The 72,089-nt window shown below is 36.0% G+C and overlaps 3 protein-coding genes, 2 long non-coding RNA genes and 1 other non-coding gene across 12 annotated transcripts in view; 2 read left to right on the top strand and 4 right to left on the bottom strand.

Moving 5' to 3' along the window:
* Positions 1–19,152: 19,152 nt before the first annotated feature.
* On the bottom strand, positions 19,153–22,344 carry LOC113273430. Of its 6 annotated transcripts, XR_003322396.1 has the most exons (8): positions 22,251–22,344; positions 21,861–21,967; positions 21,109–21,604; positions 20,803–20,839; positions 20,645–20,730; positions 20,136–20,178; positions 19,784–19,925; positions 19,153–19,508 (listed from the first exon to the last, which is right to left on the bottom strand). It is a non-coding gene; the product is annotated as an uncharacterized LOC113273430 (long non-coding RNA). The 6 variants fall into 6 exon arrangements; XR_003322393.1 differs by having other exon boundaries at positions 20,645–20,839; XR_003322392.1 differs by having other exon boundaries at positions 20,645–21,338; positions 21,451–21,604.
* An 8,733-nt stretch (positions 22,345–31,077) lies between these two features.
* On the top strand, positions 31,078–36,395 carry LOC113274599 (serine/threonine-protein kinase BSK7-like). Of its 2 annotated transcripts, none has more exons than XM_026523987.1 (11): positions 31,078–31,542; positions 31,715–31,887; positions 31,971–32,185; positions 32,508–32,643; positions 32,970–33,103; positions 33,199–33,304; positions 34,597–34,682; positions 34,810–34,998; positions 35,165–35,317; positions 35,466–35,546; positions 35,670–36,395. In XM_026523987.1, exons 2-11 carry the CDS (start codon positions 31,803–31,805, stop codon positions 35,919–35,921), a joined length of 1,437 nt encoding a protein of 478 aa, XP_026379772.1. In that variant the 5' UTR covers positions 31,078–31,542; positions 31,715–31,802; the 3' UTR covers positions 35,922–36,395. The 2 variants fall into 2 exon arrangements, with proteins under 2 accessions (XP_026379772.1, XP_026379771.1); XM_026523986.1 differs by having other exon boundaries at positions 31,079–31,542; positions 35,433–35,546.
* A 195-nt stretch (positions 36,396–36,590) lies between these two features.
* Positions 36,591–36,662, bottom strand: TRNAC-GCA. Its single transcript has one exon. It is a non-coding gene; the product is annotated as a tRNA-Cys (tRNA).
* Positions 36,663–36,771: 109 nt separating this feature from the next.
* On the bottom strand, positions 36,772–38,723 carry LOC113274601 (tubulin beta-9 chain-like). Its single transcript, XM_026523988.1, has 3 exons — positions 38,187–38,723; positions 37,826–38,095; positions 36,772–37,625 (listed from the first exon to the last, which is right to left on the bottom strand). The coding sequence occupies exons 1-3, from the start codon at positions 38,578–38,580 to the stop codon at positions 36,955–36,957; spliced, it is 1,335 nt and encodes a 444-aa protein (XP_026379773.1). The 5' UTR covers positions 38,581–38,723; the 3' UTR covers positions 36,772–36,954.
* Positions 38,724–39,775: 1,052 nt separating this feature from the next.
* On the top strand, positions 39,776–41,703 carry LOC113271824 (uncharacterized isomerase BH0283-like). Its single transcript, XM_026521748.1, has 6 exons — positions 39,776–39,874; positions 39,984–40,205; positions 40,318–40,677; positions 40,812–40,979; positions 41,095–41,178; positions 41,289–41,703. Exons 1-6 carry the CDS (start codon positions 39,776–39,778, stop codon positions 41,331–41,333), a joined length of 978 nt encoding a protein of 325 aa, XP_026377533.1. The 3' UTR covers positions 41,334–41,703.
* A 30,116-nt stretch (positions 41,704–71,819) lies between these two features.
* Positions 71,820–72,089, bottom strand: part of LOC113273429 — a 1,057-nt gene continuing 787 nt past the window's right edge. The window contains exon 3 of the long non-coding RNA XR_003322390.1: positions 71,820–72,089. This exon is cut by the window's right edge and continues 180 nt beyond it. This is a non-coding gene — a long non-coding RNA (uncharacterized LOC113273429).

Genomic DNA, 72,089 nt, shown 5'->3' with positions numbered 1-72,089 from the left:
ATGGATGATTTAAAGGATGGATACGGTGAAATAAAAGAAAACATAACTGATGATTTAAAAAAAAAATTGGTCTAAAGAGGAAAGGAGAAGAAAGAAAACCTAATAGAGGAAGAGGAGTGAATTGGGTAAGAGGTTTTATGTTTAATATAACCAAATACCTCCTTACTAATACATCTTCACGGAAAACATATGGCTAAGGGTCTGTTTGGCTTATGTTTGGTGGATGACCCTCCATGAAGATTATTCGTATACACCAGATATACTCTGGTCCATCGAACGTTCAATCATCCAATAAGAATAAGCATAATGATTTGTACCATAACTTTCTCAAGAAAATTTATGTTAGCCTCAACCAATCTAAAAGCTATTTTTAAAAAGCAAATAAAATAAAAAACATGGTAAAGATTTATGTGCGAGATTTAAGTGTCACAACCCCGACCAACAAAACATTAGGGAATGTTTAAGGGCCACGGTCGGGGTTGTAAGCCCCGGATAATTTGACCTGACCAACAAAATACTATAGTATTCTCAAGGGACCACGGCCCCGGCTAATTTGACCCGATCAACAAAATACTATGGTATTCTCAAGGGACCACGGCCAGGGCGGCTAATTTGACACAACCACAAATACTAGGGACGCAAGTCCGAACTAACTTATAAGCTCGATGTTTGAGCGTTATAATCTAATTAGTTTTGCGAATGACTAAAAAAGATTTTGGTAGAATACAGACCAGCCGATCAAACAACAAAACGAAAACGAAAAAGGTTGAGCCCCGACCGTAGGCCGGGGTGATACCTAGTAATTTCATATAATTATAGGTGTCACGGTATACAAAATTAATTGTGGGCCTGAGAACGAGAATATTAAATTTTTTGGGTCTCCCCCTGAGTTCCCCTTTACACTAAAAAAATGGAAAAAGTAACTACATTGGGCTTGGGAGCCAGCTGGGCTAGGTGTGCAACTGCACACCCATGCTCTACCGGCTCCGTCCCTGCAGTTATCAGACCATGATTCGCGGTATCCGATATCAGAGCTGACGTGATGCAGATACCAGCATGACCTTATACGAAGACGAGCTAAAAAAATGTGATGCAGTCAGATCATTTTACAGTTCTTTTCCTTTTCATGTACAATACCCAAGAGACACCATCACTGTATCAGCATTGTTCAAGGAGGATGTGGTGACATGATTCTGGTTCAAGTGGGAAGGCTTAGTGAACACTAATGCAGTGGAAGATCTAAGTTCCATGATTGACAGTATAAAAACGAAACGACTTCTGGATAATGCAGGATAAAACATGTTCCATAGAAAAAGAGATGTTGGGAACAACTTGCTCCTCGAAATGAAAAACAAAAAAAAAAGAAAATGGTGAAAAGAGCAAGAAAAACGATAAAATTGCTGCTGATAGAACTCCAATCCACACAACTTGTATCTACGCCACTTCCTTCCAACCGAATTCCTCTGAATTCAGAATCCTAACTTTGTCCGACTCCCTGCTCTCAACAAGGAGTTCATTCTACGAACATAACTAAATCATAGACCAATTTCTTCAAAATTCCTGACCTGGTTCAACCTAATCAGTATTCCATATCTCCTCTTTAATTACCCAGTCAATCCAAAGATGCAGTAAAAGAAAATACAATGACTTGAAAAAGCTCATAAGATCGAACCACTGGAAGAAGAGGTTATAAACAGAGCAGGATGCATTGGAACCACATAATACCTATGACAATTCATTTGAACATGTTTTGAAGTACATTATTTCTTTTACATTATAATCTAACATGTCTAGAAGTACATTATTTCTGTCAGGAGTAATAAAATAAATAAAACAACTACAGTCAATGTAGGAGTGAAACTATGACAAAGTTTTTATATAATCTGCACACCTATCTACAAGTTGAGCCGTTATTAGCACTTCAAGTATCCCGTGAACTTCAACATTGTATTCGTATGCATCTTGAGTCTGCGCCATCGTCTTAACTAACATGAGAAATAATAAAGGTATTACGGCTAGATTTCTTCTGGTGGTCCAGGAGGATTCTCCCATATTCTTTGCCGATTTGCTTGAGGCGAAGGAGGCTTACTCATCGTTCGTAACAACTTTCTTGTAGCAACATTATTCAGCTCAGTGTATTTTAGCTGATTAACTTCATGGGTATCCATGGAACTGCAAACTATTTATTCATAAGAATGCAAAAGTGATCAACTAGTACATATGAATAGCAGAATAAGAAACCATAGAGAAGTGAAAAAAGTACCTGAACTGATATTTATTAGGAAGTTAAAACCAATGAGCAAAAACAGGCCCAAAACAACTGCTGGTTGCATTCTCCGTTTGGAAATGAGCACATCCATTGCTTTGCTTGAGAAGCAGAAGAATGGAAATAACATCCAGTTCTGATTCTTTAGGCTTAATTAAATAGAGAACAAACTTGTCAAACAAAACGAATCGAGGTACGCGTTAAGCTTCAAATTTGAAAAGTTCAGTTATTTAATTCCGCAGAATTTGTTGATTTTTGGTTGGTTGGATGTCACTAAGTGTGCTAAATTTGACTTTTCTTCTGTCTTAGTGGATACATACTTTTGAGTAAAGGACCGGGACCAAGTGAGATATGAACAATAATTGGTTATCCAGCTCCAGCATACTTCAACATGAGGGTACTGCTTCTCTTGCAATCCCATTTTTCAGACATCGGCAAGAGTAGCTATATGAAAAGTATGTTGGTTTTGATATTTGCACCATTCACCGTATTTCCTAAAGTTGTTGAGGACGTGTGCCATTGATGGTGGACTGGTTTCTTCCATCAAGTTTGATACATGATCTAGCTCCAATAAGCCAGATATTTCAAACTTTTTAGATGGAAAAACGATCGAGAAGACAACTCTGGATTGGCTAGTTTTATCGATTGATCAAGGAGCTCACTGTTATTGTTCTATTTAATAGCCGTATAAAGTGTATGTGGTGTAAGCTCAATGAGTGAAAAGTTATTGAACAAACAAATAATGGCGAGACTTGTGGTGGGCCGTGAAGATATTTCCATAATACCTTTGGGCCTTTGGCAATCTCTTGGATGAAATTTCTGGCAGGGCTGGAAATGTAATGTAAAGTCCTCTCTGTATTCAATTTTGCTGGCAGAACAACCAATTTTGAAGTCTCCCACTCCTATTGATCCCATTGTCAACCATATACTGTCACTTCGCTACCAGCAGGGATCTCAAAGAAAAGTGATAAATATAGAAGGGACATTCTTTGGGAGGATAAGAATCAGTCTTGTTTGGTTTGGACTGGAGGGTTAGGACTTAGGGATCTGAACAAGCATACTATGGCTCTGCTTAGCAGAATGGCCTGGAGAATTGGGTGCAATGAGAAGTCTGCTGTGCATCAAAGTAATTCAAAAAGAGCCCTAACAGCTCTTTAGGTTTGAGGAGTACAGCGGAAGGGGGAGAAGTACATTCGATGGTGTTTCGGGAGTTGGAGATAATAAGATCAGTTTCTGGAAAGACCATGAGTTAGAAATGCCGTATAGCTAGTCTGGTTCCTGGTACACAAATTGAGATCTCTGAGCTCAAAGTTAAAGATGTTATTAATCAAGAAACTACAAACTGGAATCTGCAGGAGATCATGAATGTTGTTCCTAGTGATATTACTAAGGAAATGCTTTCTTTCCTGTTCCTTGGCTAGTTTCTGTGTGTGATACTTTGGCCCTTAAATAAAATCTGGTGAAGTTACTACCAATAGATGGTAAACAAGAAATCGAAACCAAAATCTGCAATTAACATTTCTAGGATCCTGAAATATCAAATTCATTAACACAACCAAGTAAATTGGTACAGGGAAGCTAATGCAACAAGGATAGTCCACAAAATCTTTGCTTGACTAAACTAAGAATATCAAAAACTAAATTGATCAAGCCTCCAATAACCTAACTATCTATCGATGTATCAATGCAACTTACAAGAAGAACTATTTGTCAAGGTCCATAGCTTGAGCAGCTTTAGCTTTATTCAGTGCGGTCATCTTAGTCTTTACTTTCTTCTTCCCAACTTGAAATCCACTTGAACCCTTCTTCTTCTTAGCACTACCATCCACCTTCAGATTCAAAAAATACACACAGAAATTAAAAGAAACCCTAAATCCCTTAATGGGAAATCCAAAATTTAAATTGATACAGAGCATAAATCAGACATGGAAATCCAAAAATTTAACATCAACCCATGAAAGTAATAGATAAATACTATCAGAAATTGAATAAAAGGATGAAAGTTACCTTCATCTTCCCCTTCTTAGCCTGTAATTTCTTTGCCTTCTTTTCTCTTTCTTCTTTCTCTCCTAATTTACAAAACACAAATCAAAAATCAGAAACATACTAGAAACAGAGAGGAAATTAAGAATCAATGGGGGTTTTCTTACTTCTAAGGTCGAATTCATACTGATTTTTCCTTCGGGATAAATTATTCTTCTTCGACATCTTCAAAATTTCTTCTCTGCTCCGTCGTTCAGAGGAACAAAAATTTTATGTTCTAAAACCCTAGATTTTGTTTTAAGAGTAGTCTTGGAATACAAAATTACTAGTGTATCCTTTGGTGGAAAGAATCGGACGATTTTATGATTCAACCCAACTGAGCTCAGTTAATAACCGGTATTTGTGTGGTGACTGGTGAATAACTTTGCCGAGTCAAATAGATTTCTGAACCGGACTTGATCAAGGACGTCTAGTTAGCCAGCTACTACAGCTGACTGAAATCTGAATCAAGCTCCAAAGAAGTATGATGACACCAACATTTTCTTCTGGAAGAAAAAAATGCAAATTTGGTGTCGTCATACTCCCTGAAGTCTAATTCAGATCCCACTACTACAACTCAAACTGCAATTCTTTTAGAGAGTTCAAGGCTTAGGGTTTAGAGTTCTTTTAGAGAGTCTCCGATTTTATTATCCTCGTAGAGATTGTATTTTCCAAAAACAAAAACAAAAAACACTTCTTTTGAAGGGTTAGATGGAAACAGATCGTGACCTTAACACTTTGAGACATAAGAAAATGCTAAACACACTTTCTTAAAAGGTAAGGTCACAGGTCTGATCCCAGCTTACCCAAAAAAGAAAGACAATAAGCCTAGAAGCTAAAAACTGCAGAAAATACTAATGGCATTCAACATTCTACCAACGGTTATTTATATCAATTTTCGACGATATCTTCGAGGGTAAAATTCCGAAAACAACAATAAACCGATAACACCGATATAACCCCCAACAGTGGTTTCTGAGAAATTTCAACCACCTTCTGTAATGTAACCTCTTTTCCTGGATAATTTTGACATGTTCCCGTCAAATTACTGACTCTTATCGACAAATTACAACATTTAGAAATTTATGCTTCAAAAATAATATAAAAAAAAAATCAAAATCAAAATCAAAGGTTTTGATGGACAATTTTCTTGTAGTGAAATTTATTTGGCTGCCCCTCGTACAAATCCTAGTGTTCGATACCATTTTGTCATAAAGAGGTTTTGGTCCCGGTACTGACCGATAAAATGTACCGCATTGAGAACTTTGTTGTCTGTCGGACGAAAAGCTCCCTGACTTTTATTTTCGCACAGTTTTTTTTTCTTTTTGCCTCATACATGCATGTATATATATTGCAGAAAAAGACAGTATTTACGTAATCACGTATATACGTATCCTATATGGATATGTATTTTAATTTATAAAGACTCACAATTATCTTTCCAAAACAAAAACTTCCATGAAAAAGCACTGGAAAACCATGAATCTAGGCGACGGTATTGAGAAGATATACTTACCTTGCTGAAATTAAGTACACACAAAATTGATCTCAACTTCGGAGAAACAGATGAAAAATTCCAAAGAGATGGCACTATTCAATTATTATGAATAAATTATGAATAAAAATCCTATAATACTGAAACAATGCGATCCCTTTGGAGTTCTTCAACTGCACCAAGAACTAAACATATATATATATATATATATATATATATGCAGGAGATCAAACCGTCCGCCATTAGCCGGTTTCACGAAGCTGGTTTTTCGTACTATGGATATATATGAATTGGTTCTATCTTTTATAGGTGAAGTGATGAAGACGACATGTTTAATTTGCAGCTTTGGTTTGGGGGTTTGTTTTTCAGTTACACTTTTGGATGTATGTATCTTCACGCATTCTTGATGAATGAACGAAGACGTTAACAATTAGCTAAGCTCTACCTAGTCTAGTATATATCTGGTCACTGATGAACACGACTGCACGTCCATATTACTGCGAATTGACTTATATACCCAAAATTTATGCCTGATTGATGATACTGTTTCGTACAAGCATGGAATAGATGAACACATGAAAAAGGAGAATTGGATAAAGTGATTTAGAAAAGATTTCCGCTCACCTAACCAAATATATAACTTTCCAAAGACTACTTGCATTTGGAACTTTAGTCTAAAAAAAATCTAAACACTAGGAATGATAGATCTCACACGAAAACTATATATAACGAATGGTTGATTGATCACACGTAACTATAGACCAATAGTTGGACTATAAATCTAGTAGTGTTTTCGGTAACTTTCATGTCATTTTATTTGAGATATCTATACACGGAGCATTTCTCTCTTTCGATTGAAAAGAAAAAAAAAATACACAGAGCATCCCAACTCTAATGCTCGATTGATTTTGCTATTATGATAATTTTCTAAATTTCCAGGACTTATATAAAAGGCATGCACATGTTATCTGATCTGAATGTTGCACCGTCGTATTACTTTGACACTCTAATCACTGTTAGAGCGGAAAAAAAAAAACTATTTGCTGAGATACAATCGCTAGAAAATGACCAATAATTGGACTATAAATCTGGTAGTGTTTTTCGGTAACTTTCATGTCATTTTATCCGAGATATCTATACACAGACCATCCCAACTTTAATGCCCATTTGAACTATTATCAACAATTTTGTTATTATGGTAATTTTCTAAATTTCCTGGATTTATATAAAAGACATACGCATGTTATCTGATCTGAATGTTGCACCATCGTGTTATTTCGATACCCTAATCACTGTTAGAGCGAAAAAGATACTATTTATTGAAATACAATCGTTAGAAAATGAAGAGTCGAAAACACTCCACGTCAGCCTGGACAAGTAAGCAACAAGGGAGTGACGTGTTTCGTGGCAGTTTACTTATTATTTAGATAAAACTGAAGGGGATAATGAAGTTAGAATTGGCAATAAGGTTGAGAAACGTGAGATGAAGAAGAATACACCAAAGCAGTTTGGTAAGCAGTGTTTATCCTAAGCAAAACGTACAAAAAGCTCATGTGATGTGTTGAGTGCCTGGGCAACCATTCAAAGATCACTGGGGGCACGACCAGAAGTTACACAAAATTTAAAGCACCACATCATCGGCCACACGTGATATCTCGATGTGTGCTTACATCAATGTTTCCTTCATTTGTCGTTTTCTATTGGGACCCGCCCGTTGGGCCCGTTCTATTTGGGCTGGTCATAGCGCGTGCTAACTGCTAAGGAGCCTCTCACATGGGTTAGATATTTTCTGTGCCAAAATCTAAAATCTAATTTCGTGTCAATCAGTGTTATACCTTCACATGTTTATAACTTCTCGTATCGGTAGGATCTGACCACCGTCCTCTATTGGTTAATATGGAGGGACTTGAAAAAACAAAATCAGCTTTTTCTTTTAAATTTTTTTGATACTTGGTTGAAAGATCAATCTTGTATAGATTTAATACATGAGTGTTGGATCCGAGAAAGTTCTAACCCAACTGACTCTTTGATTTTTAATCTTAACAATCTTGGAAATCAACTTTCTTTTTAGAGGAAAAATATTTCCGGTCTACTAACGAAGAAAATTAGGAAAATTCTAAGTGAATTAGAAAACTTAAAGTGAAGATTATTGCAGCTTCACAAAAGCTAATTAGTTCTAAAATGCTGAGCTTAGAAAAATTGCATGATACTTAAGAAGAAATAGCTAAACAACTCTTGAGGGATAAAATAGTTAACCTAGGGGAAAGAAATACAAGGTATTTGCACTTAAAAACAATGAAAAGAAGGAAAAAAAAAATAAATCGCCTTATTGACACTGATGCTAAAGAGCTAAGAGATAAACAGGAAATAGCAGTAGAACTGAAAAATTATTTTGAAAATCTTTTCAAGGGAATGCCAACTGACCAAAATGAAGATATTTTTTCTTATCTTTCACAAGGCGTAACAGAGGAGGATAATAAAACTTTAATGGCTATTCCCTCTCATGAGGAAATTTGGGAGGTAGTTAGTAATATGAAACCTAATAAATCACCGGGACCAAATGATTTCCCGGTTTCCTTTTTCAAACATAATTGGTCATTAGTGGGCTTAGCTCAAGATTTCTGGAAAACAAAGGAGTTAAATCCTGAACTAAATAAAACCTTCCTCTTCTTGATTCCAAAATGTAAGGAACCAAAATACGCTTCTGAATTCAGACCAATAGGTCTTTGTAATACCCCTTATAAGGTAATTTCTAAACTTTTAGCAACCAGAATGAAATGCTTACTGGATAAGATCATTTCACCTTATCAGTCGTCATTTCTATCTAACAGACAAGTATCAGATAATGTAATTAGCTCATGAGCTAATTTACGCAATGAACCATAGGAAAACGAGGAGTCAAAATTGACATGTCGAAAGCTTTCGACAGAGTTAGTTGGACTTCCTAATAAAAGCAGTGGGAAAATTGGGATTTTGTACAGAGTGGTGTACTTTAATTAATCAATGTATTTCCACTGCTTCAATTGCAGTACTTTTAAATGGCTCGACAGGTGAGTTTTCAAAACCTTCGCGAGGTCTAAGACAGTGGGATCATTTATCTCCCTATCTTTTCCTCATTTGTATGGAGGTTTTCTCAAGATTCTTGATCAAAAAAGTAATCAAAAAAAGAAATTTATGGTTTAAAAATTAGTCTAAATAACATACCAATTTCTCATCTGTTCTTCGCAGATGATTGCCTGATTTTTACAAAGGCAAACTTGCAAAGCTGCAAGAATTTACTAAATGTTATTCATGAGTTTAGTATAGTTTCAGGGAAGATGGTTAACTTTGATAAATCGGGAATTTTCTTTAGTAAAAAGTGAAAAAGCGGGGGTCTAACAACACCACCCAATATTTCGCTTAGCAATCTGTATGGACAAACTCCAATATACTTTTTCTGAGAATCAACTAGACAGTTAGACTCAATCAATAAAAATATATATCAAAGAGTTTATATCTCAATCTCTCGATTTGATCTTTACTCAAGCAAATGGAAATCTGCGAGTCTTTATCAAAGAGAGATAACTTGGATGGTACCAAAGACCAATGTCCAATGATCAATCAATATCAATCAACAACCAAAGGTTGGATTTCCAATTGATGATCTTTAACGCACAACCTGTATTATTTCAATTATATAAAAAATATAATGCGGAAAAGAAATAACACAGACACCAGAAGTTTTGTTAACGAGGAAACCGCAAATGCAGAAAAACCCCGGGACCTAGTTCAGATTGAATACACACTGTATTAAGCCGCTACAGACACTAGCCTACTCCAATCTAACTTCGGACTGGACTATAGTTGAACCCAAATCAGTCTCTCACTAATTCAAGGTATAGTTGTACTCCTATGCCTCTGATCCCAGCAGGATACTGCGCACTTGATCCCTTAGCTGATCTCACCCACAACAAAGAGTTGTTGCAATCCAAAATCGCAGACTTGATAATAAACAAATCTGTCTCACACAGAAAAGTCTATCAAAGGATAAATCTGTCTCCCACTGAAAAACCCTAGGTTTTTGTTCCGTCTTAAGATATAAAATCAAGGTGACCAGGAACCAATTGATAATCCGGTCTTATATTCCCGAAGAACAGCCTAGATTAATCAATCACCTCTCAACAATCCTTCTTGACTACACAAGCGGTTTGTCGAAGAATCACAAACACTGAGACGAAGATGTTTGTGACTTCTTTATCTTGCCTATCGGAGAACTCTCACGATCTCAAGCCAATCAAAGATTGTACTCGTACGATAGAAGATGCAAGATCAGATCACACAACTACGACAAAAGTAGTATCGGTATGGCTTCACAATCCCAATGAAGTCTTTAAGCCGTTAACCTGGCTTTAGAGAAGAAAACCAAAGGTTAAAGGAGAATTGACTCTAGCGAGTGCACTAGTATCACACAGACGTGTGGGGATTAGTTTTTCCTTAGTTACAAAGCAATCCATATTCGCCGTTAGATGAAAACCTGATTTAGATTCAACATAGTATTTCTCAACCGTTAGATCGAAAACTTAGCTTGTCACACACACTAGGGTAGACGTTTACTGGGTTTGTGAAGACCATGTCCAAACGTGTACGTGTATGTTGGTTCAACATAGTAACCCAAAAGGTTAACCATATGAGCATTTCATATTAACCTAGTTCTTATTCACTATAACTAGTTCAATTGACTCAAATGAACTAGTTAGAGAGTTTTTCAATTGCTATGAGATCTTATGTAACTACACAAGACACGATTGAAACAAAGATGATTTGAATCAATGAATCGGCTCATGAACTTTATAGCCACGGTTTGCATAAAGCATTCCTTAGTAATTTAAGTTTCATGTTTAGGAGCACATCTTTAGATCATAATCACTTAAGCTCACAAACAAGTTCGCGGACTTAAGGCAACCGGCAGAGTTTTCCAAACTCAGCAGAAAATCTCGGCGAAGAGACTTCCGCCAGTTCGCGGACTAGGTTCGAGGACTGAGTTCACGTACTAAACACGCAAACGAGTTTTTGGAAATTCCCAGCAGAAATTCTCGGTAAGAGAATTTCCGTCAGTTCGTGGGCTGAGTTCGCGGACTTGGCAAAGCCAATTCCTCCGGTTTCTCTCAATCAACAAAGTTCGAAAACTTCGGATTAGAAATACATGGTTATGTAATCTAAACTCTCATTCCAATCATTGAGAGATTCACAGAGGACGGTAATAGCCGTTATTCACAGACCGTTTCATGTCAGAGCAATTCTCAAAGTAATTGAAACTTTTCATGACTTTCGTCATTAGGTGAAGATAAACTTGATCAAGGAGAAACGCTTTACCAACACACGATTTCGAGAAAAAGATAAGTAGTGAATACTCAACTCGAAATGTCAAATGTGTATGATCCAGTCTATATAGCATACAACTTTTTGTCATAAGAAGTAGGAGATAGAATAGATAGACTTTTGAGTGATAGATAAGTTCAAGTCTCCACATACCTTTTTGTTGATGAAGTTCCACGGTTCCTTGTGTAGATCTTCGTCGTTGTATGATAAATCGCCATGAAGTCCTTGAGCTCAACTACACTTTTCTATCCTAGTCCGAGACTTAACTATGTAGACTAGAAATCAAGACTTATAGTTTTGATCACTAACATTGACAAACATGCTAGATATAGCAACGCATTCGAGGTCGACCGAGCTATGCTCTAACAATCTCCCCCTTTGTCAATTTTAGTGACAAAACTATTAATACATATGGAATACAAAAAAGATAAACTTTAGTTGCTCCTATTCCGTAGTCTAATACTCAACGTTCCTTGAAATCTTCGTCCTTCCAAGTACTCCAATGATCCCAAAGGTTGTAACTTTAGCACCACCGTTGTTGAAGATCCGTAGATATAAAAATGAGAGAAATCGAGATTCTCGATCATTATTATACAGTGTCATAGTATCATTATGTAACGTCAAAGTCCAATTGCATCACGACTTTAACAACAATACTATGGTGATATGTATCACTCCCCCTTAGTCAATACTCCATCTCGATCATGGAAACCACTCCCCCTTACACAATGATCCGAAAACCATATGTATTTGTAGTGTGAACTACATTATTTCTCCTCCTTTTTGTCAATAAAATTGGCAAAGGTAAAAGAACGGGATCATAATGAAATTTTCTTAAGAGACATTTCATAGACTAAAAGAAAAATAAATACCAACTTAATTATGATGCAATCATAAAGTCGAAGCTAAATGCATTCATCAAGGAGTTTTAAGATACAAAATAACCCCTGTAAAATTTCATAGCCGTACACCCCGCAAGATATTACCATTAAGCACAAGTTCAAAAGAACTCTCCCCCGTTTGATGTCATTCCCGAAAGAACAACAAGAGCGACCTTAATTTCGAAAGGAAAGAAGGATTTTTAATTGGACACCAAAAACCATGGAAATGATTTTCTATAACCAAAACTCAACCAAATTAATCACAAGTAAACCCATGATTAATTTAATTGGAATACGCAACTAAATCAAACCACAAAAGTGATCAATTTAATTGATTGTGCTCAACATAAGAAAACTCACGGAGCTTCGACTAAGATAATCACACGGAGATGACTACCTTAATCGTTCAAATACTCAACATAAGGAAAACCTTACGAAATATACAACTAATTCAACCAATAGAACATGATTAGTATAGCCGTTCATATACTCAACACAAGAACTTGTGAAATATATGAAAAACTCAACTATATTAATTACGAGAGAACCTATAATTAATCTAATTGGAAGACACAACCAAACTAATTACCGAAGCAATCAATTTAATTGTCAAATGATTTTGCTCGACAAAAGAAGACTTTCGGAGCAAATAACTAAATAACCAATCAAGATGATTAATTTAGTTCAAGAATGCTCAACATATAGCATCTCATGGAACAACCAACAAGGCCAATATTAGTCGACATAGTTGTAAGGTGCTCAACATAAGATACACGATGGAGCCTTCATGGTAAAACATAACAAAATGGATCAATGAAGATCAATACCGTGGATAACATACAAGGATCTATTCTATTTTCCATCACTATTTGCATAACGACATAATAAACTTTATCCTTGTCAAACAAAAGATTTCATCCTGTTTTCCATCAAATAAATGACTGCATAGGCATAACTTTAGTAATTGTCAAAAGTCCATTCGTCATTTCATCAATACGAATATCAATTTATGAACAACTTTACTTTTGACACAATATGGGACCTTCAAGTTCACAGACGAAAACAATACATATCCCATAAAAATATTGCAATACTTCTAAACAGATTAATACTGCAATAATATCATCCTCCAAATATTTTTAGAATTTAAAAACCAATAAACCTAAAAAATAATATAAGAAGATGAAAACAAAAATAGCTATGTGTAGTCACAATCTTCGCTATTCAAAGCACTAGTTATTCTTCCAACTAATCCAAAAAGAAGACATACTAGGCAACAATTCCTTTGAGAAATTCTTTATCATTCCCGAACTTTTTGTTATCGAAAACCATCGGGACATAAGGTTCACGGAGATAAATGTCAATACCCACGAACTGTCTTGGATGAAGAGGTCGAATTAGGGTCCTCTGAATTTCCAAAGATTTAGACACGAACGTCTTTATTTCATAAATCTCCCTTCTTATTTCCTTTAACTCATCAAGAACATCGGAAAACTTCTGAGAGTTAGAAGGAACAACCCTGGGTTTTCTTGTATTCCTTCTTTTTCTTTTCAGGTACTTAGAAACAGGAGATTTCTCTTTTTCCTTGATTGAAGACTTAACAATCATGTTGACATCCTTTCCATCTGACGACATAGTGCTTTGAGAACAGTTATGAACAACTGGATTTGTGTGATGGAATCACTTAACTCAACAAGCAGTCTTATAAAGAATGTCAAGAGGAAAAAGGAATGTAGGGTTCGAAACCTATTGATAGGTTCGTATACGCCCAACTCTAAAACCCTATAAAGAGTAGAATTGTCGATAATAACCCTTTCTTTTATTTGATAGACAAAAAATAACAAATCTAAGAAAAAAAGGAAAAACTTTTCTGAAGCCTGGATCAGCACTCAATCTTGTCTCTTTTCGAACAGGCACATGAGACAAGATTTTCCCAACAACACAATCAAGTTGTGTTGTGATGAAAAACGATTTGTCCATCTTTTTCCTCATGGGAGAAATCCTCTGATCTCTGTCTATCAAAATGATTTGACCATATTTTCTTTTCAAACGGTCTTATTCTATCCTTGGAAACCAACTTCTTAGACGAAGATAAGATCCTACATACCTCGGCGGTCTTCTGAGCAAGTTTCAGCTTCCTTGCTAATCGATCTGCTCTTCGTTGAAGTTTGCTGGCGTGCCTTATTTGGTGCTTGTATTTGTAACACCTTGATAGTTCGTGTCCCTTCATCGAACAAAACGAGCACGTCAATCTTGGATAGTATTCAGGCATCTGAGATGTGCAAGCAGCTAGACATATTGTTGATCCTGAAACATCACTGATAGGGTTTCCAGTTATCGGATTCAGTGAATCTTCCAGCTTGATTACGTTTCCCTCTTCTCCGAACCCGTTGAGGTTGATATATGTATTGCTACAAGTATCAAAATCGATGTTTTCACAAAGAAGCCCTACACTTGATTTCCTATCTTCATCGGAATCATAGGTTTCAGACATTTCATCAAGTGTTACAGCTAGAACTTTGTTCCCAGTGTACTTTCTACGATTTGGGCATTCGTTAGCAAAATGTCTGAAACCCTTATACTTAAAGCACTGAGGCATGTCCTCGTTATCAGCCTCGTCAGCATCCCTGTTTTTAGGAGGTACGCGACCGTGAGGTTTGTCTGATGACTTAGGTTTGTCTCTTGAAAACCGTTTACTTTTCTTCAACAGAAGATACCTAAATTGTCTTGTGATCAAGGAGACTGATTTGTCAAGATCTGCATCCGAAAAATCATCCTCAGACTGATCATCCTCAGAGACATGAACACTCTTACCTTTGAAAAGTAATTTAGTGTTCTTTTGTGCTTTAAAGGCAACATCCTTACCGACTTTGGATGTATGCTCATGGTCAAAGATCTTAAGCTTTTCAACCAAGGTGTTTCTGGAAAGATTATCGAGGTTATTACCCTCAACGATAGCATGTTTCTTAGACTCATATCTAAATGGCAGCGATCTGAGAATTTTCATCACAATGTCCTTTTAAGGAATAATCTTACCCAATGCAAAAGATGCATTAACAATTTCAGACACTTTGTGATTAAACTCATCAAATGTTTCTTCATCTGCCATACGAAGGTTATCCCAATAGGAATTAAGGTTTTGAAGCCTAGCATCCTTTTCACTGGAGTTGCCTTCAAAAACGGTTTCTAAGATATCCCAAGCATCTTTAGATCTAGTGCAGTTTGTCACATGATGCTGAAGATTTGGGGTAATGACATGTATGATAGCATTCAAACCGTCGGAAATTTGCTTTGCAACAATTATCTCAACAGCGGTGTATTCACCAATAGGTTTGGGAACGTTTACATCACCAACTGCCACAACGGGAGCATCATAGCCATTAACCACATATACCCATGATTGAAAATCACGCGATTGAAAAAAAGCTCGCATCGCAATTTTCCACCATAAGTAATTGGAGCCATCGAAGACTGGTGGTACCTTAATAGAGATAGCACCTCTGTCCATAGAGTCAGATCGCTACAAACACGGACTTGTTAGGTCTTAAACGTGTTTGCCTGCTCTGATACCAATTGAAAAAGCGGGGGTCTAACAACACCACCCAATATTTCGCTTAGCAATCTGTATGGACAAACTCCAATATACTTTTTATGAGAATCAACTAGATAGTTAGACTCAATCAATAAAAAGATATATCAAAGAGTTTATATCTCAATCTCTCGATTTGATCTATACTCAAGCAAATGGAAATCTGCGAGTCTTTATCAAAGAGAGATAACTTGGATGGTACCAAAGACCAATGTCCAAGGATCAACCAATATCAATCAAAAACCAAGGTTTGGATTTCCAATTGATGATCTTTAACGCACAACCTGTATTATTTCAATTATATAAAAAATATAATGCGCAAAAGAAATAACACAGACACTAGAAGTTTTGTTAACGAGGAAACCGCAAATGCAGAAAAACCCCAGGGCCTAGTCTAAATTGAATACACACTGTATTAAGCCGCTACAAACACTAGCCTACTCCAAGCTATTTTCGGACTGGACTATAGTTGAACCCCAATCAGACTCCCACTAATTCAAGGTACAGTTGTAGTCCTACGCCTCTGATACCAGCAGGATACTGCGCACTTGATTCCCTTAGCTGATCTCACCCACAACTAAGAGTTGCTGCAACCCAAAATCGCAGACTTAATAATAAACAAATCTTCCTCACACAGAAAAGTCTAACAAAGGATAAATCTGTCTCCCACAGAAAAACCCTAGGTTTTTGTTCCGTCTTAAGATATAAAATCAAGTTGAACAGGAACCAATTGATAATCCGGTCTTATATTCCCGAAGAACAACCGATATTAATCAGTCACCTCTCAACAGTCCTTCTTGACTACACACGCGGCAGGGCCGGCCCCAAACGGGAAGCAGAGAAAGCTCCACTTTGGGGCATCAAGGCACAGGGGGCAACATAATATGTGGTTTATATTTTGGGGTTTTATTAAAAAAAAAAGCGTTTTAGGTGTTTTCTACAAAATTATGTGATATGTGAGCAGAAAAATAACAACTTTAAGCTAAACTGGAAGTTTATACACTTCCCACTAAATAATCCTTGTTGCAGGCTTAGGAATTTTTTTTTTTTTTTTTTGGAGCTACTACCATTTAGAAAGTATTTTAATTCTCATCTTCTTGTTAACTGTATACTAGATAACTAATTACAGGCACAACTAATCGATGTCCATGTTCTAGGCTTTAGTAACTTAATTTTAAGTTATAATTGAAAAATCATAAGTTTATTCATTCTACCGCTCATGATTCTTGCTTTAGGTACTCCCTTTTCTTTTTAAAAATTTCTCTTGTTAGAATAAGTAAAGTTGAAGGGTAAAAAAATTAAAAATAATTATGGGGGCAACAAAAATTTAGTCCACTTCGGGGCAAAAAGAACTCAGGACCGGCCCTGCAAGCGGTTTGTCGAGGAATCACAAACAGTGAGACGAAGATGTTTGTGACTTCTTTATCTTGCCTATCGGAGAACTCTCACGATTTCAAGCCAATCAATGATTGTACTCGTACGATAGAAGATGCAAGATCAGATCACACAACTACGATGAAAAATGGGTATCGGTCTGGCTTCATAATCCCAATGAAGTCTATAAGTCGTTAACCTGGTTTTAGAGAAGAAAACCAAAGGTTAAAGGATAATTGGATCTAGCGAGCGTACTAGTATCACACAGACGTGTGGGGATTAGTTTTGCCCAGTGCTAGATGTCTCCTTTATATAGCCTTCAAATCAGGGTTTTGCCTTATTTACAAAGCAATCCATATTCACCGTTAGATGAAAAACTGATTTAGATTCAAACTAATATTTCTCAACCGTTAGATCGAAAACTTAGCTTGTCACACACACTTGGGTAGACGTTTACTGGGTTTGTGAAGACCATGTCCAAACGCGTACGTGTATGTTGGTTCAACATATTTACCCAAAAGGTTAACCATATGAGCATTTCATATTAACCTAGTTCTTCTTCACCATAACTAGTTCAATTGACTCAAATGAACTAGTTAGAGAGTTGTTCAATTGCTATGAGATCTTATGTAACTACACAAGATACAATTGAAACAAAGATGATTAGATTCAATGAATCGGCTCATGAACTTTATAGCCACGGTTTGCATAAAGCATTCCTTAGTAATTTAAGTTTCATGTTCAGAGCACAACTTTAGATCATAACCACTTAAGCTCACAAACAAGTTCGCGAACTTAAGGCAACTGGCAGAGTTTTCCAAACTCAGCAGAAAATCTCGGCAAAGAGACTTCCGCCAGTTCGCGGACTAAACACGCAAACGAGTTTTTGGAAAATCCCAGCAGAAATTCTCGGTAAGAGAACTTCCGTCAGTTCGCGAACTGAGTTCGCGGACTTGGTAAACCCAATTCCTCCAGTTTCTCTCAATCAACAAAGTTCGAAAACTTCGGATTACGGAATACATGGTTATGTAATCTAAACTCTCATTCCAATCATTGAGACATTCTCAGAGGACGTTATATAGCCGTTATTCACAGACCTTTTCACGTCAGAGCAATTCTCAAAGTAATTGAAACTTTTCATCACTTTCGTCACTAGGTGAAGATAAACTTGACCAAAGCGAAATGCTTTACCAACACACGATTTCGAGAAAAAGATAAGTAGTGAATACTCAGCTCGAAATGTCAAATGTGTATGATCCAGTCTATATAGCATACGAATTTTTGTCTCATAAGAAGTAGGAGATAGAATAGATATACTTTTGAGTGATAAACAAGTTCAAGTCTCCACATACCTTTTTGTGGATGAAGTTCCACGGTTCCTTGTGTAGATCTTTGTCGTTGTATGGTGAATCGCCATGAAGTCCTTGAGCTCAACTACACTTTTCTATCCTAGTCCGAGACTTAGCTATGTAGACTAGAAATCAAGACTCATAGTTTTGATCACTAACATTGATAAACATGCTTGATATAGAAACACATGCGAGGTCGACCGAGCTATGATCTAACAAAAAGATCCATCATAAGATGAAAAAAATGATGTCTAAGCTGTTAAAAATCAAGAAAATAGATATCAAAGATTCATATCTAGGAATGACTCTGTTTATTGATAAGTCTAAAATTAAAACTTTTGACTTTATTGTAAACAGAATGGAAGAAAGGATAAAAGGTTGGAAGAGCAAGATTCTTAGCCAACCTAGTAAACTGATTCTAAATAAATCAGCCCTTTCAAGTATGTCCATACACTACACCAAATTTAGGGATTAGAAACGGTTTGTAGATGTTGCAAAGTGGGGTTGCAACAGCTCTGTTGCGAAAGTCGATGTTGCAGATTTTCGCAACGGCTAGTCACTGTTGCGAGTTTTTCCGCAACAGTCTGTTCCAACGCTAAGATATCGCAACTGTTCTTTACAATTGCGAATTCGATGGTCGCAACAGCTTACTGTTGCGAATTCGATGGTCGCAACAGCTTACAGTTGCGAACTGGAATATCGCAACAGGGAGGCTCAGTTGCGATTTTTTTGTAACATCAAAAAAATAGTGGTTTTGACCGGTCAAAACCAGGTCAATATTAGAGTTCTCTGTAGCAAAATCAAGTTTCCCCTGTTCATTTGAAATCAAATTAATCAATAGTAGTATCAAGATAGTGTTCTTAGAGTTAATTCACCATCATGAACTCGTACACAAAATGTATGAAGCACACCATAAAAATCATATGAAGGAATCTATAAACCGAGTATCATACCAAGGTTCTTACAAAACGATTTAAAGAAAAAAGAACTCTCACATTCTTTGGAACTAAGGAAACCAGCTACCTAGGTGAATATTTCTGCTGCATGAGGCATGCCCAAAGGTTGAAGTTTAAGTTGTCAACATGGGTTGTGAGGCATTTCTACTGGAGGAACCAGCAAGAGCAATGCGCTAGCAAGATGTGGCACGCCCACTTCCACTGAAGCTGCTAAAAATCTACAATGAAACAATGAACCAATTTACTATTAGTATTCATTGTGCGAAATGAGAACACTATCGTTTTACTTGCCAGACATGTGAATGCCTAACCCTAAACACCAAGCACCATGTCAATACAACACAGAGATGATAACAAAGTGATATGAAGGCCTGGAGCGTGCAGAACTAGGTGAAGGGCCATCTATGATACTTTGCAGTTCTTGAATTAAGTGCATCCACTTTCGCACATGAAAATTAGCATTGTATAAACAAGTAAATAGTCGAGCAGTTACCTGAAATAAAAATCCGAAGTCTATGAGAAGGCTTTCTTTTGCAACAGCATTTCAAGGGGTGATTGCTCTTAAGTTGGGTGGTTACTGCTTTTGTCTAAGAACAAGATTGTCTTTTTCTAAGGTCAAGAGCTTCACCTCCATACTGCATTCAAAAGAAAATACACAAAAGATTAACCATCAGGGGAAACTGGCCATTTGACTCCAATGAATCCTACAGAGATACCAAATTAACAATACAAGTCCATGAGTTTTCAAGGACACAAATATATCACCAAAGATCTAATCAGTAATTCAAAAAGGGATGATAAAAGAGGACTTTATTATAGAGTTTCATGTCCACAAAACAACATACCTTCAGAACTACATTCTGAATTCAAATAAATCTTCCAGCAGGTCTGTGTGATTGAAAAATAGATATGAGAGCCATATTAGTAGATGGAAACAATTTCACAGCATCCAAAAAAAATACCAGGACAACTCAAAAGGTTTAGTCTTCAGTAGTGCTACTTAGATTCTACACCACTGTATGTTAAAATATTAACCTGACACAATACAAAGGAACTCCTGTGGAAATAAAACTAGACAGCGGCGAACCAGATGTTGCTAAAAGTTTATAACGAATACACATCTCAACACCCAGCCCTAACAGTAGCATTAAAATGAGTGTTGCAGCCATGTGGACTGAAACATGAACAAATCCTGTTACTGCCCGCTTTCTTCACAATAGTTTCAAAGGGACAAAGAAAACTGTTGTGATCAGCAAAAGCAGCGCCCCTGCTGAAGAGTGTACATGCTTACCTAGATATGAAGGGTGCTCAACATCTAATTTTATTCATATATCATATTTGAAAGAACAGTTACCTGAGGAAAAACTGAAAAGCCAATACAAAGTATATGATGCCATCATTTGCATTATTTGATCTTCCCCTGCACTAGCTAGGTATCGACTACAAAAAAGTGATTGAGATATATTATAAGCTGAAATTTAAAGTGACTGACTAGCAATCTTTTGGGCTTACCAACAACCACATAATGTGCATCTTTGATCGATGGACTCTGTTACAGAAAATAAAGCCTTCAATCAACCAGACTTCCCCAGTTTAAACTTAAGGTTAGTGCCCCCACTAACAGAGAAATATTGACAAAACTTAAGAGCCCTCCTTTCAGCAAAACAGGTCATCCAAAAAAAAAAAATCGAGATAATCTATTAAGAAAATGTAAACTCGCAGATGAACTATACAAATGACAAATTATCTGTACTACTAATTCACAGATGCGAACTCAAGAGAACTTTAAACAATCAATCTTTAGCAGAAGAGACATACCTCTTTTAATATGTCCTTACCCAGGTCCATTAACTCATGCACTGTACTGTACTGCAGCAAAGTTACCTTCTTAGCTTTAGTTTACATGAAATTTTATGTGGTTGGGAGAACAAATCCAGATACGTAGAATACTTTATTGGTTCTTTTGCTTTCTCATTTAGCTCTGCAAACTTAGAATTAATGTACTCATTGTTCAGCTCATGCAAGTCCAAGTACCGTCCATGACCTTCCTGGAGAGCACATTCAGTACAAAATAACAAATCAGTGGAACTGAAATAGCTGAAATTAAGATGTATAGAATGGAGAGAAAGATTTTTATGTCAGAGAAAATGAAGGAAATACTAGCAAGATGTACACAAATTCCTGCAATAAAAGAAGTTGGGGAAGGAACCACGCTACTGAACTCCACATGTGGTTCTTCTTTCAGCAACTCCTCAGCCTCCTCGTATACATCCAAAACACGAGAATTTGGATGGCGCCTGTGATATTCACGAATCTGTGCAGATTATAAATGTAACAGTAAGAAACCAGGAGAGACAAGTAATAACATTTCACAGTAAACAATGTGGATAATATGAAATCTATTTCATAGATTTAAACCTAACAATCATCTACATATCATCTACATACACCACTAGAAACTCAACTCCATTTCCACCAAATCTTCAATTCAAAGTTGAATATAACAATACCCAAACTTGATAATACAACTTAATGAAAGAAATTCAATTCAAATGAGTAAGAAAGATTACCTCAGAACACAAACTCAATCTTCTTCTTTTAGTTTCTCACCATCAGTTTCATCTTTTTCATCTGTAATTCAAATCCGTGAAGCCTAAATCCCCATCTGTTAGAAACCCTAATCCATGAAATTCAAATTCATTAATGAACCAACTCTAAACCTCAACTAAAACAAACCCATCTATTGATTCTGTTTAATAATCTACATCTGAAATTTGAAGAAAAAAACCTAAATTACTTACATGGTGAGCATGAATCTGATCTAAGATCAGAAATTGGGTTAAAGATTTTGAGTGAAAAAAATCAAAAAAAAGGAGAATTTTTTTTTTGAATCTAGGGTTTACTTCGTAGAAGTGAAAGAAAAAAGGAGAACAAATAGTTGTGCTGGTAGTGACGAATACCTTTCTTCCTCGTCGACGACAATAAGGGTTTGGTTTTGATCTTGGTGATAACGATGGTGGTGGTGGTGGTAGAAACAGGGAAAACTCACAGGGGAGAACGAGAGAGAAGAGAAGAAAATGAGATGTAGAATATGAGGTTGTTTGATGATTAAAGAGATAAGAGTCCGAGTCAGCTTTCTCAAGTATCTGAATGGGCCGAATAATGAGTCAGTTAAAAGTGTAGGCAACCACATTGAATTTCCGCACGCGTACAAACTAGGTTTAGTTGCGAATTGTAACTGAATCCAACAGTTGCAAGTTTTGTAGCCGTTCTAAGTTGTTGCGAAATTTTTGCAACAGAAATTAGCAACAACCGCTAAGCTGTTGCAAAATCTAGTTACTAATACCTGAATTTGGTGTAGTGATATACCAAATGGGTTGTTTTAAACTCCCAAAAAAGATTACAGCTACGATTAATACAATTCAATGTGATTTTTGGTGGGGTAAAGAGTCTAATGCTAAAGGGTACTCCATAAAATCTTGGAAATACATGTGCAAGCCTATTTCCATGGGAGGTCTAGGTTTCAGGGATGCAGAAAAGATGAATCAGGCAATGTTGGCTAAGATTTCCTGGAGAATCATCTCAGAACCCAACTCCTGGCGGGTTAAAATGTTTAAAAAAAACTATTTCCAAAAAAAAAACTTTTTTGTCTACACATCAGTTATCTAGGAACATCTCAAAATGCACTAGTTCGCGAACTGACAAAACCAGTTTGTGCACATGAGTTAATTGAGAATTAATTCATCAAGCCTTTATTTTTATAAGTTCAAAATTTTTTTATAAATTTTTTCGAACTAATATTATTGTTAAGGACCTTTGAACATCTATATGCCTGAATCATATTTCGAGATGTTTAACAAGACAAGCCTGACTCGAATTTTTTTACTTGCGATAAATCTACTGTAAGTCATACGACATAGTCTCATATGATAAAATGGTAATATGGTGAATAAAATAGAATGGTTCAGTCCTCACATACCTAAATATTGAAGTTCTCCAAATATCTTCGTCGATCTTCAGTCTTCGAGGGTGATGTCTGATAATTCAACTACCAAACAATAACCTAGTCCGAGACTTGGCTTAGTAGACTAGAAATCAAGATATAGTTTTGATCAACTAACATTGACAACAAGCTTGAAACAGAAAAATTTGTGGGTTCAACCGAGCATTGCTCTAACACAGATCAATAATAAAGATCTGGTAACTGATATGTAGACGAGTTTACTTGGGCAATATCAAAATTAATATACATGAATCAACTAGTATATATGTGCCAAACTGTATCTGAATCAACTTCCAACAAAAGAAAGTCATGTAATATATATTTCAAGATATGAAAATTGTCAAGAATCAAATCTTGTATATTTAACACGGTCTTTTAGGTTTAAAACTTTCTAGGTTGTTTAACGTACTACTTGTGATATTTCTATTATAAATACAAATAATATAATATAAAAAATAAATAACACAAGACGCCAAAAATTTTCTTAACGAGAAAATATGCAATATGCAGAAAAACCATGGAACCTAGTCCGGAGCTTGAATACTATATTATATTAAGCCGCTACTGATACTAGCCTACTATACATAAGACTTTGGACTGGAATGATGTTGAGACCGAATCGACCTTACGAGCAATTCATCTTCAGTTGTGCTCCTTCATGTCTCCTAGATCTCGCAAGACCCAGCACAACAGGATTCCCCTAGTTGACGTCCTTTGCAGGCTTATGAGTTCCTTTAACCTAAGTGAATACTTGTAACTATTCTGCCTCTAATAGATACCCTATTTGATTTCCTTTGGAAATATATTCAATCAACATGATAAAAATCTATATGATTATGAGAGATCTTTAGGAAAATAAGATATCAATTAAACTGAACAACTAGGTTAGCTTACTCACTTGAAAAGCTATAAAGATTGTTATTTGATTCTACCTCACGAGACAATCTAAAAAAACCAAACCAAAAGTGATTTAGATTTCTATCTCGTGGAATCACAAAGCATGAGACGAAGAGTACTTTGTGATTTCTATATATCTTGTTCCGGATATATAGTACGTCATTCGGAAACTACAACAATCAATAAGAACAAGATCCGGATAACAAAGATCTATCAGGTGGCAGATAGTTTGACCGGGCTTCACGTATCCCTTAGTGAAGTTTTTCAAAGTTATAACTTAACACAGTTTCACCAGAGGAAACCTAGGTTTTAGAGGACGACTATAGTCGCAAATAAAGCACAAAATTGTCAGGGTTGAGATTCTAGTATGCTATGTGTCCTCTATTCATATTGATGAACATGGCTTGGTAGCTTAGAAACAAAGCTAGGTTCATGAACAAGTTTCCATGTTTACGAATTACTTTGTCACCAAGCAAGCTTAACTTCTCAATTTGGATTGATCATGTAAGCATGCGAGAAGTTTATCTTGAATCACAAAGAAAAAATGTGCATTATGTATTTTATACGTTGTGCACCAAGTGTTTTCTATAATACAATGGTTAAGTTGTTCCGAAATCGATAAATATAAGTTATAATAGACCACAAGACCAAAAAAAGTTCGTGAATTAATAGTCGTCCCGTAACTCAGAACCCTTTTGTATTAGATAAGTTTGCGAACTATCCAAAACAGTTTGTGTACAGTTTGTGTACTCAAATAGAAAAAGTACCTAGGAAATTTCAAAATCAACCAGTTCTTGAAATGCATAAATCAGTTCGTGTACTATTAAAAGAAAAGTTATCTAGGAACATATCAAAATGCACTAGTTCGCGAACTAACAAAACCAGATTGTGCACATGAGTTAATTGAGAATTAATTCATCAAGCCTTTATTTTTATAAGTTCAAGTTTTCAAACCGATCAAAACAGTTTGTAAATACAAGAACTAACTTGACTACCCCTTACTGCTTGAATTCTTCTTTGCAATGTTCATCATAATATTAAAGTCATGCGACATGTCTTAGTAGATAAAATGGTAGATAGTATGAGTAAATAGTATAGTCAGTCTTCACATACTTTTATTGATGAAGCTTTCGTCGACGCCGTTGTTTTTCAGTTTTCAATCTTCAAGGTCGATCTGTGAATTCTGATACTCAACTATATCATGCTTTATTCCAAGTCCGAGACTGACTCTAGTAGACTATAAATAAAGATGTAGTTTAATTTGATCATCAAAATATGACAACAAGCTTGACATACCAAAACTTACGATTTTGACCGAGCGATGTGCTAACAGTAAAATGAGGCAATTTTTAATTTTACATTATTGTTTGTTGAGAAAAAAATCTGATATGGAAGTGGAATTAAAAAAAATGTGATCTTGATATATTAGATTCTCTTATGAGTTTTTTTTTTTTTTTGAGGAAGAAATGTTATATTGAAAAAGAAAAATAGTTGTAAGCATCACTTTATCATAAAGCTAGACTACAACATCCTTGATGAAATAAAATATTGTTCTAGAATAATGTGAAAAATGTCATCCTCCAATGACCATATAATCAACAAAGATTTAACATTTAATTGTTGTTCTATCTTTTCTATCATCTGATGTATTGAATATCCAGGTTTCAAATTTTTTAGCAAAATTAGTACACCACCAAGATATTTTAATATTCTATTAACGAAATAAATTCAGACCTGCCTTGTAACGTCACAATCGAAAAACAAGTAATTTTCATTTTCATCTTTTTTATTGTATAGTTTACATATAATATTAGAGGTTATATTTATTTCCCTGTGTCTATGTTTAGCTTTACCATTATAGAAGGCAGGAAGTTAAGGAATTCAGCCCACAACATTGTTGAAATCTCGGGAGGAACTGAATTACTTTCTTATGTATTCTAATTCAAAGTTAGATATCAACATGTTGAGAAGAAACACCACCGCAATGGGGAGCTACCAAAGTCAAATGGGAACAACTATTTGTTGTCTTTCCTAGTTAAGAAAACATAAAATTTATTATCAATTGAGGTAAAATGAGGAAGTGACTACTACATGAAGATCATCACTTATTAAAAGACTAGCTACTAATCAATTGAGGGAAAATGAGGAAGTGCCTACTATATGCCATAAGAGAGATCACAACATACCTTGTTCCTCAAGACCATTGTAAAGTATTTAAGATCATGCAAAAAAAACAAAAATCATCCAAAAAGTCAGCAAAATTGCATGAAATAAAATAATTTTTACCACTGAATCAATTAGATTAATAATTCCGTAAAGTTTAGTAATCCCTATAGCAACCGTGTAAGTATTTACATGATTCAAAAATGGGTATGAAAAGAAATCAGTCAATGCGCGCGTGTGATGTATGATTACTGTATAGCGTATACGCCATCCCGTTGGGTATGAACAACCTTAATGCAGACTTAGCAGTTAACATCAAACCAAATGACCACCCAAATAAGGAATTATAATTTTAATGTCATCTGATGGCCTACTAGCTAGGGTGGCAAATTCTTGTAGTGGTGTTCTATGGTGTCTTGACTCTTGACTCTTGATAAATTATACAGTATAAAAATATAAAATGGGGAGTGAGCAATAATATAAGACAACGTTTCAGACAGAATATTAAACGGTCGATTTAAACCAGATCAGCGTCCACCAACTGTCACGATTTAAAAAAATATTTTAGCTGTATGAAACAATACTATGTTTCTCTGAAATTCTTTTTCAACACCAAGTCCATATAAAAAAAGCCAAAAAAGAAAAAAAAAAATGAAAGAAAAAAACAAAACTAAATGAAAACAAATATCAAAGCCGTAAAAAATCGATGATAATAAATGGTCGACGCCTGGTGCAATGTACTTCTAAATCCCTGACAATAAATTCTTGTTGATATCCATCTTGACCGACCGCAGAATGCATTAAACTTAAGAGAGACGGGTTTTCTTGAGATATTCATGCATTTATTATGGACCTGCAAACCAGTCATAGGAGCAGTGATCTTGGGTGAATTCAGTGTATTCAAGATATATATATATATATTTATTTTTTTTATGGATTTCTATTTGTTGATATAAATATTGACAGGGTCGTCGGTCTATATAGATTCTTCAAGGGGTGGGTGATTTCAATACTTTGTAACAAAAATGACTTGTTTTTCTCGTTCCTTTTGTTGGATGGTAGAAAACAAGGCAAAAGAATATCATTTCTCATGTGGAAATGGCAGTGGTTTTGGACCTTTGAAGCAGTTGTGACATGATGCTGGTCGTATTGTATTGATCTGACAGTGGTGTTGACGCGATGAGGTGGTGGTGGTAGTGGCAGGATCGCATTTGTGACAAAGTGGAATTAGGTGGGTTGAAAGGAGGTGTGGCTTCAGTATAATTCCATGTGACTAACGCGTGAACGTATTTAAGGAATTCTGCTGCAAGGACCCTGAAAATGAAGTGACACTTCACAATCCTCAAGATTCTACGACTAAGTAGGAGTATTTGTTTACGGGTTCCAGTCAAGCTTCTCTATGTGAGAGGGAGTTTGTGAACAGAATTGTCAAAGAAGAAGCTCATTCATCGGTTAGGCTTCTAAAATACATACAACACTAGAGAATGTTACTTCCTCTGTTTCATGAAAAATGATATTTTTATTTTTCAAATCTCGCCTATTTTTAAGTAAAAATGAAATTTTAGCCCGTTTGGCAGCCAAAAAAATAAGCGCTCCTGCTTAGAGAGTTTGTTTTCAGAAATCCTGAACAAACTTTTTTTTTTTTTTTTTAGAATAAGTGTGATATCATGGGTCTTAAACTAGATATGTCTAAGGCCTTCGATAGAATAGAATGGTCTTTTCTTATTAATGTATTGAAAAAGTTTGGTTTCTCTATCCATTGGTGTGATCCGATTTTCTAATGCATTAGTAGGGGATCCACTCTCCTCTTATCTTTTCATTATTTGCATGGAATTGCTTTTTAGATATCTTATCCAAGCTGAAAGTAGTCAACTGTTCCATGGATTTAAAGTAACAAAAGATGCCCTTTCAACATGGCATCTTTTATTTGCTGACGATTGCCTAGTTTTCACCAAGACAAGCCATCAAGATGCCAATAATCTGATGTCTCTCATTAAAGATTTTGGCAACATTACAGGACAAGTTATTAATTTTCAAAAATCAGGTTATTTTTTAGTATGAATATTCATCATGATGTTTGTGTTTCTTTGATATGACCTCTTGATGTTAAAAAGATAACCCTAGATGATAAATATTTAGGTATTCCTTTATTCATTGGTAGATCTAAAAATCAAGTTTTCTCTCATCTTGTTGATAACTTCGGAAGGTACCCAATTGGAAGGGCGAGCACTTAACGCAGGCTGGTAGATCAGTTATGGTCCAAAATGGTTTGAGATCGTCCCCAATTTACCAAATGAATACTTTCCTCCTACCAAATTTTCTCATTCATAAAATGGATTAGAAACAACGAGACTTTTGGTAGGGGAAGAGTAACGCATGTGGTATTTATCCAAAAAATTGGAACAAAATCTGCACCCATAAGTCTTAAGGAGGTCTAGGTTTTAAAAACCTAAAATATTTCAATGCATATTTACTTGCTAAGACTTCCCGGCGATGATTCATTCTCCTGATGCTTTATGGGTTCGCATACTGAAATGCAAGTACTTTAGGAATTGTCACCCACTGCATTATATTAAATCCAAGATTTGCTCTTGGGTTTGGACTAGTATATGCTCTGTCCGGGAAATAATTAGAAAACATTTTGTTTGGGAAGTTAGAGATGATTCCAACATTCTTGCTTTTATAGACAACTGGATTTATCAACAGTCTGAACCTATATGTGTTACTAATCCTAAACCTGATTATACGGTTAGTGATTTCATAAACTCCTTTACCAGTTCTTGGAAATAAGAAATGATTGAGTCTTTCTTCACCCCAGAAAATTCTATTAAGATCCTAAACACTAGAATTCTAATCTCTGGTTCAGATAGGTTGATTTGTCCTCACACTAAGACTGGTTCCTTTTCAGTTAAATCATGTTAAAGAGTCATATCTAGAACATCTAGTACCAACAATCATACTCCTGTCGCTGATACCACTAATAAATCCATTTAGAGCTTGGAAATATATTACCTTCTAAGGTTTGAATATGTAGACATAATCCTAATCATAATCTCACTTGCAGCATGTGTGATAATAACCATGAATTTGAATCTGCTGAGCATATTGTTTTACACTGCAGTTTCTCTACTTCTGTGTGGAATTTGGTACCATGGGGAAATCATGTCTTGCAGTTTGGCAAATTGTCTATCTCCATTAAGGATTGGCTGAAAGGTATTCTTGCTGGTAATCTCTCTACTGAACCGAAATGTGCAATAAGTACTACATCCTGGAGTATTTGGAGAGACATATGCATGTGTGTGTTTCAAAATATGAGATTGAACATGGAAACAACAGCTATGTAGTCAATTAAGCTATTCAATGAGATGCAGTTAGATGTTTCCGCACCTTCTAATAGTATTTCCATAAACAATGTTACCTCTAATGCCATGAGACAACCAGTCATAGATTCATTTCCCTCTGACTGTGTCTTAATCTTCTATGATGCTGCTTATGACATGAATACCAACAGTGATGGCCTTGGAATTGTGACATATAACTTGGCAGGTCAATACAGTGGGTGCAAAGGTCAACCAACAGTAACTGAGACGCAGAGGAAGCAAAGAGCCTTGCAGTTTGGGAGGCACTCAAATGGGCCAAGAATAGAAACCTAGAGAAGATCCGCATACTAAATGATGCAAGTAATTGCATTTCCCATTTATGTAAAGGTTACCAAACTAGTTGGTACAACATCTCAATTATAGATGACCGCGTTTCTTTGTTAACTACTTTTCAATTTGTTAAATCCCAAAATATCGCAAGAAATTTTAATGGGTCTGCTGACACAGCAACCAAGTATTGTAAGAGGAATAGAGTGATGGGTGAATGGTTAAACAATCAACCTCACTTTCTCTCAGTCATCTGTACTTTGAGTTTCTTCAATGAAATTTCTTTTCTAGCAAAAAAAAAAAGTTTTTTTTTTCTTTTTTTCTTTTTACTTTAGAAAGTAGGGGTTTTGGTAGTTTTATTTTTCGTAGACTAGGTATTGCTATTTAAAAAGGTGTTGGAGTCCAGCTTGTTGCTAGGTTACCGGCCAAAAGCTTCGTGTAATTCTTTTCGATTTTTTATTTTACTTTAAAATTTCTTTAGAAAGTAGTTACTCTTTTTTTTGAAATCAAATGCGCTTTAATATTCAGTCACACAATTTCTGAATTTTGTTAAGCAAGACTGTATATGAGCATGCCGCATGTTGTGTACATGAGCGACATGCAACAGAAATGGCATGCATCCTAATAAAATTTTATGTATTTTGTTACAAATTATAACATCGACATGATCATCGATAAAATTTATTTGTCATATCGAAACTGTTTTTTATTTTTAGTTGGATGTGTTTTTTTTTTCTCGTCAAAGATAATTAGTTGCTTACAAAATACCCCGAGACAATCTGAGACCATCAATTTTTTAATCTCTATTAGTTTTCTTTTTTAACCCTCGGATTTTCCTATCATTAAAGTTCACGCTTTCCATTTTAAACACCCAGCTCAAAAAAAAAATTTAAACTAAACTCACTAATTATAGAAGTAATTAATAATAATGAAGATAAGACTAAGTTGATAAAAAGAAAAAACCAGAAATAATTACTCCACAACAAGTGTGATATGTGGGGGCATTAAAATTATGAAGCCCTCTCTTCTTCACAAACCATGCCCCACTATAAAACAAAAACAAAAACGAAGAAAAAACGCCTCAAAAAAATCAATGGCGGTGGAAAAAACCTCAAAAAAATAAATAAAAACCCCCGTAAATTGCATAAACATGTCGGTGGAAAAATGCAAAACAATAATAATAAACCCATCAAAAACCCAAAAATTTAAAAAAAATCATATTTTAATAATAACAGAGAGATCTGATATTTTTATATTTTAGAAAAATTTTAATTTTCCTGTGTTGTTTCATTTAAATGTTCTGAGAAATTCTCATCTGTGCAGAAGAAGTTTAATAATAATCTCGATTTGATCGAGATTCGTTCTCCTCCGGCGTTTTTATCGAGAACTGAATTCAACACGGAGTACGGATTTCCTCTTAGTTCTAAGCGTCTGGGAGTATAAATTTTTCATTTTCTACCGAGTTGATGAGCAGAAGCTGAACAGTTTACTATGGAATTTCGGCGATACTTACTGAGTTGACTAGACAAGAAGAAGATTTAGGTATTTGAATTTCTTTCTTTCTTTGAATTTGACTAAAGAAATGTGAAATTTCATTCCAAGTTTGTGTTTATATTGACTTCAATTAAGACTACTGACTAGATCTTGAGTGAAATTTGGGAATTTATTGTTTTATTTATGAAACGGAATGTTTGTTTTTTTGGATTTGTTCTAGGTGTGTGAAGAATTTGGTCTGCTGAGGAGGATCTTTGTAGTTGTATATAGTGCAATTTGATTGAACATAGTAGTGGAAATTGTGTGAGATGGGGTGTAAATACTCCAAATTCGTAGGAGCGTGTTGTTGTAATTTACAGTATAATGGTTCAGTTCTTGAGGCGCCAGATAATGGTGAGTGAATTTGATGGTTTTGATTGGTGTTTTTGGAATGAAAATGAGAATTTGGTGTTTGATTGATGTTGTTGTTGTTGCAGATGAGAAGGGGGAGGCGGATGATTTGCCGAAATTTCAAGAGTATTCATTTGAGCAACTTAGACTTGCTACATCTGGTTTTTCTGTAGATAATATTGTATCTGAACATGGAGAGAAAGCTCCAAATGTTGTTTATAAAGGGAAACTTGAGAATCATAGGAGGGTTGCTGTTAAGAGATTTAATAGAATGGCTTGGCCTGATTCAAGACAATTCATGGTAATCTATTTCCGTCTCTTTACATGGATCGAAGTTCTTTTCCATCTCTTTACTTTATAAATGGGATACTATCAAGATCATTCACGGGGTTCATTTTCATAGTTGTGTAATTTATTTAGAGGCGTTTTGATGCGTAAGGATGCATGTGATTCTAATTATTTTGGGCTCATGCTTCCCCTGTACCCTGGCTATATTATCGTGGTCATTAGGATATGTGGAAGTGTCTGCTTTAGCAAGGGTTTTCCAATCATTTACCATCTGTACGAAAGTTCTAATGTTCTATGATATACCGTGTGCCTGAAGATTTTGCTTATTTTTTCAGGAAGAGGCAAAAGCTGTCGGTCAGCTCCGTAACCATAGATTGGCAAACTTACTTGGTTGTTGTTGTGAAGGTGACGAGAGGTTGCTTGTGGCAGAATTTATGCCCAACGATACGCTTGCGAAGCACCTGTTTCATTGTAAGTCGCTTCTAGATATAGAAAGTGTTAAAAGACACACTCCCCACATGACTTTACAGCTGAAGGTCTAGTTATGAACTGTGAGTCTAGAATAGGGTTTACCAGCTTAATGTTCAATCTGGAAATGTGGCATTTTCTCCTGCTTTTGCTTTAATTAATGTTGCATTTAGCTCCTTTGAATCTTTATGGGAATGATATTGGTTTCTACCCATCTCAATATGAAAGTGCTGGTGAATTGACTCACCCTTGTGTGACTATTTGGTACTTTTTAGATGGATATGATATGTGTATGACAACCTCTTTTCTAATACCTTTTGTGGGTGTAGGGGAATCACTACCTATGAAGTGGGCAATGCGATTAAGGGTTGTTTTACATCTTGCACAAGCTTTAGAATATTGTACTAGTAAAGGACGCGCGCTTTACCATGATCTTAATGCTTACAGAATTGTATTTGATGACGTGAGTATTGCTACCATCTGTTCATTTAACTACTCCTTCCTACTTATGGATTTCGTATTTGTTTTGTCTGCTCACCTAGGATTAGCATTTTGCAGGAGGGTAACCCTAGACTTTCATGCTTTGGAATGATGAAAAACAGTAGAGACGGGAAAAGCTACAGTACAAATCTGGCTTTTACTCCTCCTGAGTACTTGAGAACTGGTAGGTGCCACAACAAGGATTTATTTATATCTTTTATCATTCTGTCCTGTTACGCTTGATTAAGGATACTCTCGATTAAGGAAGGGTTTCAGTAGTATCCTGATATACATTCTTCTAGCAGTAGCAGATTGAATATAAAAAAGAGTATTTTCGTTACCTTCCAACAACCATCTTGAGTTTGCTTTTATTCTCCAAGGAATTTCTTCCATGGTTGAAATGTGTTGAGAATCTGATCGCTAGTCGGGTTTTTGAGTTTGCAGATGAGTAAATAGTACACTATCTGTTCCCATTTCTGAATCAATAGCTTGGATTTCATATAAGAGTTGATTCAGCTTTAATGTAGTGTTCCCAAAAAAGTAGCCTTCCTCCATTCCCTTAGACTGCGATTCAAAGCCTTCAACTTCAACCACGCAAAAGAACTAGGTGATCCTGCACAGCAGAAAGAGTTTCACAAACATACAAGATCAGAAATACATTTTCCCCAGACCACATAATCTCAAATCTGAATGTACTAGGACCCCAAGAAGGATCAGAAGGAGAATTGAGGTACGATCAGAGATTGGTATAAACTTGGCAAGCTGAGATAGTAAAAGATATTGAGCTTCAAAGGATACAGAGATTAGGAACCTATCGAGTCAACCCATGTTTCATTATTTACTGCTCGACTCCATCGTGAAAGTACGCCATGGCCTTATCTACCAAGTTGTCTACTTGGTTTTCTATAGGCCCCATCTACACAGTGCCTGTCCACCTTTACTTAGTCATTCACATGTTTTCTGAAGTAGTCTTCAGTACAGATTTATACATCTTTTTAGGCCACATGAAATATCAATCAATCAACTAATCATGTGGTGTTCATAGTCCTTTTTTTTTTGAAAAACAAAAATTCATGGTTTCTTATGGTTTTGCCTTGTCGTCAGTCCCTATTTTTTACTGAATTAGCATTTTGGATTTCTGTGACACCTTCTAGGACATGTTTTTCCAGTTCCCAACTCTTGGTCAGCAGAGTTGTACTTGTTGTCATTGTCCTCAAGGTATATACTGTTGTTAACTTATCAAGTATTCAGCAGAGAAGAGTGTCCCATAGTCTAATGTACATTGGAGAGAGAATGTCCAGTTTATATTGATCTCGAGTCACTTCACTTGATGCATTTGGTCTTGAGTTGGATTCCCATGAACTTAGCAGCTACTCACTGCAGTGTTGTCTCTGTGGGTGTGAGACTAGTACCACTTAATGCTAATTACCTATGATTGACCATTTTCTAATCTAGTTTCTTGTCTCTGTTGTGCAGGACGAGTCACACCAGAGAGTGTAATATATAGCTTTGGTACTCTATTACTTGACCTCCTTAGTGGAAAACATATTCCTCCTAGCCATGTAAGTTTTTCTTTCCTTTTCATACTGCAAACCTTACCAAACCCAGAAAAGTTACTCACATCTTCAGTTTTTTTGTAAGAATAATATCTCTCTGCACCTAATTCTTGGTTGCACAATTTCTCTCCAGGCCCTTGACCTTATTCGGGACAGAAATCTCCAGATGCTTACTGATTCCTGCTTAGAGGGACAGTTTTCAGATAATGATGGTACAGAGCTGGTGCGTTTAGCTTCTCGGTGTTTACAGTATGAACCTCGAGAGCGACCAAATCCCAAGTCATTGGTGACAGCTCTGACTCCTCTTCAGAAGGAAACGGAGGTATGCTGTCTCTCTTTTGTTAACTTGCAAATCAGTTTGATATGTAATCTAGAACCACCGTTATGCTAAACTGATTTTCATTCACTGGTGCAAGCAAGACAGCACTGTTACTGGTCTGTTGATTGTTAAATTTGAAGGTGTATCTGTCTAATGAACTGTCCTGCAGGTTCCTTCTCATGTGTTGATGGGTATACCATATGGTGCTACATTCACGCCTCTATCGCCTTTAGCTGAAGCTTGCTCAAGAATGGATTTGACTGCAGTTCATGAGATCTTGGAAAATACTGGGTACAAGGACGATGAAGGAATAGCAAATGAGGTTGGTGGTGCATGCTTAAACTCTTGAAAATGTTACTAGATTTCTTGTCTGGTTACTTAGAAATAGATTGTTCTTTCTGTTATTTTCTTACTTCCATTTCCGCCATGTAATGCAGCTCTCTTTTCAAATGTGGACCAACCAAATGCAGGACACCTTAAACTCAAAGAAGAAAGGCGATGTTGCTTACCGACACAAAGAATTCAAAGCTGCAATTGAGTGCTATACTCAGGTTAGTAATACTCATCTGATATTTGTTTTATCGCGTGTCATAGAGGAATCCAGGTGTCGCGAGTTTAGATCTGAACCTCAAAATAATTCTCCGAACTAACTGTATTGCAATTGCCTTGTGCAGTTCCTTGAAGCGGCAACCATGGTTTCTCCTACAGTTTGTGCACGACGTTCTGTATGTTATCTCTTAAGCGACATGCCACAAGAAGCTCTTAGTGACGCAGCTCAAGCCCAAGTTATTTCCCCTGTTTGGCCAACGGCGTCCTATTTACAAGCAGCTGCCTTTTTTGCTCTGGGAATGGAAAATGAAGCCCAAGTTGCGCTCAAAGAAGGTTCTGCTCTTGAAGCAAAAAAAATCGCAGCTTCTTCCAAGTAATAGATAACAAGTGAAGCGCGGCGTCTGTAAAATCTCTATCGTGCATCTTTACCTAATTGCACTCTCTTACTGCAGATGAACATATTCTTACTTCCAAGTGGAACAAAATCGTAAAAAAGAAAAGGCTAATTCAAGTCGATATACTGTTCTGCTTGAGATGGCAGAACTTTGAATTTACATTGCATGAGTTTTCTGAGTCTTTGTAGCTCTTTCACCATTTTAAGCAGGATAGAATATTTTGGGGAGTGTGGTTTGTTGGTTGGTCTTGGTACAGTTTGTTTACTGTTAGTTCTCATCTTATTATATAGTTCATTGCTTATGGGGACAAAAACTGATATTTTCACTAGATGAATCAGAATGATGGAATTGTTCCCAAGATTGTATTTTGTGTACAGCAACTGCTGGGTTTGTTATGTTGAAATGTAAGATACTAGATATGGTTTTTGTTCCATTGAAGTTATTTGCGGATGCCTATGTTAATGTGGTAAAGTGATTGGGTGATGATACCAACTACCTGACTTCACAACTTGTCCGCAAACTAATCGTATACCGTATCTGTAAAAGTGGTACTGTCAATTTGCAGAAACATAGGGAGTATACCTTTGCTTCTGTTACTTTCCTTTTGCCTTTCAGTTCTTTTCTTTCTCTGCAAAAAAACAAAAAAGAAAAAGGGCGCAACCGGGTTCGAACCGGTGACCTATTGATCTGCAGTCAATTGCTCTACCACTGAGCTATACACCCTTGGTGTTGATTGACATGTTACTTTACCTTATTAGTTAATTTTGTGATGAATTTTTTTTTTTTTTTTTGTGTTGAAGCATTTGTAGAAAATTTGAACATATAGAGTGAATGAAATTTGAAAAGAACAGGAAAAGTGCTTGATTTAATTTATAATCCATTACAATAGATCACACAACATTGCATTAATGCTTTAAACAATCAAACCCCAAATAAAATCATCAGTTAGTACCACAAATTTTGAACCAACTCAGCCACAAAAAACAACAAGAACATAAGGTGCATGAAATACAAATTAAAGCTCTTGTTCATCATCCTCCTCATAATACTCCTCTTCACCAACAGTAGCATCTTGATATTGTTGATACTCAGCAATCAAATCATTCATATTACTCTCAGCTTCAGTGAATTCCATTTCATCCATACCTTCACCAGTATACCAATGCAAGAAAGCTTTCCTTCTAAACATGACAGTAAACTGTTCTGACACCCTTCGGAACATTTCCTGTATCGATGTCGAATTCCCAATAAATGTCGACGACATCAATAGCCCGGTGGGAGGAATATCACAAACACTTGATTTCACATTGTTTGGAATCCATTCAACAAAATAAGATGAGTTCTTGTTTTGAACATTCATCATTTGTTCGTCAACTTCTTTTGTACTCATTTTGCCACGGAACATGGCGGATGCAGTCAGGTAGCGTCCGTGTCTTGGATCAGCAGCGCACATCATGTTTTTCGCGTCCCACATTTGGATGGTTAGTTCGGGGATTGATAGAGATTGGTATTGTTGAGATTTTTGTGACGTCAATGGTGCAAATCCTACCATGAAGAAATGTAGACGCGGGAATGGGATTAAATTCACAGCAAGCTTTCTGAGGTCGGAGTTGAGCTGGCCAGGGAATCTTAGACAACAAGTTACACCACTCATTGTCGTTGATATCAGATGATTTAGATCACCAACTGAAAAGTGAGAACCATAGAATAGTCAGGTGCATAAAAAATTCCTTGACGCAACATTATTCAACCATATAGACAATATAATGATTCTTGTAAACCCAACCGATGATCCGTAAACTTGCATGACTATGATGTAGAATTGTGCATATGTGAATGAACTTGTTTAAATTTATGAAAAATGGAACCAACAGGGGGAAACTTACAGCTAGGGTTTGTGAGCTTGAGAGTTCTGAGACATATATCATAGAGAGCTTCATTGTCAAGAACCATGCACTCATCCGCATTCTCAACCAATTGATGTACGGACAACGTGGCGTTGTAAGGTTCCACAACCGTATCCGACACCTTTGGTGAAGGAAATACAGAGAATGTCATCATCATTCGATCTGGGTACTCCTCTCGAACCTTGGATAAAAGTAGCGTACCCATACCGGAACCGGTACCACCACCAAGCGAATGACAAATTTGGAACCCTGTTTCATCAAAATATTAATCAGAACTTGCCAAAAATGTTTAGCTGCATATATTAGGGTTGCGGGGTTCTAGAGTTTTGGCGCAATTTACCTTGCAAGCAATCGCAATTTTCAACTTCCTTTCGAACAACATCAAGAACAGCATCAATCAATTCTGCTCCTTCAGTATAATGTCCTTTGGCCCAATTGTTTCCTGCTCCATTTTGTCCGAAAACAAAATTGTCCGGTCGGAATATCTTACCGTGAGGACCAGACCTCAAGCTATCCATAGTACCTGGTTCAAGATCCATCATGACAGCTCGAGGAACATATCGACCTCCAGTGGATTCATTATAATAAACGTTCAACCTCTCGAGTTGAACATCGGTAGTACCGACGTATTTACCAGAATCATCAATCCCATGTTCAGCACAAACAACCTCCCAAAATTTTGCACCAATTTGATTCCCACATTGACCAGCTTGCATATGCAATATTTCTCTCATCTTCTTTTAATTTTTGTGGTTCAAATGTGTGAAAATTTTGATATGATTGAAGTTTAGAATGGATTGAAGATGAATGTGATCAAGAGGTTCTGTAGCAAATGGTGGGATAATAAAGAGATTTAAGGATGGAGAGAGAGGGAGAACATGGAGAACACAAACCATTAAAAATGAAGTATACTACGTGATGCCAACATTCATTTCCAAAATTTCCGGCCAAGAATCTATTAATGTTTGAAATTTGTTTTAAGTTTTATCTTGTCCCTTGGAAAATTGGTAAGTCTTCTCTTTAGACGTGTTTATACAGATAGGCAATGATATGCTATGGAGGGCATGTTTCTGTTTTTTTGTTTCGACTCATATGGCCATTTTTTTTCATCTTAGGGATGGCCAAAGTAGTGGTTAGAAAATTTTAAGGCTGAGTTGCCAAATTATTTACTATAAATAGTGTTTTTTTGCTGGTAAGTATTTTTTTTTTGCTGGTTAGAACTTAAATAATGAGATGAGATAAATCAAGCACACAAGTTTAGAAAATGACACAAGGCTTACTACTGGGCAACATGACACTCCGGCCGGCTACATGGCTGCACAACTGATTCATAGTGCCGAGAAGGCACACAGAGATGACAAGTGCGTAATGATTGATAGAGACGTGCGTGATGATGAGATGCTCAAATCAAGGATGATATACAATCAAGTATAGACAGATTGAGTTTTCACTTTATTCTCTCTTGCGTATCTCTTCACCATTTCTTAAGAAATTTCTTTCTTCCATCAAAATATTAAGTAAAATTAAATAAGTGATAATCATTATATTTGCCCTACGGCGCCCCACGTACCCACATATGACAAAAAATGTGAATCCATAAAGAAGATTGGATGCTCTTTCGTGCGTATCTCCTAAAGCATTCTAAATTTGGAACAACTGAGGAATGGTCAGTATTTAGTACAACATAATCATTTCTAACTCAAACAGCTTTGTTAAATTTTTTTTTTTTTTTATATCAAGCAGTACTCATAATCTTTCTTATTGAGTAATTTTGCTTCAACAGAATGATGAGCAACAACGGAACAGTTTTTCATAGGCATGTAAAATGCAATAACCCATTGTATTCCAAAAAGTATCTCCCCTTGCATAAATTTCCGTCCTTCATCAACTGTTACAACTATAAGATGTGCCTCAGCACATCCATCTTCGATGTCAACTGCAGATAGAGCCTCGACCCAACGTCCTAGTTCTCATTCAGTTGATCCACAAATGAAAATCATGGCAAAGAACCCTATCAAATATGCTCTGGTAATTATACTTAACTGTATCTAGCTTATCTTAACACATGCAATTACATATTGCTAGTCCTATCTCACTCATATTTGATAAGTACGTAGATTTTGTTGAGAATTTTCAGGTGGATGCATTCACTGAGAAACCATTTAAAGGCAACCCAGCAGCCGTGTGTATGTTAGAAGATGAAGATAAAAGAGACGACGGGTGGTTCATAAGAGTTGCTGCAGAATTCAATGCCCCAATAACATGCTTCTTGACTCCAATTCGTCACGACAATGATGCTTATAACGATAGTGAATCCGACCATTGTTTCAACATTAGGTGGTTCACTAGTATTGTAGAGGTAATTATATTTAACACTTATCATCTATGGAACAGAAAAATTGAAGGAGTTGGCTTTACTACTTCTGTTAAACTTCACATTTCATGAGTTGTCCGTTGACCTACATCTGCAGGTTAACCTTTGTGGTCATGGAACCTTGGCTGCTGCAGAATATCTGTTTACATGTGGTTTGGTGAAATCAGAGAAAATCGAATTTGTAACACCATCCGGAATAAACCTGACTGTAAAGAAGATTCCTTCCTGCAGAAACGAGGACACATTGGGTATATCAAAGGTTTTGAATAATGGCTATAATGGGGTAGAGTATCCACTTGATGCTCATAGTGACCAAGAAGACTTCTCCATTGAAATGGACTTCCCTATAAATGCGCTACACGAATGCGATCCCGAGGATATACCTAACATACCACTTACTCTTAGTGGGGTTTCTGTTCTCAATGTAAAGAAAACAGTTCCTCTTGGTGATGTACTTGTGAGTACCAATTTCTTTCTTTTTGCTCGAGTAACGATGATGGCTCGAAAAAGTCAATTCTTGTTCTATTGGACGTTCAAGCACATTTGCGCCATATCATATTAACTATCTTTTGATTTGTACTTTGTTTTTAGATTGAGGTATCATCGGGACAGAGTGTTATAGACTTGAAACCAAATTTTAATGAGCTACAAGAGCGGAAGGGCCGTGAAAGGGCAATTTGCATAACAGGGAAAGCTCCTGAAGGATCAGGTTTCGATTTCGTCTCTCGTGTATTTGCTCCAACAATAGGTGTCCTTGAGGTAACAACATAATTATAAATCTTCTGGGAATGAGTTCCCGCTGAGGACTGAATATTAGCTTATTTACTATCGCTTACATGATAGTATATATTTACCGACTTTTTACTTTGATCAGGATCAAGCATGTGGGAGCTGTCATTGTGCCTTGACACCTTACTGGGGTAAAAAGCTGGGAAAAACTGATCTACGTTCTTACATGGTACTCTCTTTCTTTCTCTCTCTCGTGTATGGAGTATAATTCATTTATTCATGACGATTAATCGCATTTATATTTATTCTTGTTCTATAAATACTCATGGCTGCGAGCAGGCTTCTCCAAGAGGAGGTGTGTTTGATCTCCATTTGGATGAATAAAATGAAAGGGTGAAGATTAGAGGAAAAGCTTTTACTGTCATGCAAGGTTCTCTATTTTCTCAATAAACAGTGTTGAGCATTCATGATCACTTATAATCGAGATGTTACAATATGTCACGCTTGCACGATATAAAGTGTTATGAGTCTAAGTTTGTCTTTTGATCTTGATTTCTCGTCCAGATAGTATAATATGGTTTTACCGCAACATAGGATTGGTTATGTTGTTATCTATGAGCTTGTAAGTTTTTGAGCTTCTTTTTGATTCTTGATCTTCTGGGGTCAGTTTATTTATTTGCTCCTTGAGCTTCTCTTTCGTTTATTTCTGGATCTCTGATAAGCTCTTTTAATATATTTTTACCTATGTCGGCTAAAAAAACCAAGGTATCAGAGCAACAGAACCACAAAGTTATTTGTAATTGATCTTTTCTTTATTTTGCGTAACTGACTTATAGTTATGGTAAGACTCTTACTTGTGTTTCTATAATTTTCTGTTTTCATTACTGTCAAACTCTAAAGGACCTAGAATCAGTTACTACAATATAATTAAATCTGATGCTAGATATTATTAAACCTGATATATACACTCTTGTTTTTCTTTATTTACTGATCTTACAAACATATATACAAACTTCTATCACCAGAGCTATAAGAGTGGAATCGTGAGGGGCAATTAAATTAAGCAAAATAAGTGAAAGGGAAATTTACATAATAAAAAAAAAGCTCGAAAGGATGAGGTTTCGATTTCATCTCTCTTGAGGTACATATGGAGGCTTCTCCAAGAGGTTCCATTTAGATGAAGTAGAAAATGGAAGGTTAAAGTGAGAAGAAAAACTTTTATTGTCATGCAAGGTAGTATACTACTGCATTTAAGAAACCCAATCTAAATTAATCATGTTAATCACTTTTTTTTTTCTATTTTATATATTAAGAAATCTTTGTATCTGGGAAGACTCTCCGTTGTCCTTCGAATGAGCCATTAGCTATATACCGTTAGGTTCACTTGTTGGTAATCTTCATTGTCTGCTTCAACCGAATCGTTGAATCAAGTTAATAAAAATAACCGGATGCTATATTTTATTCTTTAAGATGATATTAACTTTGTTGAAATCTACCGAAATAACTTGACGAGGACAGAATCACAGGTTTAATATGTTTTCCTTAACACATTATTTCACTGGTATACCCGAGATGAGTAATGCTAAATCCCTTACAACGAAGATGTGTCCAGGATAAGACTGTCCGATATAACTTGAGTTAGCACAACGCAAATTACCCACTCTTGAACTTAGCAACATGGATTGGAAGTGAACACGCCGCGGAAAACAAAGCAAGAAGATGATGAAAAGAAGAGTCGCTTCTGATGTGTTTTTTGAACAGATTTTCGAGTAGTATTTATAGGAGAAGATTACTTGTAAATCAAGTTAGATTTAGGTTTCCGTATAAAATAAGTGTTGTAAAAAAAATCAAAAACAAAAATAGAATTCTCCTATAAATAAAAAACTTAAGAAAATTATTTTTGGAATTAATTTCCTAAAGAAAAAACTAGCAAAAATAATATCGAGTAGACACACGACTTGGTGTATGGTGTACACGCACATTTCATAGAATATACAGAGCTCTTAGAATATTAACAAGTGAAAACCAAAATTAGCCCGGTTTGATAGAAATAAGGGTTATACCATATTTATGCCAATGGGAGGAAGCATTTTAATCACATAAGTGCTCTCAAATTGGACAATGAGCAGTGGGTTAATAATGGAGCTGATCTTGAAATCATTTTGGTAAACCATTTCAGTTATATATGGGCTACTTCATATCCCTTTAGAAATATTGAGATTCTCAATTTCATAGACCCATGTATTTCAAATAGTGATAATTCAAACCTTTTTAGACCAATTTCTAAGAAGGAAGTTATTGATACCATTAACCAAATGACTCCCTGGACTGCCCCAGAGCTTGATTATTTCCCACTTGGGTTTTATAAAGAGAATATTGATCTCTTAATAGATGATGTTTGGAAAATAGTTAACAACTTTCTTGATTCCAGAGATCTTTTAAAGAGATGAATCACACTTTCCCGACTTTAATCCGAAAAATAAATAATCCTTCTAGTCCATGAGCTTAGACCTATAACTTTGTGTAATTCTAATTACAAAATCGTCTCCAAGATTATTGTAAATAAAATAAAACCTTTATTAAGTAATATGATAAGTCCTTTTCAAGTTTCTTATGTTCCTGGCAGACATATCCAAGATAATGTCATTATTGCCCATGAAATAATACACACTATGAAAAGGAAAAGAAAAAAAATGACAAATGGGGAGTCACGGGCCTTAAAAATGACATGTCTAAGGCCTTTGACAGAGTTGAATGGCCATTTTTTAGAGATATTCTTAGAGCTTTTGGTTTCTCTGAACATTGGTGTGATTTAATCCATCAATGCATTAGTACAACTAGTATATCTATTATGTTATATGGATCTCCATGCAAATCTTATAAACCAACAATGGGTCTGAGACAAGGGGATCCCTTGTCTCCATACCTGTTCATTATTGTCATGGAGTCTTTCTCTAAGTATCTCATTCATGTAGAAAAAGTCATCTCATCCATGGTTTAAAGGTCACTAAGAAAGCCCCGAGTATCAGTCTTCTACTTTTTGCAGATGATTGTCTCATCTTTGCTAAAGCATTCCATGATGAAGTAACAAATTTATTGAGTTTGATTAAGAATTTTAGCATTTCCTCAGGTCAAGTGATTGACCTCCAAAAATCAGGTTGCTATTTTAGTAATAATGTTCACACAGATCATGATGTATCTCTTATAAATGACTTAAAAGTTAAGAATATTGCTTTAGATGAGAAGTATTTAGGTATCCCTCTTTTCATAACTAGGTTTAGATCGGACTCTTTTAACCATCTCAATGAGTATTTTGATAAAAGAATGGCTAAATGGAAAGGAAAACACTTTAATCAGGAAGGTAGATATGTTATGGTTTAAAATGTGTTAAAAATTTCACATATTTATCACATGTACACTTTTATTATTCCTGATAATATTATTAACAGTATGGAGTCCTCTCAAAGGGACTTATGGTGGGGTAAGTCTAGACCCCAGGGTATTTATTTGAAGGGTTGACCTAGTATATGTACTCATAAATATCAGGAGGATTTTGGGTTTTGAAATGTCAAACATGTCAATCTGTCTCTTTAACTAAAACATCTTGGAATTAATTCACAACCCTGATGTCCTACGGGTTGTTATTCTGAGATGTAAATATTTCAAAAATTGTCATTCTCTTCATTGTCCCAAGAAGGTGGATTGTTCTTGGACTTGAAGGAGCATAAGTCGTAGTCTGGATGTCATTTTGTATAACTCCTTATGAGAGGTTAGGAATGGTGACAAGATACTTGCTTTTAGAGACAATTGGATACCAAATGTTAGTGAACCTAAGTTTGTAGCTAATCTTAATCCAATTTTTTTTTTGATAGAGACTGCACTAATTCATGGAATTCTGAGGTTAAAACTTTTTTCACACCCCAAAATGCTAAGAATATTATTGATTTTAGGATTCCTATATCACGTAGTCATAAACTTATCTTGCCACATACTAAGAATGGTCCATTTTCAGTAGATTCAACTTATAAACTCATTTCTGGTCAAAATATCTATATAAATAATCCTCTAAGTAGTAATCCATTTTATAAATCCTTATGGAGATTACCCATCTTGCCTAAAGTCCATATCTTTGCCTGGAAGTGTCATGAGAATATTCTCATTGCTAAACTTGTTCTTTCCAGGTTTGTAAATGGGCATGATTCCTCTTGTAACATGTGCAATGCAGGCATTACTGAATCCCTTGAAAATATTATTTTTCACTATGGATTTTCAAAATATGTATGGTCCCCAACTCCCTATGCAGATTTTATTGAGAAGGATAATGCTTTAAATATCAGTCTTTATGACTGGATCACTAAGTGGATTTCAGATAACAATCTGTAAGAAAAGGAAGGAGCTGTTTTTTCAATTACTTGGAGCATATGGCAAGATAGATGCTCTTGCACCTTCCAAGAAAAACTCTGAATCATCATGCCACAGTTAAACAAGTTCTTAAGCTAATCAATGACACAAAGTTGTATAAGAGTAATAGAAACTCTCAAGAAACTATTAGTCCAATTCTTGTAGTAGAAAATTCTCTGTCAACAGTCTGAGGCTCATTACCAAACAACTCTTATGAATGATACTGCCAATATTTTCAAGGGAATGTGAGGAATTCAGAAGAAGCTGAAAGTCTGGCATTGCTGGAAGCTGTTATGTGGGCTAAGGAAAAAGGACTCGAGAAAGTGTGCTTTGTCAGTAATGTTAAATCAGTTTCATTGAATCTTTTAATTACAATAATAACCAATTATTTTGGTATAATAGTTCAGTCTTAGAAGACTGTAAAACAATTATTTCTTGCTTTCAATTTGTCAAGTTTGAATTCTTACGTAAAAACCATATTGTTCTTGCTGATAAAGCAACAAAATTTAGTAGAAGGTCTAGAACCTCAGGAGAATGGATGGGAAATCTCCCTGATTTTCTCATCTTTATTATGTAATATGTCTTTTTCTCAATAAAACTTCTTTTCTAGCAGGAAAACAAATCTTGGGTCTTATCATTGCCCATGTCGGCCATGCCATGCTAGGTGCCGTGATTAATGACATTGCGTTTACTTCATCAATATATAGAATAATTCCAAGACTATCAGTCATCCATGCCAGTAACCTAATGTGGAATCCACCTAGGTTCATACAACAAATCAAGCCAACAATTTAAGAAAACGACACAAGACATACTAACGAGCTGCTTGTCAATTCAGGGCGCAACTTGGCTGCACAACTAGACCCTACTTATAAAATTAATAATGTGTATCATCCTCGATTTCTGCGCCTGTCTCAACATTACGCACAATGCCACGGCCATGCTAGTCTGGTACCGCAATGATGGGACACCCAAATCTGAAGATGGGTTAAGTTATTTTCAGTCGTCTCCTTATTTCTTGTTGTAAAAGAAATAACACAAGACATCAGAAATTTTGTTAATGACAAATTAACCTGTAATCTAAGATCTGTAAAAATCCGGAACCTCGTCCATTTTGAACACCATACTGTACTGAACCGCTACCGACACTAGCCTACTATCATATTTCAGTCTTGAAGTTGTTTGAGACCGAATTTTCCCTCCAATATATTCAGCTACAATTGTATGTCTCTTGGATTTTGTTAGACCCTATGCGCTTAGTTCCTAGCTAAAGTCCTTTATTGAACTAGGGTTTCTCCACCTCTTGAAGAATAATGATGTTATCCTGCATCCAACTGAGCACCTATTGTATTTTCTTCAGATATGTTTCAATCAAGGTAATGAAAATATATTTCTACGAGGTATATTCAGGTAATAAGATGTCAAAAAAATATGAAACGATTAGGATTAATCTATCCAAAAGGTTATACAGATTCCTAATTGATTTAACCTCAAAAAATCCATCGAAATGATCAAGTTTAGAGAGTAATCTAATGGAACTAAAGAGGTCAGAAACGACCAACTCCTTCTAGTTTATATCAGTGTAATTTATTAACCGATAGTTTTTGAATGGTTGTATAACATAAGAGATATTTATAACAGAAAGAACTACGATGATCAAGATAAATTCTGGATAACAAATATTTATCAGGTAAAATATAGCCTGACCGGGCTTTATGAATCCAGGTGAAGTCTTCAAAGTCATAACTAACCTGTTTTTCGAGAAAAACTAGGCTTAATTATGGAGTACTCTTGCAGCAATAAGATACACAACGTGCAGGGATTAGAATCTTAGCTGCAGAGTTTCTATTTATAATGATAAATAAGGCTAGGCCGCTTAAAATTCAAGAAACCGTTACTTGCATTCAAAGCAGTTCGTGAACTATTTTCCATGTCTACAAATTACTTTAATCCAAACTAAGCAAACTTTAACTTCTCAATGTATAAAATAGTTCCAAGAATGAAACCATATAAGCACGAAGTTTTTCTTGTAATAAAAAAAGAATGTGCATATTCGTATTTGTCAACTAAGCACCCAGAATAAAATGGCCCACGTATTAACCATATAATCTGTAAACTATCAAGCAAAATTTCAAGTTCAAATACATTTATGTTCAACACAATTCGTGAAATGAAAAAGATATTCAAAAAATACATATGTTGAGAATTGCACTTCACGAAACTTGAGAAAATGCACGGTTTGCGAACTAGAAAACTTGGTTCGAAAATATAGAAAAAATCAATGTTGACAAGAAACTCTAAAAAATCCACATTTCGTAAACTGCTAAAAATGTGGTTCACGAACTCCAAGGTAGTTTTGAGTTTCTGAAAGAATGTACCAAGCAAACATGGTTTCGAATGCGATAGGCCCTTGTGACATATATTACTTTAGTTCAAGTTTTGAGATTAATCAAGTACGAGCTTGAATTCTTCTTTGCATCTCCTCAGCATAATAAACTCAAACGACATTATCTGAGAAAATAGACTTGTAAAAATAATAAGTACATAAGATAGTCAGTCTTCACATACCTTTACTCATAAAGTTCTTGCTAATATCTTTGTGATCTTCAGTCATCAATCTTCAAGGGAATTCACTGATTTTTTATAATCAACTAGCAAAATTTAATCCCAGTCCAACATTAATTTTAGTAGACAATAAATCAAGAAATAATTTTGATTAACGAACATTGATAACAAGTTTGACATACCAACACTTGTAGGTTCAACTAAGCAATACTCAAACAATTGTATAATTCTTTTTTTTATTCTATTGTTTGTTTATCTAGGTTGATTGAGGAAAAATATTAGAAATATCATCTTCATCCACACCAAATTAATATGCACGATGTGTTATAAAGCATAAGTATCTTGTAAGCTTATAAGAAATAGAAATCAATGGTTACTAAAATTGGAAAGCAATCAAAATTTTAGCCAAAAATATGAGTTGAAAATCGCTGATTCAAATTCCAAAATTTAAATGAATTAGACTGTAATTTGGGAATATAAAGAAATGATTACTGATATCGGAAAGCAAAATTCAAAATTAAGTCAAATATATTAGTTGAAAATCGGTGGTTAAGTTTTGCAAATTAAAATGATTAGATATATATGTAACTTGGAATTTGGAATTGACTAACTTGGGGTGAAATGTGATGTTTATATCTCAGATGTGTTATAGCTGTTATACTCTGTTCATCGGGGAGCAAGGTGGTGGAGATGTTCAGAAAAAAGAGAGAGTATAACACTAGAGAAAATGAATATCGAAAGAAGTTTTTTTTCAATTAGGAAGTAAAACTACAGGGTCACCCTTGGTTGCATAGTTTTTGTAGGAAAATAAGAGAAAGTACTTTAGTAATAAAAAGGGTCCATAGTTAATAACGACACGTTTTCTTTATAAGATATATGTATGTATATGTACATATAAACACACAATACTAAAAATTACCACTTAAATGATATATCTCTCATCACTAACAATCATTCAATATGTATGGAAATTTTTGTAGCTACTTTTTTTTAGCTTTGTCTCATAATCGGGATCATGCATGATTAAAATGCTAGCTTTGTGCTCATAGATTCGAAAAAAGATTACAGTATAGTTGTTTTTCCCCATGGATCTAAATATTACCCTAACTTATATGACACAATGTATCATTTTTTTATTGACAATAGTTGATAAAAATTCATATTATTTTAATATCTTCACAATTTATATTAATATCAGCTTAACTATGAAAATGCATGCCATATATTAAAAAAGAGCATAATGTTAAGAAATATATGAACAAAATGACTTCGCAATCCGTAATAAGTTTTCCCAGCTACATGTGTTTGTGCATGTAACAAACATAAAGGATAGAATATGAAAAAACAAACAATTTGGTTTAACTGGGGAGTGCTGGAGTATCGACTTTTGTATTGGGTGGTGAACATTTAAATAACGCAGAAAGGTGTTTTAGCCGAGCCCAAATATGCAACTAGTATAAATTCAGAATTTCAAGAACACTTGTGCCATATCATATTAACTATCTTTTGATTTGTACTTTGTTTTGGATTGAGGTATCATCGGGACAGAGTGTTATATACTTGAAACCAAATTTTAATGAGCTACAAGAGCGGAAGGGACAGAAAAGGGTAATTTTCATAACAGGGAAATCTCCTGAAAGATCAGGTTTCGATTTCATCTCTCGTGTATTTTCTCCAACCGTATGTGTCCTTGAGGTAACAACATAATGATAAATCTTCTAGGAATGAGTTCCCACTGAGGACTGAATTTTAGCTTATTTACTCTCGCGTGCATGATAATATATGTTTACCAACTCTCTACTTTGATCAGGATCAAGCGTGTGGGAGGTGTCACTGTTCCTTGACACCTTACTGGGTCAAAGAGCTGGGAAAAACTAATCTTCATTCTTACATGGTACTCTCTCTCTTTCTCTCTCTCGTGCATGGTGTATAATTCATTGATTCATGCCGATTAATTGCATTTATATTCATTCTTGTTGTATATATACTCATGGCTTCGAGCAGGATTCTCCAAGAGGAGGTGTGTTTGATCTCCATTTGGATGAAGAAAACGGAAGGGTGAAGATTAGAGGAAAAGCTTTTACTGTCATGCAAGGTTCTCTATTTTCTCAATAAACAGTGTCGAGCATTCATGATCACTTATAATCGAGATGTTACAATATGTCACGCTTGCACGATATAAAGTGTTATGAGTCTAAGTTTGTCTTTTGATCTAGATTTCTCGTCCAGATAGTATAATATGGTTTTACCGCAACATAGGATTGGTTATGTTGTTATCTATGAGATTGTAAGTTTTTAAGCTTCTTTTTGATTCTTGATCTTCTGGGGTCAGTTTATTTATTTGCTCCTTGAGCTTCTCTTTCGTTTATTTCTGGATCTCTGATAATCTCTTTTAATATATTTTACCTATGTCGGCTAAAAAAACCAAGGTATCAGAGCAACAGAACTACAAAGTTATTTGTAATTGATATTTTCTTTATTTTGCGTAACTGACATATAGTTATGGTAAGACTCTACTTGTGTTTCTATAATTTTCTGTTTTCATTACTGTCAAACTCTAAAGGACCTAGAATCAGTTACTACAATATAATTAAATCTGATGCTAGATATTATTAAACCTGATATATACATGGTGGCTCTCTAAAAGAGTCACATAAATGATACCTGCAAGTGCACAGGGTCAGTTGCAGTGAGTGTGCAAGCAGGGTTTGTCCACAGGGACAAGGTGGGCATATATTTGCTATTTTTGGTTTCTTGCTTCTTTTGCTAACTTGTTCTTAGGGGCAGTGAACAGTGAGGTTGTGTGGTGTTATTAACACCACAGTGGACAATTGATGGGCTGTAGAGACAGCAATGGAACAAGAGAAAAAAATGAAGGAAAAGAGAAAAATAAAAGTGGACAGTGAAGGTGGATGAGTGAAGATGTTATGGATGGAATAGGTGAGAACTAGGGGTTTGAATTCACTTTTGCTTAGCTATGCAGTCTTCTATTAGGATGTTAAACACAACTATGGTCTTCTCCAAAGTACTAGTTGTCTTTCTAAGGTACAACTAGTCAAAGGCATATGAATTCAGCATGGAGTTGCAGTTTATCAACATCTTATACATCTAACTACAATGCATACATGGCATACAATGTGAAAGTAAGATGATGACATACTAAGTTCAATTCTTTCCTAAACTTGTTTATCCTTCAAGAGCAATATGATCAATGTAATACACACAGTAGACCAAGGCTTTATCAAATCCCTAGCATGATGGATTAGAACATGATGAACATCAATGGATAAACATACACTGTTGGATAAAATTAAAATTGGAAAGAAGTAAAAACCTAAAACTATCCTACAGACGCACTGGCTAGTCCAGGCATGCCTCTACAACAACACCCACAAGTCCTATTTATACCCAATTTACATAATTAGGGTTCATACACCCAATTCCCCAAAATCCCCAAATACAGTTGAAATTAGGGTTTGTAGAAACTTACCCATACTTCTCGAATTTCACTCCTACGCTTCTACCCACTCTGTATATGCCTCTCCTGGTACTTTTCCTGCTCTAGCTCGACCTAATTCACTATTTTCACATGCTTAGGGTTTCAGAGAAACGTGTGAAATTAGTGAAGTAGATGGCTCAAGAGAAGGGGAGAGATAGTTGGTGATGGGATTTGGAAGAGGGGTGTGGTGGTGGTTGGATTTCTCGTGGCTGTAAGACAGAGTTGGTGGTGGTGATGGAGAAGGTGGTGGTTGTTTCTCTGCAGAGGGATGGGGGAGGTGAAGTCGATGGTTTTGGGAGAAGGGTGTGTTTGGCGATGGGTATATGTGTTCGATACCTATGGTGTGTAGCGGGATCATCGAGTTCTATGTTTGGCGAATCTCGACCGTGGGATATGGAGATGAAAGATAAATCTGACGGTGAGATGAAGTGGATCCTGCAGCGACCGTTGGATTATATAATACAACAAAATTAACGACACCAGATGGAGTTAGGTGTTGTAGTGTTAAGCGGAAGTATCGAGGTTTGATGCGCAGGCAAAGAAGCGACCGTAGGATGCAGATGCGATCCAATCTGACGGTCGGGAATGGAGGCGGGTATGGATATAAAAAATGGGTTTGGGTAAGGGTTTTGGGCCTTGGGTATGCCAAGCCCATATCTTCTTTAAGAACAATTCTTCCTTCTTGAGCCCATTCCTAGCTTTTTTGAACGTGCGTTCCATTCTTTGCGGCTTCCTTGCGTAATTCTTCCCGGCTTTTCACTACTTTTCTGCTCTTTTCGCTCCGCGACTCATCCGAACTTCATTTATTACCTAAAAATGCAAGATTAAGTAAGAAAAATATTTATTCTTGAAAACAATGAAAATACAGAATATGGGATAAAATGTAGAATTAATGCACAAAAGATGAGTTAATTGCCAATAAAAAGGGACAAATATATACAATATTTGGCACTCATCAAATACCCCCAAACCTGAATTTTACTTGTCCTCAAGTAAAACAAAACTAAGAAAATCCTACCTATACCACTGTCGCTGGTCTCTCGAATGCATTTAGCGTATGCACTAAGCCTTTTAAACCACTAAGTGTCCCTAGTGGACGAGTTGAAGTCTCGTGAAGGTTTGCTTAGAACGTACCTACAAAGTTCTAGGTCAAAAAATAAGCTCAGATTCCATCAAATGTGACATGTGCAAGTCAGTTTAAGCTCACTGCAAAATGGAGATGTCAATCTAGCTATCAAAGGCACAATCCTAGCACTGATAACAAATAAAGACATGTGATAAGAGTGTAAAGTGTATCTACACATGTGTAAAGAAAGATCGGATGTTATGACTACTAATCACCAAGAGATAGTTTCTCAGGCTAAGAACCAAGGTCGAAATCTAGCTAGCTGTCAGGACTTTACGAGAATTGTGAATGAGTTGGAGGTATTTCACAATTACTCGCGTTGTACATCAATGGCATACACCCTTCCTTGCTTATTACAATAAAACAACAAAATGACTATTTACATGACTCTTATTTACATTGACTACTCTCTTTTATTTTTGGAACAAGAGAGGATGGAATTGATAAATACTTGATTATTTTTTTCTGAATATATACATCGTTTTTTTTTTTTTTTTTTTTTTTTTTTTTTTTTGAGTAAGGAAACACTTTTGATACAAATACAAAAGGAAACAAAAGATTACATGACACTTTGCAAGAGGTAGCCCTTTTTGATGCACCCAGTTAAATTCGATGGTTGTCTTTCTTAATGTAACCTCCACCTTCTATCCCAACCAACCAAAGAACAAGCTAGTCAAGTTTCGTTCAGTATTCTAAAGTGATTGGAAATCGTGACTTCCTATCAAACACCTTGAAGATCGAGGCCATACATGTATTGGTAGATCGTGCGCGTGCGAATTTCTTATCACTATGTGAATTGTGCTAGAATCAGGGTGCCTAAATATCTAGACTAAGACTCCTAATAATTACATATTTGCACAAGAGTCAATATTTCAAGGTAAATGAGCTCCATTTTTATGATTTTTCATTTTTTAATTTTTTTTGAATTTTTTTTCGATTTTTTCAAAATAAGAAGGAGTTTTGTTTTCAATTATGGCATATTATCGAAGTATCTACTTTTCACCCCCAAACCTAAACTAAACATTGTCCTCAATGTTTCAAAATATGAACAAAATTATAATACAACATATGAAGAGGATCATGTTGAGTAGAGAAAAAGGAAAGAGAATACCCGATTTCTGCGAAAGCAATATTAGAACTCCGTTATTCAAGGCAAGAATCCAACATATTTCAGCCGAGATCATATTGGATTAGCAAAATATATACAAAAGGAACAAAAGGGTTTTAAGAAATTTTATCTACTGGATTATATACAAAAAATTCACCATACACTAACAATCTAAAGAGTTGAGGATCAACCCAAAAGACGAAGTGTAGACATTTCAACAGCTTCACACAATAATAATATGATAGAAACGCAAGTGAAACTGTGAAAAAAAATGAGCTACCCCCAAACCTGGATTTTTCAACGGATAAAATTTTGGAAACAAAATCTCGCAGTTTTGGGGGTTCATCATGCACAAGGTCTAGCTCGAAATGAACTTTGCTAGGGACGGGCAAACATGCTAATTCCAACTGTGGTTCCTCAAATGTATTATACTTAGAAGCAAAATAGTCCAAGAGGACTTGGGAAGCACACAGTTCCAAACCTAGGTTGGGGACTCTCATAAAAATTGGTTTGACAATATGGGTACAAACCAACTCTAGGTTGGGTGGAAGGGTATCAGATTGTGACTTATGTAGGACGATAGGCACATCATTATTAATCACATCAACATCTCCTAAGTCTTCTACAAGTGTCACAACATGTTCACAATCATCAAACAAATTGGCAAGATCACAATCAGAGTCATCAACATCATCAACAGATTCATTCTCATGCATCGGCAAATCAGGAGAAATATCACAATGTGACCTAGGTAGAGAATCAGACACATCACTTATATTTTCATGCATAATAACATTAGTGTCTACATAATATTCAACTATTCCTATGTCATGCTCATCTTCACGGAATAATTGTACGAATCCCATGTCAATATCAAAATCATATGAATTACAATGAGTATTAGAAAAAACAACATTCATGAAGGTCGAGGGCGAGAAGCCATATGTTATTGAACCAACAGGTTCCACAATATTTTCATGTTCTTCTAACACATCATCATAATCATCATAATCATCATCATGGTAGCATGCATATTGGTCCTCATTAAAAGTGGTGGTGTCGTTAGTCGATTCATGTTCCTCTAAATTAGGTTCATATTCAACATCATTTACATGAATGGGACTAGACACTTCATTAGGGACAACATACATTTCCTCATGAATTTCCTCCTTTTGTAGGTGAAGCAAAATCTGATCTAAATATGCCTGAATTCGTGATGTAGATCTATCGAAGTTTTGCTCACTGAGTCTGAAAGCTTCTGTGGTGGAGTCTAAATTCATGGGAGTACAAAATTCTTCATGTTCAAATTGTGGTGACTGGTACATGTGTGCATGGTCATTAGGGTTTATAAAAGATTGATCGCAACCCTCAAAGGATTGATTATGGTCCCAATGACTACCATTCTCATAATTTATGGGCATTTCATACCTTGGATTTTCTCTAGATTGCCTAAAATTATGCAAAATATGACAATTCTCAACAGGGTGGTCTAAACTACCACATGCGGGACATGTATAGATTTCAGGTTGCCTAAGAAAATTAGATGTGACAGATTCCTCATGTGATTGCATTTCTAAAGCTGCGATTCGAGCTTCTAATTTATCCACAAGAGATGATTGTGTGAGTGAGGTATTAGCAAAATGTTCATTTTCACGTTGTGGCGAATGATGCATGTGTGAATAGTTATTAGGGTTCATGTATTGAGGCTCGGGACTTTGTAAATGTCCATAATAATTCCTATAACTATTGACATCATGGTCTATGGGAGGTTCATAACGTGAAGTTTGTCCATATGCAAGTTATCTAAGGGATTTTTTGTACTCCCCAACTGTAGAAAAAGATCTAGACATGATTGGGCTCAAAGGCTAAGTAAAGAGTTTACAAAGCTCAAAATTTGGTTTTTAATGGGTTTGGATTTTTGGGAAAAATTTGGTTTTTATGGGAATGAAAGACATTTGGTTTTTGATGGGAAACATTTGGTTTTTATGGGGATAAGCCCACTGTTTTGGTTGTGCTTTGGTGAGGCAATGGGTTTGGGGAACTGTTGTGAAACAGAGCCCAACTTTCGGCCTAGAGTTTGGGTACACGGCCCACTAACGACTTCAGCAAGCCCATAAACTAATGAAGCCCAGCTGAGTTGGTAGGTTCAGTTAACCTTGTTTAGGTTGTTTGTTGGGTTTTTTTGAAACCCAAAATTTTGATAGGGACAATCCCACAGTTAAGCTCAAATACAAACCCAAAAGTTAACTTAAATTACAAGCCCAACAAAAAAAAATGGAAAAAATTATTACAAGCCCACAAATTAAAAATGGAAGCCCACAGGTTGGGTTCTCTTAATGGGTTTAGGCTTACTTGCTTAAGCACATCCCAGCTGCTCAGTTTGGTTGCAAAAGCCCAGTTGGGCCTTGGATCATCCTAAGCTTTGGCTTCAATACTTAAGGCCCAGTTGGGCTTGGTTCAAATCAGTTCACTTCACAAGCCCAGTTGGGCTTTATCTTACACCAGCTGCAGCAGCTTCAGCAGGGACTCAGCAGCAGCAGCAGCAGGGATCGGCAACAATAGCAGTCTTGGCAGCAGCAGAGGCTGGCAACAGCAACAGGAAGCAGAAGCAGCAGCACAGGTAGGCTTCAGGCAGCAGTTCTTGGAAAGCAAGTCTCAGGAGGGGCAGTTCAGCAGCAACTCAGGAAGCAGCCTTAGCAGCAAGAGGCTCTCAGGCACAACAACAGCTTCTCCAGCACTTGCCTTGGCAGCAGCAGCAGCAGACAGCAAGGAAGAAAAGCAGCAACAGGAAGCAGCAGCAGCAGCAACACCTGTTGGCTCAAAAAGAGAAGTAAGTTTCTTGCTAGAAGCTAAGAAATTCAGTTGCACTACACAGAAGCTACTAAAACAGCAAGTTACACTAAAATGCAAGAATGCAATGCATGATGAGTATGCTAGAATGAAACAATATGCAAAAGAGTATGCAATGATGCAAATGAACTAACATGCAAAAACAGCCAAGAAAAATTCAACACAACACAACCAAGTCCCCGGCAGCGGCGCCAAAAACTTGGTGGCTCTCTAAAAGAGTCACAGAAATGATACCTGCAAGTGCACAAGGTCAGTTGCAGTGAGTGTGCAAGCAGGGTTTGTCCACAGGGACAAGGTGGGCATATATTTGCTATTTTTGGTTTCTTGCTTCTTTTGCTAACTTGTTCTTAGGGGCAGTGAACAGTGAGGTTGTGTGGTGTTATTAACACCACAGTGGACAATTGATGGGCTGTAGAGACAACAATGGAACAAGAGAAAAAAATGAAGGAAAAGAGAAAAATAAAAGTGGACAGTGAAGGTGGATGAGTGAAGATGTTATGGATGGAATAGGTGAGAACTAGGGGTTTGAATTCACCTTTTCTTAGCTATGCAGTCTTCTATTAGGATGTTAAACACAACTATGGTCTTCTCCAAAGTACTAGTTGTCTTTCTAAGGTACAACTAGTCAAAGGCATATGAATTCAGCATGGAGTTGCAGTTTATCAACATCTTATACATCTAACTACAATGCATACATGGCATACAATGTGAATGTAAGATGATGACATACTAAGTTCAATTCTTTCCTAAACTTGTTTATCCTTCAAGAGCAATATGATCAATGTAATACACACAGTAGACCAAGGCTTTATCAAATCCCTAGCATGATGGATTAGAACATGATGAACATCAATGGATAAACATACACTGTTGGATAAAATTAAAATTGGAAAGAAGTAAAAACCTAAAACTATCCTACAGACGCACTGGCTAGTCCAGGCATGCCTCTACAACAACACCCACAAGTCCTATTTATACCCAATTTACATAATTAGGGTTCATACACCCAATTCCCCAAAATCCCCAAATACAGTTGAAATTAGGGTTTGTAGAAACTTACCCATACTTCTCGAATTTCACTCCTACGCTTCTACCCACTCTGTATCTGCCTCTCCTGGTACTTTTCCTGCTCTAGCTCGACCTAATTCACTATTTTCACATGCTTAGGGTTTCAGAGAAACGTGTGAAATTAGTGAAGTAGATGGCTCAAGAGAAGGGGAGAGATAGTTGGTGATGGGATTTGGAAGAGGGGTGTGGTGGTGGTTGGATTTCTCGTTGCTGTAAGACAGAGTTGGTGGTGGTGATGGAGAAGGTGGTGTTTGTTTCTCTGCAGAGGGATGGGGGAGGTGAAGTCGATGGTTTTGGGAGAAGGGTGTGTTTGGCGATGGGTATATGTGTTCGATACCTATGGTGTGTAGCGGGATCATCGAGTTCTATGTTTGGCGAATCTCGACCGTGGGATATGGAGATGAAAGATAAATCTGACGGTGAGATGAAGTGGATCCTGCAGCGACCGTTGGATTATATAATACAACAAAATTAACGACACCAGATGGAGTTAGGTGTTGTAGTGTTAAGCGGAAGTATCGAGGTTTGATGCGCAGGCAAAGAAGCGACCGTAGGATGCAGATGCGATCCAATCTGACGGTCGGGAATGGAGGCGGGTATGGATATAGAAAATGGGTTTGGGTAAGGGTTTTGGGCCTTGGGTATGCCAAGCCCATATCTTCTTTAAGAACAATTCTTCCTTCTTGAGCCCATTCCTAGCTTTTTTGAACGTGCGTTCCATTCTTTGCGGCTTCCTTGCGTAATTCTTCCCGGCTTTTCACTACTTTTCTGCTCTTTTCGCTCCGCGACTCATCCGAACTTCATTTATTACCTAAAAATGCAAGATTAAGTAAGAAAAATATTTATTCTTGAAAACAATGAAAATACAGAATATGGGATAAAATGTAGAATTAATGCACAAAAGATGAGTTAATTGCCAATAAAAAGGGACAAATATATACAATATTTGGCACTCATCAATACACTCTTGTTTTTCTTTATTTACTGATCTTACAAACATATATACAAACTTCTATCACCAGATCTACAAGAGTGGAATCGTGAGGGGCAATTAAATTAAGCAAAATAAATGAAAGGGAAATTTACATAATAAAAAAAAAGCTCGAAAGGATGAGGTTTCGATTTCATCTCTCTTGAGGTACATATGGAGGCTTCTCCAAGAGGCTCCATTAAGATGAAGAAGAAAATGGAAGGTTAAAGTGAGAAGAAAAACTTTTATTGTCATGCAAGGTAGTATACTACTGCATTTAAGAAACCCAATCTAAATTAATCATGTTAATCACTTTTTTTTTCTCTTTTATATACTAAGAAACCTTTGTATATAGGAAGACTCTCCGTTGTCCTTCGAATGAGCCATTAGCTATATACCGTTAGGTTCACTTGTTGGTAATCTTCATTGTCTGCTTCAAGCGAATCGTTGAATCAAGTTAATAAAAATAACCGGATGCTATATTTTATCCTTTAAGATGATATTAACTTTGTTGAAATCTACCGAAATAACTTGACGAGGGCAGAATCACAGGTTTAATATGTTTTCCTTAACACATTATTTTACTGGTATACCCGAGATGAGTAATGCTAAATCCCTTACAACGAAGATGTGTCCAGGATAAGACTGTCCGATATAACTTGAGTTAGCACAACGCAAGTTACCCACTCTTGAACTTAGCAACATGGATTGGAAGTGAACACGCCGCGGAAAACAAAGCAAGAAGATGATGAAAAGAAGAGTCGCTTCTGATGTGTTTTTTGAACAGATTTTCGAGTAGTATTTATAGGAGAAGATTACTTGTAAATCAAGTTAAATTTAGGTTTCCGTATAAAATATGTGTTTTTGTAAAAAAAATCAAAAACAAAAAGAGAATTCTCCTATAAATAAAACACTTAAGAAAATTATTTTTGGAATTAATTTCCTAAAGAAAAAACTAGCAAAAATAATATCGAGTAGACACACGACTTGGTGTATGGTGTACGCGCACATTTCATATAATATAGAGAGATCCTAGAATATTAACAAGTGAAAACCAAAATTAACCCGGTTTCATAGAAACACTGGGTTTTACCAAATTTATGCCAATGGGAGGAAGCATTTTAATCACATAAGTGCTCTCAAATTGGACAATGGGAAGTGGGTTAATAATGGAGCTGATCTTGAAATCCTTTTGGTAAAGCATTTCAGTTCTATATGAGTTACTTCAAATACCTTTATAAATCATGAGATTCTCAATTGCATAGACCCATGTATTTCAAATAATGATAATTTAAACCTTCTTTGACCAGTTTCTAAGTAGGAAGTTATTGATACTATTAACCAAACGACTCCTCGGACTGCCTAGGGCTTGATGATTTCCCACCTGGGTTTTATAAATAGAATATTTATCTCTTAATAGATGATGTTTGGAAAATAGTAAACAATTTTCTTGATTCCAGACATCTTTTAAAGAGATGAATCACACTTTCCCGACTTTAATCAGAAAAATAAATAATCCTTCTAGTCCATGAGCTTAGACCTATAACTTTGTGTAATTCTAATTACAAAATCGTCTCCAAGATTACTGTAACTAGAATGAAACCTTTATTAAGTAATATGATAAGTCCTTTTCAGGTTGCTTATGTTCCTGGCAGACATATCCAAGATAATGTCATTATTTCCCATGAAATTGTACACGCTATGAAAAGGAAAAGAGAAAATGACAAATGGGGAGTCATGGGCCTTAAAAATGACATGTATAAGGCCTTTGACAGAGTTGAATGGACATTTCTTATAGAGGATGACGCCCCTTATCCTATATCTGTCAGAGCATTGCTCGGTCGAACTTGCATGCGTTGTTATCTCAAGCATGTTTGTCAATGTTAGTGATCAAAACTATATGTCTTGATTTCTAGTTTACTTATGACTAAGTCTCGGTCTAGGATAGTTAGGAATAGTTGACCTCCGGACTCTATGGCGATTATCTAATGACCAAAAGGTATGTGGAGACTTGAACTCATCTGTCACTCAAAAGTCTATATACTCTATCTCCTACTCTTGAGACAAAAGTCGTATAAGCGTGATAGTTTTCATACATACACATTTGCTATTTCGAGCCGAGTTTACTCGCCTATCTTTTTCTCGAAATATGTGTTGGTAAGCTTTTGATTTAACCATTTTCATCTTTACCCGTGACGGAAGTCATGATGACGTTTCAATCTTGAAAATAACTTGATGACGATAGTCGATTCTTTATGTCTAATGACTATTATAACATTATAGAAGAATGTTTCAATGATTGAAATGTAGAGTTGAGATTACGTAACCAACTATGGATATAAGCATATATAGTGTGTTCGCACATTAGTGTATAAATCCATGTGTCGGGAACCAAGTGTGTGCATATGTGTGCATGCGGTATTGGTGAAGGAGATAGGTTAGGTACGCGTACCCGTACTGGTGGAAGTTTTCATACCGAATTTTTTTGTTGTAGTTTGTGAAGTTTACAAACTGAAAACTAGTCGCCTAGGTGTGTGTACCCGTACGCGTACCCACGGAATTTTTCAAACTGAAAATTTCTGCTGAGTTTTCAAATCAGTAGTTTCATGAACTTAAACAATAAATCAATAAGGAATGCAATCTTTGCAAACCGTGGCTATATTGTTCATGAATTGATTCAACTGAATCAAACCGATTTTGTTTCTATTGTGTCTATGTATAATGATCTAAGCAATTGAACAACTCTTGAACTAGTTCTTATGAGTCATTTGAACTAGTTATGAGAAAGATGAATACGGTTAATATGAAAGTGCTCATATGGCTAACCATTGGTTAACTATTTGTGAACCAACTAAGTGTACACGTTTAGGTACGGTTACTCAAAACTAATGCATTTCATTTGTGTGTGTGAAAAGCTAAGTTTCGATCTAACGGTTGAAAGATATTAGCTTGGATAAATCAGGTTTTTCATCTAACGATGAATATTGAATGCTTTGTTACCAAGGTAACTTGGATTGCAAACCCTGATTTGAAAACTATATAAGGGATACGTCTAGCAATTGGAAAAACTAATCCCCACACATCCTGTGTGATACTAGTTGGTTTGCTAGAGTCGATTCTCCTTTACTCGTAGGTTTCTTCTCGAGACCCTTTCGGTTAACGACTTGAAGACTTCATTGGGATTGTGAAGCCAGATGAAACTACTTCTCTTGTAGTTGAGCGATCTGATCTTGCTATTTTCTTAAGATTATATCTACGATAGGGCAAGATAAAAATAAATCACAAACATCTTCGTCTCATCGTTTGTGATTCTGCAATATCTAGTTTCACTACCATACGATTTAGATTATTGTGAGGTGATTGATAATACTAGGATGTTCTTCGGGAATATAAGTCCGGTTATCAATTGGTTCATGTTCACCTTGATTTTATCAAAAGACGGAAAAAAACTTATAGGTTTATCTGTGGGAGACATATTTATCTATTATCGTAGACTTTTCTGTGTGATACAGATTTGTTTATTAAAGTCTTCGACTTTGGGTCGTAGCAACTCTTGGTTGTGGGTGAGATCAACTAAGGGAATCAAGTGCGTAGTATCCTGCTGGGATCAGAGACGTAAGGAGCGCAACTGTACCTTGAATCAGTGTGATATTGATTAGGGTTCAACTACAGTCCAGACCGAAGTTTGTTTGTAGTAGGCTAGTGTCTGTAGCGGCTTAATACAGTGTGGTATTCAATCTGGACTAGGTCCCGGGGTTTTTATGCATTTGCGGTTTCCTCGTTAACAAAATTTCTGGTGTCTGTGTTATTTCTATTCGGCATTATATTTTGTTATATAATTGAAATATCACAGGTTGTTCGTTGTATCGATCAATTGTGAAATCCAACCTTTGGTTGTTGATTGGAAATTGGTTGATCCTTGGATATTGGTCTTTGGTACCATCCAAGTTTATATCCCTCTTGTATTTGATAAAGACTCGCAAATTTCTATTTGCTTGAGTATAGATCAAATCGAGAGATAAAGATATTAACTTCTCGATATACTTTTTATTAAGATTGAGTATGACTGTCTAGTTGATTCTCTTAAAAGTATATTCGAGTTAGTCCATACAGATTGCTAATCGAAATATTGGGTGTCGTTGTTAGACCCCCGCTTTTTCAATTGGTATCAGAGCAGGCAAACACGTTAAACCTTATAAGTTTGTGTTTTTCTGATCCTCAAAAGTCTATCCGTATGGGAAATATTTTTGGGAGGCTTTCTCATGGCATCTGCAACGCACACCAGAGTTCCTTAAAGACTGATCTGAGATTATTTTTCAGACCGACGATCTCTCATGATAATCTTGTGCCATCTAGAATATCGGAAAATCTAGATGTGAAGAAACAGTCTCAAGGAAAAATTAAAAAATTCTCTAAAGAGAATCGTCAAAGAAAACATGATCAATGCTCAAAGGTATGGACCCTCACAAGAATTAATCTTAATCTCTTTGAGGAATACTATCATAAAGTATCGATTGACAAGGATCTATTTAGAGCGTTTGAAAATGTTTTAAAATCCTTAGAAAAGCTTAACTCCATAGAAGAATTGAATCGTTCTGATAGAAGTTTTGTACCAGTCAAATCATGTTCTAATGATGTACAAACTATTCCAACTACCAGTTCTCTTGAAGTTGATAAAAAGATTTCATGTAAGGTTGGTAAAGGAACCATTTATCAGAAAAAGTCATCTTTGTGTCATAAGAAAAAAGGACCAACGGATTCTGAGTTTCATCACTATGATTTTACTCCTAATTCTCGTCACAAATGTCAACCAAAGAATTTGCATGAGAAATTCTCTGCATTCTACACCACCTGATTTCAGGAATGGCGTCACCCCATTTGTATATAACTTGAAATGGGGCAAGTAACTGGTTGACTTTGTTTGTGATTTTTTTTTCTTATTGATAAAAGCTTTTCAAAAAGGCTTGTGCAAGTATTCCTTCTTCATACTGGTATTTGTTTTTCAGTACATGTACCTCTAAAGACCTACATTCCTTATGTGGGTCGCGGTTCGAAAACGGGTCCAAGCCGAACTGTGGGTATAAAAGAAGTACGAATACGCCTACTCTTCTTCCTCCCTCTTCTGTCCGCGTTCGTGAAGTTTTAGGGTTCAATTTTTGTTCTCCATTAAAGCTTGTTGGATAACAACTTGTAAAGGGATTTCTCAAGATAAAATTCAAATAAGTAATCTCTTTCCCACACCCTTATTTCCTGCTAAATCATGAAGATGTTAAGGGTTCAAAAGGTTTTTCAAACAACCTAGGTTTTTCATCCTCCTCAATTGATATTCCTATTGAACAAAACTCTAGTAGGATTAGATTTGTGGATGAATCCTGTAGCAAAGTATTTGAAAAGATTTCTTCTACTGGGTTTATTTAAGAAATTTTTTTGGATAATACTAGTGGGTATAAGGAGGATTTATCTTGTTTTGAAAAATTCAAGCTTGGAAATATCTTTGATGGCCCTGGTGAAGGTTATGATACTCTTACTAGAATCTTCTATGCAAACATTCATGATGTTGTTCTTGAGGACATGGAATTCAAGACCATGGTCAATAGAGAAAGGATTATAGTGAATAGAGAATTAATTTCAAAGATTACCAAAATCCCTTTGGGTAATTTCCGTCTTCCTAGACCAAGCAATGAAATACCTTCACATGAAACCATTTCAAAAGGTCTTTGTGGTAAAAGTGTTGTGTGGAATGGAGGAAAATTTCCTACTAATCAATTAGATTTTCTTCTAACGACTTTTGGAAAATTGGGTATTTCTAACCTTTGTCCTTCCACGGTTGAGAACACTTGTTGGAGTCGTGAGTTTGCGGAATTGGTCTATTACCTTGTGACGGAAACCAAAGGTCTTGACATTTGTGGATTCATTATTTTTCAAATGTTAGACATGACTTCCGTTGACAAGAAGTTAGGCGATCCATGCTTGATTGAGCATATTTGTCGCAACTTCTCCATTGAACCCATTGACAACTCCATTGGAACCCCCAACCTTGTTCCGCCATGTACTTTCAATCGAATGAAGGAATATGCTTGCAAGAGACAAATGTGTAACACAACTAATGGCTCGAGTGATCCTTCTACGAAGCTTCTTCTCCAAATTTACAAAGGTGTTTGTAAATTGAATACCAAAGTAAGTTGTGTTCAAGAACAATTACTTGTGATTTCTACCAAGTACCCCGATATTAAAGAAGACATGGACAAGGTTCGTTCCACCTTCATGGTTTCCGAAGATGAAGATGATGAGTAGTTTCTCGTGCCTCTTTTTATTGGTGTTAAAATATTTTTGACTTTTGTTTAGGAAAATTCTTAAAGGAATTTTATTCTTATCTTTTTTTAAGAAGGATAACTAGAGTTTGGAATAACTATTATTGTGAGTATACATAGCTATGTCCAACGTTTTCATCTTCATGTTTTTTAGATTTATTTGTTTAAATTCTAAAGTTTTTTTGGAAGATGATGATTGCAGTATTAATCTTTATGATTTTATATATTGCAATGTGTTATGGGATATGTTTTTTTGCGTCCGTAAACTATTATTGTCCCATACAATGTCAAAGTTATCTCTTTTATATGTCGATATGCAAGTACTGATACAAGATCGATGAACATTTGACAAACAAAAGTTAAGCCTATTATGTCAATTTTTGATGGAAGATAGGTTAAAATCTTTTGTTTGCAAAGATTATGTCTATTATATGTCGTTATGCAATAGTGATGAAAGTAGAATGAATCTTTGTATATGTGTTGTATAAGTATGATAGTTTTCATACATACACATTTTATATTTCGAGCCAAGTTTACCCGCCTATCTTTTTCTCGAAATATGTGTTGGTAAGATTTTGCTTTAACCATTTTCATCTTTACCCGCGACGAAAGTCATGATGACGTTTTAATCTTAAAGATCGCTTTGATGATGATAGTCGATTCTTTATGTCTAACGACTATTATAACATTATAGAAGAATATTTCAATAATTTAAATGTAGAGTTGATATTACGTAACCAACTATGGATATAAGCATTGAAAAAGAGGGGGTCTAACAACACCACCCAATATTCCACTTAGCAATCTGTATGGACTAACTCCGAAATACTTTGCTAGAGAATCAAGTAGGCGGTCAGACTCAATCTAGATAAAAGTATATCAAGGAGTTAATATCTATCTCTTGATTTGATTTTTACTCATGCTAAAAACAATAGCGATTCTTTGTCAAATACAAGGAATAACTTGGACGGTACCAAAGACCATTGTCCAAGTGTTAATCAATGAAATCGACAACCACAAGGTCGGATCTCCAATCGATTAACCTTTAACACACAACCCGTATTATTTCAATTATAAAGATAAACAATATAATGCGGAAAACGAAATAACGCAGACACCAAAAATTTTGTTAACGAGGAAACCACAAATGCAAGCACATTTGCTACTTGGACGGTACCAAAGACCAATGTCCAAGTGTTAATCAATGAAATCGACAACCACAAGGTCGGATCTCCAATCGATTAACCTTTAACGCACAACCTGTATTATTTCAATTATAAAGATAAACAATATAATGCGGAAAATGAAATAACACAGACACCAGAAATTTTGTTAACGATGAAACCGCAAATGCAGACACATTTGGTAAATTTTGAAACGTTTTACCAACACATGGTTTCGAGATATAGATAGGCGAGATATACTCGGGTCAAAATATCAAATGTGTATGATCCAGTCTATATAGCATACGACTTTTGTCTTATAAGAAGTAGGAGATAGAAGAGATAGACTTTTGAGTGAAAGATAAGTTCAAGTCTCCACATACCTTTTTATAGATGAAGTTCCACGGTTTCTTGAGTAGATCTTCGTCGTTGTATAATGAATCGACATGAAGTCCTTGAGCTCAACTATACTTTTCTATCCTAGTCCGAGACTTAGCTATGTAGACTAGAAATCAAGACTCATAGTTTTGATCACTACCATTGACAAACATGCTTGATATAACAACGCATGCGAGGTCGACCGAGCTATGCTCTAACAATATCCCCCTTTGTCAATTTAAGTGACAAAACTATTAATACATATGGAATACAAAAAAGATAAACTTTAGTGCCTCCTATTCCATAGTCTAATCTTCAATGTTCCCTGAAATATTTGTCCTTCCAAGTACTCCAATGATCCCAAAGGTTGTAAGTTTAGCATCACCGTTATTGAAGATCCGTAGCTATAACAATGAGAGAAATCGAGATTCTCGATCATCATTATACAATGACATAATATTATTACTAGGGTATCAACCAGGCCTTCAGCCTGGTCTCAACCTCTCGTGCGCCTTCGGCGCGGTGGTCTTCATATTCAGTCGGTTTTGGGGCGTATTTCAATGAGACGTATCCGTACTCTCACTAAATACTAAAAAACATGAAAAAATAAATTGTATAATGGAAAATTTTCAAAAAATTAAATAGTGAATTCTTCATACTACATTAAAACTTCAAGATATCGATTTGTTGTTACCATATCTAAACACTCATCCGATTCTTCTGAAAATAATATAGCTATTCTCCTTGCAGCACTACGCTTAGACGATTCCATACTTAGTTGACGTCTTTCCATCCGTACTTACATCTCTAAATGTGACGGCTAAAAAGTAATTCTTGGGAAAACATCTATCTCACCAGTTCTTTCCCCTTGTAATTAAAATGCAGCAAAGAAAAGTGTATTCACATTCCCAAGCATTGGAATGCTTATGTGTTTCTAAGATTATTATGGAAAAGTAAAGACTCACCCTCTTTATCTAACGTTCTTACCGCTCTAGTTGGTTCTGGATTTTATAAGTGGAATTCATAGTGACATATTGAGATTTACTGTGATTAGTCTTCATTTCTAGGCAAGACTGACTTACTTTGGAGGCTTTCCCCATAGGTGGGGTGGGGTAGCGTTCCGACAGATGGTAAAGTTTTGAGTAGGCTGTTTTATCCATGTTGTGTCTGTAACAATAAAACACTCAAGAAAGATGTTAGAATAAAAATGATTAATTTGTAGAAGGTAAATAAACACTCAATTGGACTGCAAATAGAGGACAGAGTCACGTGTTCAACACGCTGTCCTTAACACGATATTTGACCGATACGCCTCAAGAATGAGTGATGCCTATACCCTATGGTCAAGTTCGTATCCAGGATAAAACTGCCCGTTGCAAGCACTGTTAGCATTACAGTACTTGCCCACTCTTACGACCTCAACAACAATTGCGCACGGAATAAAAAATAAAGGACCACAAAGGGGGAGAAGACGAAAAGAAGAGGATAGTAGCTCTTCTGGACACAAAACGAAATGAGAGAAAGTGATCGCTTTATATAGGGGAGAATAGAGAGAGGTCTCATAAACGCGCATTAAAACAATTTCAATTAATTCAGATTTTTTCCAACGGTTTTAAACGTTCATACATCACTTAATATCAATTTGAAACGTTCATGCATCATTATGTTTGATATAAAACGTTCATGCAAATTTAAGTTTGATATAAAAACGTTCATGCAAATTTAAGTTTGATATAAAACGTTCATGCAAATTAATGTTCATGCATAAACATAATGTTTCCTAAAGAATTATTTTGTTTCAAATATCAATTCGATAATTCTAAAGAAATTTTGCCAAAAAAATGTAAGTCTTGACCCACACCCACACCCACACCCACACCCGAGCCTGAGCCTGCCCCGCCCCGGCCCGCACGGACGGACGGCGGCGTGCGTGCATCGGTGCGAAGCACCGCGCGTGTGTGAAAATGTGCGATTGCACCAACTATCCCATTGCCTAAGTCCTCTCCCTCGCACAAAAGTGCTTATGACCCAAGGGTCATTCTAATATCAAAAAATTCAATACTTATGGAGAGGTATCATCTTTAGTTTTCCCTATGTGGGACTAAAGGGTCATTCACAAATAGTGAAAATGAGCTAGTGTACTTAGTGACCAATAGATCCTAAGTTCCAGTCCCACCAAGACCAAAAACCAATCTATTGTATAAATTCATTTTCTCTAACAATCCCCCACATGAATGAAATACTGATAAAAAATCAGAAAACGGAAAGCGAGAAATACCACTTAGGCAAGAGGTGTCCATGAGGTCTTGAACCTTTGCTTAGTGAGAAATTGTCGGAACTACTTGATGGACAGTGAACGCGATGTCTTGAACTACCGTCGTTTGGTGTAATACGCGATAATAACCACGTGTGATATCTCTCTAGGTGCTGTCGAGTTCGTGCCGTTGTGTCCTTTTTGGCCCTGGACAAATCTCGTTTCTCCGAATGCTCTAGAGAATCAACTCTTTTCTCATAGGAAGCGACCCACTTCCACATTCAGATAGGTGAGTTCTATAAAGAGTGTTTACTGCTACACCCCACTTCAATCTAAAATTGAAACTATAGAACTCTTTAAGACTTAATAGAAAGTCATCCGCAGTCACACTATCACGTCCACACCATGGGGAAGGGGTAGAGAATGAATTCTCTGATAGTGTTTACCTTGACCCGCCACAAATCAGTTTCTCATTCGAAACCTTGATCTTGGGATCTCCAGTCAGCAAGGTTGAGTATCCTTTATGGCAAGTTTATTTAATGAGACTAAGCCCCATCCCCTTAGATGCATTACTAACTATCTCCTTGGACAAACCTTTCGTCAAAGGGTACGCGATGTTCTGAGATTAGTTGTTTTAGGGTATCGTGTCTTCTCTTTATATGTATAGACTTCCCATTATAGTAGCTGTTTTTAGTTTTAGCTATGGAAGCTTGATTATCTCAATGTATAGATATAGCTGGCACAGGCCTATGCCAGAGAGGAATGTCTTCTAAAAAGCATCTTAGCCAAGCGGCTTCCTCTCCTGCTTTATCTAGCGCAATAAACTCAGATTCCATAATGGATCGAGCTATGCAGGTTTGTTTGGAACTCTTCCAAGAAACAGCCCCACATGCTAGAGTGAAAACATATCCACTCGTAGACTTAGACTCCTCTGAGTCTGATATCCAGTTTGCATCACAAAATCCCTCAAGGACGGCAGGATACTTTTCATAATTCAAACAAAAGGTCAACATGTATTTCAAATACCTCAACACTCTAAAAAGTGCATCCCAGTGTTCCTGCCCTAGATTACAAGTATACCTACTTAACCTACTCACAACATAAGCAATGTCTGGCCTAGTACAGTTCATCAAATACATCAGACTTCCTATAACTCGTGAGTATTCAAGTTGTGATACTCCATTACCTCTGTTCTTTTTGAGTTTACAACAAGGATCATATGGAGTATAAGCAGGTTTACAATCAAAATGATTGAATTTTCTAAGCACAGATTCACCATAATGAGATTGACTAAGACTATAACCGTTACAATTTCTCCTAATTTTCATCCCTAAGATTACATCTGCAGGGCCTAAGTCTTTCATGTCAAAGTTCTCATTCATCATGTTCTTAGTGGAATTAATTACATCCATGTTTGTACCAAGTATAAGCATATCATCAACATACAAGCATACAACCACACATGCATCATTTACAAGCTTAGTATATACACACTTGTCAGATTCATTGATTCTAAAACCACTAGAAAACATTACATGATCAAATTTTTCATGCCATTGTTTAGGTGCTTGTTTCAGTCCATACAAAGATTTTTCATGCATAAAAATAATGTTGCCCAAAGAATTATTTTGTTTCAAATATCAATTCGATAATTCAAAAGAAATTTTGCCTAAAAAATATAAGCCCGCCCGGACGGTGTGCGTGCTTCGGTACGAAGCACCGCGCGTGTGTGAAAATGTGCGATTGCACCAACTAGCCCATTGCCTAAGTCCTCTCACTCGCACAAAAGTGCTTATGACCCAAGGGCCACTCTAATATCAAAAAATTCAATACTTATGGAGAGGTATCATCTTTAGTTTTCCCTATGTGGGACTAAAGGTTCATTCACAAATAGTGAAAATGAGCTAGTGTAGTTAGTGACCAATAGATCCTAAGTTCCAATCCCACCAAGACCAAAAACCAAACTATTGTATAAATTCATTTTCTCTAACAATCCATATTAATGGTATATAAATTTAGTGTTGTCCGGCATTGCAATCTTTCTTTTTCACAATGCATTATAGACGGTTAAAACCACAACTACAGCGGAGCCTGTTCGGACCTCAAAACAAACACTAACAGAAAGCCATTTCACAAAGTAACTTGGGAAAATAGCCATCTCCAAACCAAGGACGAACACCTGATTAAAACCCAAGAAAGATTAAAAGGACAACGATAACCAATGAAAGAGAAAATCTCTTTATAATTGTGGAAAATATAGGTTACAAATTGGAAAAATTTGTCTACGTTTCAAATTTATCAACTAAATACAAAATGTACTCGGAATTCTCAATCACAAAATTTTGTAGTCCACATGGTTCACATTTCCAGCGTGAACCCGAACTGCCACTCGATCAATGAAATAGTAGAGATGCAGTGTTAAAGAAAGAAAATGAAAAAAAATATATATATATATATATCAAGAGAGAACGATATTCATGAAAAAATCCAGCATCTCCAATTTCTGAAGGCTATACCAAAATGTTTCCGATAAAAGACGACCAAAGGAAATAAATGGTACAAATGTAAGTAGATATTCTAACTGCCTCCACCAGCGTCAGCAACAACAACAATTAATAAACGAATACATGTGTACGCAAATGAAAAAGAAACATATATTTGGTATTCAACAAAATCACTACGATGAAGTCGGACCATTTGCAGACGTTCATTCCATTTCCTCTTTAGTCAGCTCCGGAAACAAAATAATTGCATATCAAAGATCTGGCGGGACATATAAGTATAACAGAAAATACATTCCTGCAGAAAATGTTGTTACGATACTTAACTAATGATCAGTGGTTCGTCGGCACAACTACATAACAGGATTTCAAATATGATCCCAAAGGTTCTGAATTATTAACATAATTATTAACCTATCACATAGGGAGACACAGAATAGCTATTTGTAACATTAAGCATACAAATATCAGACGAAGGGAGAAAGCTTTCAAGTAATATTCATCTTCACGTCCCAACACCACAATTCCATGCCAAAGTTCTTGTCAAATTACCTCTAAATGTCAGTAGTTCTTCCCTCCAATTTTGTCAGGTATCTCAAACTGAATCAAATTAAAAGAATCTAGTAATCAAATCACTGCAGAATCGAAAGATTTTTTTAGTCATTGCACAAAAAGGATGCAAGCAATTTTTGTAACGCACTTTCGTTGCATCTTGCTGACCCGACACACTCTTTAATGCTATTATGATTTTGCCGCAGCAAAATCCTGTTTTTTTTTGGCCAAATTAAAAAGAAAATAGAATGAACCGAAGAGAAAACAATGAACCAATATCCACTTGTTAATTCCTACACAAATAGGATCAAATTAATAGCGCGAGAAGGAACGGACACCGTCAAAACAAAAAGGCTACAAAGATTATGCTATGACTAAAAAAAATCATTAGGAA

The sequence above is a fragment of the Papaver somniferum genome, chromosome 4 (assembly GCF_003573695.1).
Source record: "Papaver somniferum cultivar HN1 chromosome 4, ASM357369v1, whole genome shotgun sequence".
NCBI lineage: Eukaryota > Viridiplantae > Streptophyta > Magnoliopsida > Ranunculales > Papaveraceae > Papaver > Papaver somniferum.
The sequence above is the reverse complement of the archived record's forward strand: the minus strand, read 5'-3'. Positions and strand labels throughout refer to the sequence as shown.

Bases quoted from the DNA above. Each gene is read 5' to 3' on its own strand.
- LOC113274601 (XM_026523988.1), bottom strand. From the start codon at position 38,580: ATGAGAGAAATATTGCATATGCAAGCTGGTCAATGTGGGAATCAAATT. The intron at 38,096-38,186 runs GTAAATTGCGCC...TTGATGAAACAG, and splicing joins AAATTGCGATTGCTTGCAAG to GGTTCCAAATTTGTCATTCG. The intron at 37,626-37,825 runs GTAAGTTTCCCC...CTCACTTTTCAG, and splicing joins CAAGCTCACAAACCCTAGCT to TTGGTGATCTAAATCATCTG.
- LOC113274599 (XM_026523986.1), top strand. From the start codon at position 31,803: ATGGGGTGTAAATACTCCAAATTCGTAGGAGCGTGTTGTTGTAATTTA. The intron at 31,888-31,970 runs GTGAGTGAATTT...TTGTTGTTGCAG, and splicing joins TCTTGAGGCGCCAGATAATG to ATGAGAAGGGGGAGGCGGAT. The intron at 32,186-32,507 runs GTAATCTATTTC...TTATTTTTTCAG, and splicing joins CTGATTCAAGACAATTCATG to GAAGAGGCAAAAGCTGTCGG.
- LOC113271824 (XM_026521748.1), top strand. From the start codon at position 39,776: ATGTCAACTGCAGATAGAGCCTCGACCCAACGTCCTAGTTCTCATTCA. The intron at 39,875-39,983 runs GTAATTATACTT...GAGAATTTTCAG, and splicing joins ACCCTATCAAATATGCTCTG to GTGGATGCATTCACTGAGAA. The intron at 40,980-41,094 runs GTAACAACATAA...TACTTTGATCAG, and splicing joins CAACAATAGGTGTCCTTGAG to GATCAAGCATGTGGGAGCTG.